Here is a 72,089-nt window from a genome sequence, read left to right on the forward strand (position 1 = left end):
AGAATTTGATGTGGAGTAGGCATTGGTGGGCCAAAGCTACCTTCTTTCTGTCCTTGGAAATCTTTATACATGGATATTCAACGTGAGAAATGCTTCACCGGTAAAAAAATATTTTATAAAAATAAATTTATAAATCAATATAATTTGATATATTATATCAAATTATAAAATTATTTTTACTATAAAATAGATTACACGAAGTCTATAAATTTACTATTTATAGTTATATCACTCATTTTCCAATATTTTCTAGGATAATATTTGCAGCTTGACTTTTTAGCTTTTTAACGTTTCGGATGGTTTCAAAACATGAGTTGGCAATACATTAATTTAAGAGAATCGATAGGGACACGTACATTTCTTTTTGTTAAATAATGATAATCCCACCATTCTATTTGACAAAAATATCCTCTATTTTATACTTAGTTATAAAATAGTACTTGTACAAAAGAGTACTTGTGTTTTTATTAATATTACTTTACATTCTGTAGTTATTAATTGATTGTGAAATGTTATTTAGTACTAGCATGTTGTTCACTCATTGTTGAGCTGAGGACACGTAGGTTCCGGTCCAAAGTTTATCAACGACGGCGAGCCCAATTGAACCCGATCAGTTAACTCAGGCATTAACATAGGCACACTATGATATGGGGAATATCACATTAATCCTATATCATTTAAGGCTGCTTGTATAGAATTTTTTAACATTACGAACCTCACATAAGTATTTAATATCGTGTCTATGATGTCTGATCTCAACATTAATTAGATAATTTAATTGAGAAATTAATGTTACTTATCATTTGGCCCACACCACACATTAACAGTACATATTTATACATCAATATATGTATATTCAAATAAAAAAAATAACAAATCACATATTGATACGTGGTGTAGACTGGAATGATAACTGGTGATCAAGTATTAATTGAACAAAACATGATATCATTTATGGGGCCGGGAAAAGATCGATGCCTTGACTTAAACATCGGAGCGATCATCTCTTGAACATATATAGCCATCAAGCTTTGTATTTATTCTTACCTTTTATATAATTAATTCAATCTAATGGTACTTCACAATCTACCACATGGTGATCTCTTAACCTTCAATAAGCTGGTTGACTTATGAAATAAATTTATTTAATGATCAAATTAGGGGAGTACCTATAGTACTAAATGATACCTTTTAAATTCAGCACCCAAAGATATATAATATATTATTACTCCCTCTCTTTGCAACAGCTTATTGATAATTTGGAGCAATTAATAATGGCAATCACCAAATTCATGAATATTGTAGCAATATTATTGTAAACATTATTTATTGTAACATTTTAATTAAGTCCATATTGACTTTGAAAATATGAAGCAAAGCAACATTATATATAATAATAATCCATAAGTATTGGCATTATTTGGAGGGGCAGGTGGGACCCTGACCAATGAACCTTCTTACTTTTGAAGTCCTCCAACTGGAAAGACAAAATCTTCAAACCAAGAGATCCACTGGAGATTACATCAAAAAGATCCTCCAAATTAAAACTAAAGATCAGATCCACATGGGAGCATATATGGTTTGAATTTTGAAGACAGAATTTTGTAGAATATCTATCAGTGAGAGATTGCGATCTGGATGGATTTTTCTCCTCTAAGGTGGAATATCATTTCTCACTCAACTCAATAATTATACTGATCATTTATTACCATCTTAATCGTTTCACAACTTTTACCTTTTTCTTGGCTTCTAATTTAGCCTTTTTTTTTTTCCTTTTTTTTTAAGATTATTTGGATTCTCAGTGTCAACTAAGATCCCTAGAGCACTTCGTGTTAAGTCCATCTTCTTTAATTTTATCATCTTCTCACATCAATATATGCATTATTAATAGAGTAATAATACGTACAGTCGTGGAGTGCACAAGAGTCGTGCAGTCACTTAAAAAAAAGAACGGAGTTTACAATTAAAAAATTAATTTCTTTTGATATGGATCTTATATTTATTCACTTTTTTTAAAATAATTACATGACATTTGTGTATTCATGACTGCAACTACCATTTCTCTTATTTAATATTATGTAACTAAGAATATTAAAACTCCAAAATAGTTTAAATTTTTAGAATTCAAATATAAATTGGGTATTTAAAATAAATAAAATGTTTTATAAATTTAAAAATGAGCGAATTTATACAAACACTCAAAAAATAAATTATATATATAGGGATAGAGAGGCGACTGGACACGGACCGGAATTAGTTTTAAATACCATCTTGCAGTAGTCTATGAAAAAACATTAGGATAATAGAGGTTCTAGGATTTTTTATTGTTTCAATTTTTAACTAAAATTACTTACAATATGAGAATCAAAAGATTATTATCAACACTCAAGGAGTTTCATTTTCAATTCAAACTATTAAAAGGAGTACCTATGGATGCTACTCTGTGAACTATCTTAAAATTGTCTTTGTAGTGTTGTGTGGGTTCCCTCTTATACGAAGGATGGCCCATGTTGATCCAGTAAGCCCAAATGGAAAGAGAGTTTAAGCCCAGTTTAATTAGATTTATTAAAACTTAAGTGTTGCTGCTGTTAGTAGAACAGAGTGTGTGAAAAAAACAAAAAAAAAAAAAAAAAAAAAAAAAAAAAAGGAAAAAAACTTGTGAGAGATTGGGGAGAGAAAGAGACAGCAAAAAGCAGAGGAGTTCATCTAGTTTTAATCAAACACTTGGATCAAAGTCGTCTGTGGTCCGATCGAGCTGAAATATTGCAAGCATGTTCACAACTCAAGACTCTATAATCTGAATGGTGAAGATCAGATTTTGAGCAGTATTTATGGTGTTCATGATCATGAACAGTGATGCATCTCTTTGTTAAAATCTCTTCTATCACACTGTTTTGTTGCCAAGAAAGTATTTTCTTGAGATTATTGTTGATTGTATGCCTCTAGTGTTATCTAGAGAGAATATTTGTATACACATTATTGTTGATAGTGAAAGATTTAACTAGACTAGGTCCCATGCTACTTCCCTTTGCATTGAAGGGTTTTCCAAGTAAAAAAATCTTGGCTCTTTGTGTGTGTATGATTTTGCTTTAGATTATTCTCTATTAAATCACTTCCTAACAGATTCACACAAAGTAAGAGAGAATTATTTCTGCTGTTTGGCAATTGATTTGGTTATTCTAAATCACAATTTAGATTTCTCCCAACAAAGTTGTACCAGAGACAGGTTATAGTCGTTCAATACTTTTGTGTTGAATAATGAAAGCTAATTTGAGTAGAATGGTTACTTTGAATGGTTCTAATTATCACACTTGGAAAGGAAAAATGGAAGACCTTTTATTTGTGAAGCTATTTCATTTACTGGTGTTTGCTTCTAAAAAGCCTTAAAATAAATATGGTGAAGAATGGACTTTGCAACATCGACAAGTTTGTGGGTACATCAAACAATGGGTAGATGATAATGTTTTGAATCACATTAGTAGGGAGACACATGCAAGTACACTCTGGCATAAACTTGAATAGTTATATGCTCAAAAGAATGGAAACAATAAAATATATCTGATCAAGCATTTGATGTCTTTGAGATACCAAGATGGAACTCCGTTGACAGATTACTTGAACATATTTCAAGGAATAATTAATTAGTTGGCTAGAATGGGTATCAAGTTCGACAATAAGGTACACAGTTTGTGTTTGCTTGGTACATTGCTGGACTATTGGGAGACATTCAGAATGCAATTATCTAACTCAACCCCAGGTAGTGTAATCAATATAGATATGGCTAAAAGTAATATTTTGAATGAAGAGATGAGAAGAAAATCACAAGGTTCTTTTTCGTGGTCAAAGGTCTTGGTTATAGAAAAGAGGGGGAGGAGTAAAAACAGAGGTCTGAAAAGCAAAGATAAAGGTAGAAGCAAATCAAACAAGTTTGCTAATGTTGAGTGCTATCATTTTTGACATGAAAGGGCATATCAAGAAATATTGTAGAAAGTTGAAAAGAGAATACAAGGAGAAAGGGAATGAGAAGAAGGATGATCAAGTTGCCGCTACTACTACTGGAGACTTCTTTATTATTTATGATGATAATGATGTTGTAAACATTTTTTCTCATGAAACTAGCTAAATGATTGATAGTGGTGCTTCAATTCATGCTACATCCAAAAAGGATTTCTTCACAAATGATGTACTCAGTGACTTTGGCACTGTAAAGATGGGCAATGGTGACTTGGCTAAAATTATTGGCATTGGAGAAGTGTGCTTGGAAACTAATAAAGACACGGTGCTCGTTCTTAGAGATATCAAGCACATTCCTGATATCTGTTTGAATTTGATTTCTACAAGTAAAATTGATAATGAGGGGTATTGCAACACCTTTTGTAATGTGCAATGGAAACTTACAAGGGGTGCTATGGTTATAGCTAGAGGCAAGAAGGTTTCAATTTTGTACATGCTACAAGCAAGGCTATCCAGTAACATTATTAATGTTATGGAGAATGAGCTCACATTACAATTGTGGCATAAAAGACTTGCCCACATGAATGAAAAAGGTTTGGCAATATTGGCTAAAAAGAACTTTCTGTCTGGAATGAATAGTGCATCTTCGAAAAAGTGTACTCACTATTTGATAGGGAAGCAGAATAGAGTTTCCTTCAAAAGTTCTCTTCCCTCAAAACAGTCAGGTATACTTGATCTAGTTCATTCAGATGTTTGTGGTCCTATGAAGACAAGAACACTTGGCAGCTCTTTGTATTTTGTGACTTTCATAGATGATCATTCAAGAAAGTTGTGGGTCTACACCTTGAAAAGAAAAGACCAAGTATTGGAAATGTTTAAATACTTTCAGGCCTTTATTGAGAGGCAGACTGGAAAGAAACTGAAGTGCATCCGAACTAATAACGGAGGAGAGTATTCAGGCTCATTTGATGATTATTGCAGACAGCAAGGTATTTAGCATCAAAAGACACCTTTAAGGACTCCTCAGTTGAATGGTTTAGTTGAGAGAGTGAACATAACACTGATTGAGAGAGTGAGATGTTTGATTTCACAGGCACAATTGCATGGATCTTTTTGGGGTGAGTCTTGAGTATAGTTGTACATGTTCTTAATATGACGCCATGTGTTCCTCTTCAGTTTGATGTACCAGACAGAGTTTGGACTTATAAGGATGTTACCTATGATCACTTACGTGTCTTTGGACATTTGTGCATATTCCAAAGGATGAGAGGTTTAAGCTCGATGTGAAGACCCGACAATGCATCTTTTTAGGTTATGGCTTGGATAAGTTTGGGTACAAATTATATGATTCATTTGATAAAAAACTAGTGAAAAGCTGAGACGTTGTGTTTATTAAAGATCAAACCATACAACATATTGAAAAGACAGATAAAGTAGTGATCCGGTGCAATGATGGTTCGATTGACTTGGAGCCAGTGCCATTGACAAATTTGCCAGCACAGGTTGCACATGCTACTCAAAATGACCAACAGAGTCCAAGTGATGCATATGCTCCCTTACAAAATGAGACCCTTGATCAGTTGCCAGAACCAAAGATGACTCCAAATGTTCCACTCAGGAGGTCTATCAGAGACCGATATCCTTCCACTCGGTATTCTACATACTAGTATGTCTTAATGAATAACGGGGGAGAGCACGAGTGTCATGCATAAGTCATCGAAGACGAATATAATAAAGAGTGGATTGATGCCATGCAAGATGAGATGTAGTCATTGTATGACAATCATACTTTTGAACTGGTAGAGTTGCCCAAAAGCAAAAGAGCTTTGAAGAATAAGTGGGTTTATAGAATGAAGCAAGATGAACACACTTCCTGGCCACGATACAAAGCTAAACTTGTTGTTAAGGGATTTAGTCAATGAAAAGGTATTGACTTTGATGAGATCTTCTCTCCAATTGTGAAGATGTCCTCCATCCGTGTGGTTCTTGGTTTAGCAGCTAGTCTAGACTTAGAAATTGAACAAATGGATGTGAAAACTGCATTCCTACATGGTGATTTAGAGGAAGAGATTTATATGGAAAACCAAAGGGTTTTAGGGTGAATGGCAAAGAAGATTGTGTGTGTCTGCTAAACAAAAGTCTATGTAGTCTAAAGCATGTGCCTAGACTTTGAGTCAGTTATGGAAGAGTAAGGCTACAAGAAGACCATCTCTGACCATTGTGTATTTGTTTGTGATGATGACTTCATAATATTACTACTTTATGTTGATGAAATGTTGATTGTTAGTAAGAGTTCTTCAAGAATTGAAAATCTGAAGAAGCAATTAAATAGGTCCTTTGCCATGAAGGACTTGGGGCCAGCAAAGCAAATTCTTGGTATTCAAATTTTTTGGGATAGAAAAGAGAAGAAGTTGCATATGTCACACGAGCAATATATTGACAAAGTACTTGACAGATTCAATATGAATAAAGCTAAGATAGTTAGCTCTCCTCTTGCTACTCATTTTAAGTTGAGCACAAAGTAAAGTCTTTCCACAAATAGAGAGAATGAAGATATGGAAAGAGTCCCATATGCCTCTACAGTGGGTAGCTTAATATACACAATGGTATGCACAAGGCCAGATATGTCTCATGCAGTTGGAGTATTCAACTGTTTTCTCTCAAATCCAGGAAAAGAGCATTGGAATGCAGTTAAGTGGATTTTGAGATACCTCAGAGATACTTCCAAGCTGTGTTTATGCTTTGGAAATAGTAAAGCTATACTTGAAGGGTGTGCATATGAAGATATGGCTAGTGACATTGATTCTAGAAAGTCCACTTCAAGGTATTTGATTACTTATTCAGGGGGAGCTGTGTCATGGCAATCCAAACTATAGAAATGTGTTGTTTTGTCTGCCATAGAAACTGAGTATATTGCCATAACTGAAGCAAGCGAAGAGTTGATATGGATGAAGAAGCTCTTAGAAGAACTAGGTCAGAAACAAGAGAAGTATACTCTCTATTGTGATAATCGGAGTGCCATCCACCTCAATAAAAACTCAACCTTTCATTTTAGATTCAAGCATCTTGATGTAAGATATCACTGGATTCGTAATGCATTGGATATGAAGTTGTTACAGATTGAAAAAATCTATACTAATGAGAATGGGTCAGATATGATCACAAAACCACTACCTACGCAAAAGCTTGAAGTATGCAGAGCAAAAGCAGGTGTGGTGAGTCCTCCCACATGGTCGGGAAGTGGGAGATTTGTTGTGTGGGCTCCCTCCTATATGGAGAATGACTCTAGTGGATCCAATAAGCTCACATGGAGAGAGAGTTTAGGTCCAGTTTAATTAGGTTTTTTAAAACCTAAGTGTTGCTGCTATTGCCAGAAGAGAGTGTGTGAAAAAAAAAATAAGAGAGGAGAAAACCGTGTGCGAGATTGGGGAGGGGAAAAGAAAGCCAAAAATAGAGGAGTTCGTCCGGTTTCAATCAAACGCTCAGATCAAAGTCATCTGTTGTCCGAGCGAGCTGAAATTTGGCAGACACATTCACAAATCAAGGCTCTATAATTTAAACGGTGGAGATCAGATTTGGAGTAGTATTTATGTTATTCGTGGTCATAAACAGTAACATATCGCTTTGGTAAAATCTTTTCTATCACATTATTTGGTTGTCAAGAAAGTGTTTTCTTGAAATTATTGTTGATTGTGTGACTCTAGTGTTGTCTAGAAAGAATATTTAAATACACATCATTGTTGATAGTGGAAGATTATTGGCTATTGAAGGGATTTTCACGTAAAAAATTATTGGCTATTTGTGTGTGTGTGATTTTTCTTTAGATGATTCTCTATTAAATTACTTTCTAACAGATTCACATAAAGTGGGAGAAAATTATTTCTACTATTTGGTAATTGATTTGGTTATTTCAAATGGATGTTTAGATTTCTCCCAACATGTAGTGCAATCCTCACTTCTTGCGTCAAGCCAAAACATATGGACCAACCCAACTTGTTAGAAAACAATTTTCAATCTTCTTACTGAAAAAGGATTCATACAGTTTTAAGGTGTGCAATTTCAGTGCGGCAAATCCTATAAAAAAAAAGTGAACCTATATGAATAAAAATCCATATTTTCATAATAGGTCCTACTATTTTTTAAATGATTTACATGAAACTTGAATACCTTGAATCTATATTTAACATTACTCATCTTCTTTCCTAAATATGTATTAATTGATTTGTGACGTTTATAAATATTATAAGAGAGATGATATTTGCAGTTATAGGATATGCAAGAACCAAACACTCATTTTGAAAAAAGTAAATATATATATATATATATATAAGACTTAAATAAAAGAATTTAATTTTATAGTAATAGACTTTTCTATATTTTAAAATGATGTTACGATATTTACATCATCTATAACTGTATATATATCCTTTTGAATGAACACTAATAGTAAATACTTGTTTTTTGGGCAGAAACGATGATCCGGTCGTCTGGACCAAGCCCAACCCATGGGGCCGAACTTGGACTTATATTTTGTACGGGCTATCTATCTATCTAAGGCTTGCTTGGTAAAGCTGTTGAAACCACTCCTGCTTCATCTGTATCTTAGGCCGGTTAGGGTGATGATGGCAGTTAATAGACGTCGTTTATAACTGGGTTTCATTTTCGTTTTGCTTTCCTCCCTTTTTTCAGGCTTTTCTTCGGTGTCTAAATTCTTGCATGCTGAGAAACATAGCTTTTTTTTACAGAATTGCGGGCACTGATGATCGGAATGTGTACCGATCGCCCTGACAGTTCGGTTTCTCAGCCTCTGCCGGAGAAGAGTGTATGAGCCACGAACCTGAATAGTTAAGAGTTGCTATATTTCAAGAATATTGTAGATGATAATTGAGTGGAGCCCCAAGGAGTACTTACAACCACCATTTCTAAAGCTAATTCAATGTATATCAAATCTGCCCAATTTGTCAAATTGATGTGAAAATCCAGTCATTTCATTTTCGCAGCATTAATAAGTCGCATCATAAAGACAAACCTTGAAAGCCTTTTCCTTTTTCCTGTTTAAAGCTTAAAGAGCCAATAACAACGTCAAAATACAACTGGTATGGAGGAGGAGGAGGAGGAGGAGAAAGAAGCTTTGGACTACATGTTATAGCTTTCGTGGGGAAGGAACTATGTTCTTTTTACCCAGAATTTGAAGAATTAAACGGTGAAACCGTCTTGAAGTAGCAGCCAGCCTTGCGGGAATCGGGCTGGGGAACTGCAGAGGCAGAGGGATGACCGAAACAGAAAACAGAGCCAATGTATTTGACAATGTAATCCCACATCATTCTCTTCACCAACCTCTTCCTCGCTGGAATTACGCCTCCACACTTAGTTCTGAAGCTTGTCTCTACCCTGGTTCTAATAAATTCCTCGTATGGCTTTGCCTTCAGCTCCTTCTCTGGCTCTGCCATGCCCGCAGCCACTCCCTCGCCTGGCCTCAGTTTCATCAACATCTATGTCTTTGGTTAAGGATTCTAAACTGCCCTGCTCTGCTTGTTCCCCAATAAAGACTTAAGCAGGCAGCAGCATCCTTTATAAGCTAGCGAATCAAGAGAATGATTAGAGACAGGTGCTGGGAATTTCCAAGAAGTTGTTGGAATCCAAGTCAAAAGCAGAAGTAACCTTGAGTAGACAACATCAGGACCGTCCAATTAAAGGTGCAAGTCATGGGAATCGATACTTGAAAAGAGTTCGAGAGACCCCATGAAAAGGCAATTAGATTTAAGGTGAAAGTGCTGGGAATGGATACTTGGGAAACGGTTTGATCAATTGGTGTACCCCATGAAAAGACCTTTGACAGATAATCACTTTTGACATTTTATGGATCATGATGGATCCCTATTCCCTTCCTTGAATATAACATGTTGGTAGGTAGGCATCCCTGAGTGCACAATTTTGGATAGCAACTGGGGATGTAGACTAAAAACGGAAAATCAAATAATTCAGTGTTATTTTAACATTTATGTGGGATGAATTTTGAGGCTTTGCTGTAGCATCCATGATATTTCCTTAAAAGGTACACAAGGTTAAGGTAAGACATGCATATTTCCAGATTGATGGTAATCCTAAGAAATTCTCTGCTAAATATTTCCAAGAAAAAATTGCAGATTATGTGCAGACACGCAAGCTCTAAGATCTTGAATATATATTTGTCTTATATATATATATATATATATATAAGTCAAGTCTCCAAACTGGTAGCTAGCGTGAGAACATAATTGGAGTTGTCTCGACTGAAAAAGGGTACGTATGTGGGTGCCAAAAAGGATGATATGTGGTCACATACATGGAAGCAGTTGGGTGCATGGGTCCATAGATATGTCTGAATCAATCAATACCAGCATGAATATATTGATTTCTCAACTGGTCTTTATACTTTAATGTTCAATGATATCTTAATCCAAGATTTCAAATTCTCTTGCTCGTTTCCAATATCCTTTGACTACTGCTGGCATTCCATGAGTGCATAGATTATCAGCATGCAGGTTCTAAGGGGTAATATGTGACTCGATCTGTTAATCCAATACAAACACAGTACGATAATAGCAGATTTGAGTTTAGTCTTAAAGAGCTCGGATCAGAACGAGTTGACTCGTAAAGACACCATTGTTTAACAAGTTGATAACCAACTTGTTTTGATACGTTATAACCTATTATGATCTGTTAAAAAAGTTAAAATTATAATTATACCTTTATATCTAAAAGTAACATTTTTAAAATTTTAATTTCGATACTTTATTGGTTGGATTGTAATTTTAGACTTGTAATTAGTTTTATAATTTTTATAGATATTGTGATTTTAACATTTATATAAAGTTATACTAAATTTAATCAGTTCAAATTAGTTAATTTTGGATTTATTCAATTCATTTACATAAACGAGTTGAAAGGGGTTGATATGACACAACTCATTATGTTAATGAGTCGTATTAAAATTTAATATTTTGACGCGATAATTTTAACAGGTCGGGTTTGGATTTACCCATGTTGTATTATATATATACATTGACAACAAGAACATGACTCGTTAATACGATTAGAACCTGTTAGACAACCCTAACATGTTCTAATCGAACTAAATTATAATAGTTACTATATATAAATTCCCCACCAAAAAAAACATAATGAGAAAAAAGTCCTGTATATTTTCCTACCACTAAATGAATTGAAAAATAATCTCTAAGAAAAAGTATATCTTCAAAGTAATGGGGGGATTGATGTAAATATTAGAATTTCGGGTTAGGAAGCTTAAGATCATATCATATTTATGAATATAAGTGATGATAACTGTCAAATTTTTTTAATCACGAACTAAAAAAATAAATATAAAATAAAAAAAATTCCCAACGATGGCTCCGGAGCTACTAGCTGTGGGACAAGTATTATCCTCGCTGCAAAAAAGATTGATTTTGGCAAAAATGATGATAATTAGTGGTCACATCCATGGAAGTAGTTGGCCGGGTAGGGGTAATAGATATATGGAAAATGATAGGCATCCCTATCATTTATCCTACTTCAATTTTATTTATTTATTTTAATTTTATAGTAATTAAGAAAATATTATTTAATAATATTGTAATTTTTTTTAAAAAAATTATTTAAAAATATTAAAAAGATGATTAATTTGGTCTTATGAGTACCCACATATAAGAGAAGCGTTACTATATAAAAATAAATAATAAAATTTATATTTTTAAGATAGGTAGTCACCATAAAAAAAATAAAAAAAATAAAAAAAAGGAGATTTTTATGATAAAAAGTTTACAATTAAAAATAACTATTTCTTACAAAAACGTATTAAAAAATAGTCCTTTTGGTTAAACGATGCAACGTGGCCACAGGCCTGCCACCCAATTAAGAGTATTTTGTTCAAAGCAAGGTCGGCCCCCCTCGCCCCCACTTACCATATAACATTTATGAAAAACATTTATGAAAAACATGTACAGACATTAATAAATATTATAGAATTTATTTTATATTTTCTATATATCTTTGACATTTAAAATCCTTAAATCCAACAAAACATTAATGAGATAATCTTGTCTCCTCGCAATTAATATAACCATAAACAAAAACTTTTAATGTTTTTGCTTATAAACATTTGTAATACTATTCATGGACAGTGGCTTTATGTAAAAAGGAAAATGTTAAAGGGAAAGATGGTTTGCATCAATAAAACGTACCGAATAATGGATTTTTAAATATTTTAAATATTAAAAAATAAAAATAATCAATGCATTTAATCGGTATGGACCATCGAGCCATGGGATATATGATTATTGAAAAATTATTTATACAAGTCTCAAAAGTAGACAAGTTTTTATAAAAGTAGATCTCACCTAAAAAAAATATAAAAAAAAATTATTAATGGAATCTATTTTTTATAAAAAAAATTTGTATGAATTTTATCTATTTGAGATTTATATTTAATATTATTTATAATTATTATATATATAAAAAAAAAAAAAAAAGAGAAAAAAAAAATTCGGATGGTACTGTCCCTTTCTTCATTATAGGAGCACGTCTCTTTGGTAAGGAGGCCCACCCAACTATTTTCTTATAATTTTTATTTGTTTGTATTCTTTTCTACTTTCTGAGTATATTATTCATTAAAAAAATCTAGACGATTATGATTTGAGGTCCATTAAACGATCATGTTTTCAAGTACTCCTAATTAAAAAGGTGTCGACTCAGAAACACTTTTAGAATATTATGAAAGGTCTATTTCTTTAGTTTAATTTAATGTTGATATATATATATTAAATTGATTTTTTTATTAATTTTTTAGGGCTTTGATACATATAGTCGCCAGATGCAGTCGGCGTGCAGTCGGCTGTACGGAACAAATAAAAAAAATTATAAAAAAAAATTTTTATATTCAAGGAGACCTACATGAATTATAAAAAGTTATAAAAATAATTTTTTTTTCATTTAAGTCTCGTATTAATTTTTTTTTGACAACCGACTGCACGCCGACTGCATCTGCCGACTGTAAAAAGTATTTCTATTGATGAAAAGAGTATGGGAAGTGCTACGCCCATAGAGGAATCCTCACCAAACAGCAACATTTTTTTTTTTTTTTTACTTTTTTGTCAAACATTTTTAAAAAATATTTAAAAAGTAAAATCACAAATTTATTTAAAAACAGTTTCTTAATCACGAAGTAAAAAAAATAAAATATAATTCGGTAAAAAATTTACGTGGGAATAGTATTTCCCAAAGAGGGAAATATAGAACGAGAATCTGAATAATCTGGCCGTGGCCATAGGTCCGTAGACCTTTTCGTTTCTGGGTATTCCCGGAATCGGGATCGGAATTTAGAACTCCCATGAAAATCCTGTGAGTCAGATCTGGTTTTTTTGTGACTTCAACAAAAATGCTTGCTTCCGGCGCTATGAATTTTACTGCATGCACTTGGAGAATCTAGCTAAGCGAAAACTCCAAAACATACTGTATGAAAAACAGAGTACTCAGAAGTACACTTACTGTAGCGTATTGGCAACATCGAGTTACATAGTCTATTATCACATGGTCTTTATCCTTTAAAAACAGGAAACCAAGTTCTGATAAAAAAACAAGAAGATACGGAAATCGAAGTACGGCGATGTTGCTGTTTTTTTGGGTATGGATTAGTCATGAGAGGATCGACGGCCAGCACAGAAAACATGGGTGATGGAATTTGCAATATAATCGAACATCATACGCTTCACCAACCTCCGCTTTGCCGGAATCAGGCCTCCGATTTTGGGTTTGAACCATGGCTTCTCCCTGCTGAACATGGGAGGTCGTTCTTCACTGGGGCTGAAATTCAGTACCAACTTCCACTCTGGCTCGTCCTTGTTGCTGACCTCTTGACCCACATCCGACCTCAGCTTCTTCATCACCATCAATAGTTCTGTGTAAAGCCTGGGGGTTTCTTCTTCACTTGGGCTCAGCTTCACCACCTTCAACTCTGGCACCTCTGCCCTTGTGCGAACCACCTTCCCCCCATCTGGGATCAAATTCTTCACCATCTTTGCCTCTGCCATTGATCTGCCCATCGCCATATATATCTTTCACTCTCTCAAAAAGCTCGAGTTTTCAATTCCTAGAGTGAGGGGCTTTGATGGTGATGTTCAACTATATATTTTATTTAATTTTGATTGAGCTCCTTTTGTTTTTGCCCCCACACAGCACGCTTGTTTCTTAAATTTTCTTACTAATTTTGATTCTTTGACCCAAACTATATAAATCCCTTACTTATTCACTTTTGTTCAAAATAATGCATGTACACTCTATAATTACAAATTTCATTTATCTTATAATTAATTATCTTCTAATATCCCACAGCCGGCAAGTATATATATTACTATATATGTTCTGTCCATTTCTTCCTAGCTAGCTAACTAGTTCCTCTGTATATATAATGCTCAAAGTGAAAATAATATATTTGAAGTTTAATTAATCAATTTAAAGTCAGTCTTTGAAAATCAATAGATATACCTCCAATTGAATAAACCAAAGTAAATATATTAAATATATTCTCCAAACAATATATATGAGAATAAATTTCATAATAATAATGGATAGATCGAAGATGAGGAATTAGACCTAGTCTTCGTATAGAAAATACTCATAAATTAGAGTTTCATAGAAGCTTCCTGGCCAGTTCCCACTGCACAGAAGGATCATGAGCTGTTGCTTCATGCACTGTGCTACCCCAATATATATGAGGATAAATTTCATAATAATAATGGATAGAAGATCAGGAATTAGACCTAGTCTTCGTATAGAAAATATTCCTAAATTAGAGTTTCATAGAAGCTTCCCAGTTCCCACTGCACAGAAGGATCATGAGCTCTTGCTTCATGCACTGTGCTAATTAAGTAGGACCCAATGCCTGTCCATCTATATGATTTCGACCGACATATTCACTTCCAAAATTAAGTTGGAAGCCTGTGTCTAGAAACACAATCAATAGGACAAAGAAACATTGTTCATATGATACTTTAGATATATTTAACAATCTAACTTATCATATTAAGTACTTACATCAATTTGTGAGTTTATTTTTATAAAAAAAAATGTATTAATTAATTTCAATTATCTTTGTTTACAATAAATCCAACTTTTGTAGACTCTCAAGCTAGCATAGGATGATAATGGCACGCTTTAAATACCTGTTTGGGGAAAAGAAAGGAAGAAAGAAGAAGATATATATAAAAAAAAGAAAGAAGAATAATGGTGATGATACATTGATAATGGTACTGATCGGGATGTATGTCGAATCAAATAAGGAGAAAACAAGAAAGCTTCATTTCCATGCGCCGCGGGGCCATCTCTTTCGCTTTCTCCAAGCAGTGGATATAATAATGATAATATTTTAGATAAATTAATGATATAATATCTAATTAATATATAGTTGAAAGATTAATTAAGACCCCAATTCCATTTTCGATGGCCATGCAGTGTCGACACATGCAGCTAGAAACTACATATGAATTATTCTTTTTTCTTGTTTTTCTTCTTGTCGACGTTATCGATCCCTACGACTGAGATCCGAATACATACATACATATATATATATATATATATCGATCATCCCCTACTTCATTAATTTAATAGGAATTAAAAGTACACTATTAAGCTTGTCTTTGCTAAATCAAACATGACAGGCCAAGCACGAGTACTCATGTTGTATATATGTGTACTTCATTTAGGTGGTGGGACATCGGTTTTAACTCCTAGCCAAGTTGTATGTTTTTTCCGACCTGCCTTAATTAATAAATACAAAATATGAAATATTCTCGACGTACACTTACGAGTTTCAATGAAAATTCTCAAAGAAAATACTTCACTTCATGACACAGTATAAGCTCAACTTGTTTATCCGATCCATAATTTACACATGATGAGCAATATTAAAACTCTCTAAACAATATATATGAGAATAACTATCGTAATAATAATGGATACATATATATATATATGTATATATAAAGGCTAGGAGAGATCAGGAAGACCTAGTCTTCTATAAAATATTCCTAGGTTAATTAGAGTAATTCCATAGAAGCGCCTTTCGGCCAGTTCTTGCAGCGATCAATTATCCTGTGACAAAGTGGGACGAACTTTTATCAATAAGCTGCTTGCATTCAGCTTATAAATAGTTCATTTGTCTCACCTACCTAACCAGGATTTTTGCGAAGTTTTCAAACGGTGGGGTCATTTGGCTGGGCAAACAATATTATATCCAGCAAATTATGTAAAGAATTGATGAGACATGATTCATCGATTTGATTTTTGATGTTCCATGCACAAAAGTAGCTAATCGGTGAAACTCGTTCATGATCTAGCTAGTCATGAGAACAGAACTGTTCAAGACATACGACGTAGGAGTACTATAATTTTTTTTTTCCTGTTTATAATATTTTACTATTAATAACCCAACATCTGTACTGCCCTAGCTAACTATATATGCATTTGTTCCTGATCTTATATAAACCCAAATTGAAAATGATATTTTTATTTTATTTTATTTTTGGACAGTTATGTTTGAATATCGAGATGAATTAAGTTGAATTATAAATAGTAAAATTTTATAGATTTTATTGAGATAGATTTAACTTTTCAATGTTTAGATAAGTTTACTTTTTCAGATTTAACATTTTAACATTTTTAACTTAAAAATGAATTTAACATTTTTAAGATAAGTTAAAAAGGTATAAACCTCATTAATAATTAATTTGAGATTAATTAAACTTGATTCAACAACCAAAGACAAATTTAACTAAATATTCATTTTATGTTAATTTCCTTTCAAAGAAGTGATAATCAGTTGATGGATTACATTATCTGACACTCTTTTCCTCTTCTTTTTTTTTGTTGGCAATGTCTAATTTGACTGCTTTTCTTCCGTTTTTGAGTGTGAGATCTAGTACAACTACTGGTGACCACCATTAATTCGTGTGTTCAAGAATTTTGAGACTGTGTCAGATCTAGACGTAAACGCGAGTTCCTTCATTTGATTGTTGACATGACAAGGCGCAAGAACATAAAGCTGATTAGAATTAACATTTCTCAAAGTGGGGTTGGAATTGATTTGAGTCCTTTAATAGTAATGCATTTTGGAACCAAAACATACACAAACAACTGTGGAAATCTACAAAAGTTCCCAACTTTGGGACTCATCGTGAACTTATTTTACCAAGGGAATCGCCGGCGAAACTCAAAAGGCGAAGAAGGTACTACACCATGTATTAATGATTACTGTAAAAGCCAAAAGCCCGAAACAAGATGAAAAAACCCTTATATCTATCGTCTCGGAATATGCAGAGGATCACAAAGCTGGGTGGATAGATTATGAAAATTAAAGAAAATAAAATAAAATTATGACTTATATATGCAACTGGGAATCTGTAAAAGCCCCCCCGTAAACAAAATTAACAGTCACTACAAAACCAAAAAAAAAAGGCTTTTTGCATCACTTAAATTGGATACAAAAAGTTAATTTTTTTTTACATACGAATCCCAGAGAAACTCAACGAGGTGGAAAGTACTAAACCTTGAACGAGTATTACTGAAAGAAAGAAAAAAGAAAAAAAAAAAAATTTTACCCACAGATTACCATTATTCGGAATATGCAGAGAATGACACAGCTTGGGATTACGGGCATGCTATGGTGAGGACGGGTGTATGATCTTCCTCTGCTTTGCATTTGCAGATTTGGACTGGAAGGCCGCAGAGGAAGATGGACGGCCGGGACGACGGAAATTACGGGCGAGGAATTGGATGAAGGTATCGAGCATCATGCACTTAACCGACCTTCTTTTTGCTGGGAAAACGCTTCCCGCTTTAGGCTTGAACTGCGGTGGCACCGGCGCTGTCTTCGGTCCGACGGGATCTTCATCTGGTTTCGGCATCACCACCTTGTGACCCTGCTCTTTCCCCTCGTAGCGCACCATTTTTCCAGTTTTGTTCATTATCAGCTTCAGTACTACTACGTCTCCCCTGTTTCTGATATGTTTTGTACGTACTTTGTGTGAAGTTCTGAGATTCGATCTGTTGGGGTTTAAATAAAGAAATGGGGAAGGGCCGGGAGCTGGTAGGCTTGGAGACAAGCTTGAACGTGAGGATCGCGAGACGTGTTATCCTGCCGTCTCGTACTGCCTTTTATGGGCTGGGATAGCAATAAGGAAAAAACATGTTTTGCTTACAAAAGCATGATGCGCGTGGATGTATTATTGATTCCAGATTCCAATCAGGGCAAAAAGTTTACGTTCCATGCAACAATATTGGCGGTAAACCAATTTTTCTGATCACCCCTAGCTAGCTAGTGCCTGTCACCTTTCTGATCTTCTGGGTGACTACAAGCAGCTAGCAGATGCCAAAGTGCACCTTTCTTTTCGATTTTCTTTTGGACCCTCCCACCAAACTCCAACTTTTGGTTATGAATTAAGCCATACGTCAAAATTTTTAAGAGCTTTAATTTTTCCTGGGAAAAAATAATGATCAATATATATATATATATATGATCCATGCATGACGCTAGGTAGCTAGCTAGCTAGCTAGATCATGTTTTCCCCTTATCTTTTTCATCTTTCGGGCCGGGATACAAATATTTATACCAAGAATGCCCCGTCCCCTTTAAAATTTCATAAAATGTAATGATCAAAAAAACATTTTCAAATAGTGAATGCGTGCGTCGACATCATATATATTAATTCCAGTACTACCGGCCTAAGTGCTTCTTCCTCCCACCTTCCACTGAATGTAACGGAACATGCACGTATAGTAGTACTGCTGCCATATACAAATTAGAAAAATAAGTGTTAGGTTATTTATTTTGACCATCGATCATAAACATTATATATAGCATTCTTGCATGATCCCCGACAAATTACGAAAAAAAAAAAAAAGATAGAAGAAAAAGAACATCTGGGAGCTTGATTTTAGTTTTTCTTTGCTAGCTAGCTAACCATATACATGGAATGGATGCTTCCTGGAGATTTCCAGGATCGAAGAAGCTTCATGGATATTTCCTGGGATCTACCCAAATAATGGTTTAATTGAACCAGAACCAGATGATCTTAGGCTAATAGGACCCACTGCCTTCTACTGCTTTTAATTGTAGACCAGGAAAGAATATAAAAGATTGCTGTTCAATGGATGGTCAGACTTATATACATGATTTATATATATGTTTCAAAACTTCATGTGTATGATATATGTAAGCACCAATACGCCCTTTTCAAGTGAAGAATAAATTACGTGCCTATGAAGACGAGAGAGAGAGTGTGCTTGTGTGTGTGAAGGATTAAGGTCATTGTCAGTACTTTTCTCCGTAATTACTCAAGTTAGTTGAAGGGATACGCTAGGTTATGAAGTTAATTAAGGGTCGGTCCCATAAGCATGCATGCCACTTTAAAAGTTCGTACTTGGTTCTATATATATCTCGATCATTATAAATAATAATAAATTTCTCACCTATGCTTGCTAAGCTCCAACTTCTCTATCGATCCCAACAAAATCTGATTGAAGAAAACGGTGCATGACCCATTATTTAATAATACAAGAGGCCTAAATATCATGGCATCATCAATTATTTGTAATGAGGTGGACATACAAAGACTTTTTGAAAGTCGACAATGATATTGTTCTCTCATACGTACGACGGAGAAGATCACACGATGAGCTGGATTTATTCCAAACATGGACCACATGAAAACTATCGCTAGCCTTTACACGCGTTCTATATACATGCATGCCAATATAAAATATTCAGTAAAATCTGCAGCTCTCTAAAATCCAATTAATGAATAAAAAAAAAAAAAAATCACTTTTCTCAAATTAATCTCTCGAATTTTTTAAATGGATCATGTGGTAGGTTATAAATTAGTTAGGATCGGGCCCCATTTTAAGCATGCATGCCACTTCATTTAAAACCTTTGAAAAATGCTCATCTAATTTATTACTTGGCTCATGTCTGGGTTAGATGTATCTAAGTTCTTGTTGATTATGACTTCTATAAATATATCTAAGTTAGTTGAATGGATATGCTAGGTTTTGGAGTTAATTAAGGGTCGGTCCCATAAGGATGCGTGCCACTTCAAAAGTTCTTACTTATTTCTATATATCTCGATCATTAATCTAAAACAAGATATGATCGATCTCTCTGATCTGCCACTCTGAAACTTTGCAGTCCATTAAATCTGTGATCAGTACGTATACTAAATCCAAAAACTTATGTTATATCTGTCCTCACACGAAAGGAAAAACTAGTCTTCAATCATGAGGGTTAATGCTTTTAAAGGTAGATAACAGCTAAAAGTATTGCCATTACATATAGGTAATAGAATACAACGTCCTAATGGGAAAGAAGACAAACAAAACCCCTTTTTTCTAATTGTCTTTTCTTTTGTGATCATATGATATATGGTGATCATGATTTGGGTAGTTCAGCAAAGTCATGATTTTCTTGATCACTGGTCTAACTTTTCTTTGGAGGAATTAAACTCCCTAGCTTTCTAATTGGGTTTGAACTATGACCGACCAGCTTTAGCTCCCACCATTATAAATTTCTCACCTATGCATGCTCTTGAGCTCCAACTTCTGATCTATCGATCCGAACAAGCTTTTGAAATCTGATTGAAGAAAACGACACATAATGACCCATTAATTAATAATACAAGAGCCCTAAATATCATGGGATCATCAATTATTTGTGATGAGCTGGGCATAGAAAGACTTTTTTGAAAGTCGACAATGGTGTTCTCTCGTACGTACGTACGATGGAGAAGACAGTAGTTGGATTTATTCAAAACATGAACCAAATAAAAACTATTGCTAGCCTTTACACGCTATATATATATACACACACACACACATACATACATATATTTACATACATATTATATATACATATATACACATATGCATGCCAATATATAATATTCAGTGAAATCTCCAGCTCTCTAAAATCCAATTAATTGGATGGACCAAAGTAATGGAAATCAAAGTCGGCGTTAATAATTTACGAATCATCTAAAACATGATCACGGGTGGAACCAAAGGATATAGGAATTAAATTAGTAGCTAGATAATATAATTATTTTTTCAACGTTTAAGTAAAATAAAAAATATATATTTTAGGCTAATTAATTGTATTTTTTTTAAGTACGTACCTAGTTATAAATCTTTTTATCATCTATTAAAAAATAATATTAATAATCTTTTTATTATAAGGTCTCAGCTTGGTAAATAGCAAAAGTTTATAATCTATAAATCGTACGTACGTACGTAGTCTATTTGTTTAATGGTTTTAACTGTTATCAACGCAGGAATATCGTCTCAACTTTCAATGATTTCATTAAGGAAAAATATAATTATAAGTATAGTTGTGCATTAATCTATGTACTAATATAATATGATTGGTCAAAAAGTAAATTTGATTAAAAATAATGTTAATTTAAATTTTAAGTATGAATAAAATAATATTAATATATAGATTAGTGTATAATTATACTTGTATATAACAAAATCCTTTCATTAATGACCATGTCGCTCCATACCTATACGTGTCAGCCGAAAGATTATATATGGGCCGACTTTCCTTTCCATAGATATATATATATATATATATCTATCACGTCAACCTGACTGATAACAACAAAAATGACTTTTGGTTTCTCCATGATTGACTACTTGATGAGAATAAACAAAAGAAGAAAGCGCTAGCTACCATGTATCATTGGGTAGTTGGTTTATTCGTCTGTACGTTGATGGTTCATTTCGTGGTCGTTTGAATTTCATGCATGATATCTCGATCGGCGGTCCACTTTGTCAGCCTTCAACTGCAAGCTGCTAGCCTTCATTAGTTTGTCTTTGGCATGCATGCAGCTTTCTGCTCTCTCATTACTCATTTCAACTACAAAACTCCAAGTCTTACCTTTGCGTAGGTATCAATACTTTGAAACGAAAAATCATGAACGCTTGTCATTTTCAACAACCAATTGAAGTAGAATTAAAAAAATATATATTAGTTATATATATCAAATTATATCATATTAATAGTACTACGATGTATGCATATATATATATATATATATATAGTACGTGATTTATGCATCTAATAGGAGAAGACGAAGATGGCAATTATGAGCTAAACAGTAGCAGACGATCGAGGAAGTGAGGTCGCCTTAGAGCACACATGCATGACACAAGTATCACTACAATACAATTAGTCTTTTGTGACAGAGGAAAACGTCATAAAAAATGACTAAAATGTCACTAAAGACATTTGGTGACGGTTCGAAACCGTCACGAGTACCGTCACCTAATGTGCATTACAGAAAATAATTAGTGACAGTTTACTATTCAACCGTCACAAAAAATATTTTTAGTGACGGTTCGAGATCTTCCATTTGATGTCACGTTCGAATGTGGGATTTTTTGTGACAGTTGAAATCTGTCACAAAATGTAACGTTCGAACGTCCAACAGAGCGTTCGAACGTTAACCCGACTGATTGACATTCAAATGAGAAAATTTGACGTTCGTTGGTTATAGTTCGAACGTATCATATTTACGTTGGAACGTCAAACAAAACGTTCAAACGTAAATCCTTTAAACATTCGAACGTTATGTTCGTTTTGAGAGTGAATATGTTCGAACGTTAACCCAACTGATTGACATTCAAATGAGAAAATTTGACGTTCATTGGTTATAGTTCGAACGTATCATATTTACGTTGGAACATCAAACAAAACGTTCAAACGTAAATCCTTTAAACATTCGAACGTTATGTTCGTTTTGAGAGTGAATATGTTCGAACGTTGGGTTATACATTCGAACGTTATTTCGTAATTTTGTATAATTATATTCGAACGTTAGTTCTAACGTGAAACAACATTCGAATGTTTGTTATATACATTCGAATATATAGATCAAAAATACTATGTTCATAAAATTAAAAAATATACAAATATTATCATCATATTACACCATCAAGTTATAAACTAACAATGTTTTATATAGTTGTAAAATTAGATATTAAAGGCTCTATACAATGAGAAAACTGAATTGATTTTATTTTTTCTTCTTTTCTCACCCACCGCGATTCTACTGTAGTGACATAACACGCTCTATCTGGACTCTCATCTCCCTCTGCACTTATTCTTAAACTTCACTACACATTCTTTCCTCCTGGTCTATATGTTACTCCTGCAAACGCATCTCTAAATCAAACTATTGCTCTAAAAGAGACTCCAACTCTTGTTGTCTTGATCTCATATACTCATTTGATAAAAAAAAATGCTGCAAAATAAGTGACATTTAAAAGAAATACAAATAAAAATTAAATTAATGACATGTTGCATAATTTAATAAATTATTCTCAACATATTCAATAAAAGTTCACAAATTAATTCAAAATGATATCATATATTTCCACAATATATAAACATATTCACAACTAAATTTACAATATTTTACATATTTTCAACAATTTTAATAAATAATATAATACACAAATTCACAATATATAAACATATTTTCCATAGACTAAACTAATTCACAAATCACATATACATATGCACAATAATAACTAATTCACAAATACTAAAACATAGTCACAAAAAAATAACCACAACATATGCTTCAAATTCACATACACAATTGTAAAACATATTCATTTTAATCTATAAATATACACAAATATTTATATTTTCATTTTAAGAATAAGCATACACACAACACAATTTTTCATTTTAATTCATCATATTACATAATCCATATCACAAAGATTTACTTTTAATTCATCAACATAAACAATTCAATTTCTTCTAATTCATCAATAATATCCAATTCAAAATATATTCACAATATATACAATTAAAATTCACTACTCAACTCACAATATTATACCCATATCTAATCCTTCAAAATCCACAATCAACTCACATTATACACATCAAAATATTCATCATTATCCATAACAAAAGCACAACAAAATATATAAACATCTTAATAAAGTTTAGAAATATACCTATTACTCACAATATCCTCTTACAAATCACAAGTTTTGAACAAATCACAACAACCAATCCTTCAAAAAATCACAACACTAGTTAGTTAAAGACATATATATAAAAAAAAACACAAAATAAATATCATAAAATTGCAAAACATTTAAAGGAAAAAAGAGTTTTTCCTTACCAAAATCAATGGAGAGAGCAAAAATATTAATCATCTCTCACTCTACTCTCTCTCTCTAACCATCTCTCACTCTAACACACACACTCTCTCTCTAACCCACAACCCTCTCTCACTCTCACTCTCTCTTTCACGCACGGGAGAAGCAGAAGAAATGATTCTGCTTCCTCTCGTGCATTTATTCATTAAAATTACTCTGATTTGATATGACGTTCGAACGTTTAGAAAGTAACGTTCGAACATTTAAAAATTAACATTCGAATGTTAAATTTTAACGTTCGAACGTTATTTAAAAATGAGTAGAAAATTTCCTGCATTTTTTTACGTTCGAAAGTTTAAAAAGTAACATTCGAATGTTAAATTTTAACGTTCGAACATTATTTAAAAATGAGTGAAAAATTTTTCACATTTTTTCACGTTTGAACGTATATGCATATACGTTCGAACATTTAAAAAGTAACGTTCGAATGTTAAATTTGAATGTTCGAACGTTATTTAAAAATGAGTAAAAAAAATTTCGCATTTTTTCACGTTCGAACGTATATGCATATACGTTCGAATGTTTAAAAAATAACGTTCGAACGTTAAAATTTAACGTTCGAACGTATGTAAAAGAAATATACTCTATCATTATAAATAATATATAATAATATATATAATATATTAACTATATATAATATTAACTATATACTATAATATATACTATATATATTAACTATATAATATTAATATATTATATATTATATGTAATGACTATATATATAATATATAATGAGTATATATATACTATATATAATATATAATGAGCATATATATATACTATATATATTATATAATATATACTAGACTATATATAGTATAGTATATAGCACTAGACTATATATATAATATATATTATATACTTAACTAGTATATAATATAGTGTATTATATATTATATATAGTATATAATATACTGTAGTTAGCTTATTGAATTTTAATATTAAATCATTGCGCTTCAAATTTCAATCTCTTTAAATTTGTAATAATTGTTCACAAAAAATGCATTATTTTATTTAAAAACTACATAAAATTTAAATTATAGTCACATTTACCAAATACTCTATCTAAAGTTTGAATTTCACCCACTAACGTTCGAATGTATATGAAAGAAATGTACTCTATTATTATAAATAATATATGATAATATTTATAGTATATTAACTATATATAATATTAACTATATACTATAATATATACTATATATATTAACCATATAATATTAATATATTAACTATATAATATATTACATGTAATGACTATAGATATAATATATAATGAGTATATATACTATATGTATTATATAATATATACTAGACTATATATAGTATAGTATATAGCACTAGACTATATATATAATATATATTATATACTTAACTAGTATATAATATGGTGTATTATATACTACAGTTAGCTTATTGAATTTTAATATTAAATCATTGCGCTTCAAATTTCAATCTCTTTAAATTTGTAATAATTGTTCACAAAGGATGCATTATTTTATTTAAAAACTACATAAAATTTAAATTATAATCATATTTACGAAATACTATATCTAACGTTCGAACTTCACCCACTAACGTTCGAATGTCACTGATTAACGTTCGAACATTACTGATTAACGTTCGAACGTAACTCAACGTTCAAACGTCACTGATTAACGTTCGAACGTTGGCGCCAAAAAATATTACGTTTGCACGTAAAAATCTTTAATGTTCGAACGTTCATGTAACGTTCGAACGTAAATTTTCCTACATTCGAACGTTAGACGAATTCTCATCTAGATTTAGTGACGGTTTGTATAAACCGTCACAAAAACTAATTTTTTGTGACAATTTGGGGACTGTCACTAATTCTAAAGCGTCACTAAATCTCATTTTTGTTGTAGTGGACATTGTAAAATAAAAGAATATAGAGAGAACAAAAACTTGTATTGATATGAGTTTATACATCCTTTTAAATACATACAGAGGTGTAAGGTCTTACTGTAAGATTACAAAATTAAAGGCTAAGATTACAGAATATTACAATACGAATTTCTTCTACAAATTTGGATCATATGATATACAGATCAATTTCATCCTCCTTCTATTTCTAATCTCTTGATTACAGTAGAGTTCCTTAATTTCCTTATGTTTGTGATTATCAACTTTCCATTTTAGACTCGCAGTGTCATTTTCCTTCTTCATAACTACAGCACCAATCACATAATTATGGTTAACATACATGATGATGTACATCTATGATCATACATGTATGACCGTCTGTTGATTATTGGTATAACCCATGTACGGAATACAAGTTCTCTTCTTGTCAATATCTTAATTTGAATGTTATTCTTTATCTAGCTAGCTAATTTTCATATTATTATTCAAAGATGAAATGAGATAAAAATTAAAAATAAAATAAAATATTATTATAATATAATTTTTATTTTTTAATTGCTATGAAAATTAGGGAATTAGAACTAATTAAAAGAATGCATGCAATATTCCTGTATCCGTTACACTTCCAATATTAAAGAAATTCCATTTTTTTTTTGTTAGTTTAAGATAGAATTAGTGGACAATTCTTTTGCCCAAATTCCTAAATTAAAAATATGAAAGAGAAAATTAGATAATGTTAGCGATCCATTTTGAAATTATTTATAGTAAGAAATTATAGCCCACAATTGTTGGAACTTTGTCTGATTGATTCTGTACAAACAGCAAGCATTCTGATGATCTGTTTGCACAGAATCAATCAAACAGATCATCATCATCAGAACGTTTGCACCTAATCATGAATCAAACAAAATTTATTCCAACAAGACAGCTTACGTTGAGAACAAAATTATTCATAATTATTCATCAACGTAATCATAATCGTCTAGATTTTTTTAATGAATAATATTGTCAGAAACTAGAAAAAGAATATTACAAACAAATAAAAATTATAGAAAATAGTTGGGGGGCCTCCTTATCAAGAGACGTGGTCCTATAATATTGAAGAAAGGGACAGTCAAATTTATTATTGCCATAGCGCCCCCAGTACCATCCGAATTTTCTTTTTGTTAGTAGAAAAGTATAAGGGGAGCCCCTCTTCTTACCTTTTATATATTTTAATTTTTTTAATTTATTTTTTTACTTAATAATTAAAAAAATGATTATTAGTGAAATTATATATTCTTTTTATTGTTTTAATAATTCAAAAAATTAAAAAAAATAATTGAATTTTTAAATTTGAACTAATGGTACTTACGCCAGTAATAAGTGCTGGAGGGATTGTTAGCACCATCCTTCTTTTAATTATAAGGATATATAATAAGCATATATATACTTTTAAACGGAACAATGGGTCGTACGTACCGATTAAATGTATTGTTTATTTTTTTTTTTAATATTAAAAAATAAAAAAATACATTATTTGGTGCATTTCATGGATGCAAACCATCTAATTCCCTTTAACATTTTCCTTTCCACATAAAGTCACTGTCCATGAATATTATAACAAATGTTTATTAGCATTACAAGTTTTTGTTTATGCTTATAAAAAAAAATTGTTTATGGTTATATTGCGAGGAGACAGATTATCTCATTAATGTTTTGTTGGGTTTAAGGATTTTAAATCTCAAAGATAGAGAATATAAAATAAATTCTATAATATTTATTAATGTCTGTACATGTTTTTCATAAATGTTCAAATAAATTTTATATGGAAGGGGGGTGGGGAGGGGGGCCGACCTTGCTATGAACAAAATACTCATAATTGGGTGGCAGGCCAGTGGCCACGTTGCTTCATTCAAACAATATTGTCCACAATTTTTTTCCGTGGGACCATTTTTTTTTTATCATTAATGTCTTTAAATTTTTTATATATTTTTTAAACCATAATTCTAATTTGTATAATTCCTTAAATTAATAGATACACTTTTTTAATTAAAACATTATATGAACCTTTTGTTGTTGTGATTTTTGTAAAATGCCTCTTTCCTTTAGTTTTTGAACTTTTTTTTATCTTTTTTTAAATCACTTTTTATTTATTGAAATATTTATTTCAACCTAAAAATACATGACAAGCCCCTCCAAAATAATGATGCCAGTTTCAGTATCTCTATTCATGCGTCTATCTCACTTTTACTCAGTTCCTCAAATTCAATTCGAAGAGATACTTTTTTCTTAAATATCTTAAAAGTTAAGATAATAAAAATAAATAAATTTTATTATTTATTTTATATTTTAATATTTCTCATCACTTATGAGCCGAATTCATATGGCCAAAAAGTAATTTTGATGGGTCCAACTTTCATCGCGTAGACTTGGTAAGAAAAGGGATGGTGGTGCATGGGCTAATTCTCCCAATCGTGCAAGCATCGATCTTATATAATTATATGCAAAGACCGGTACCAAATTATATAGTATTGAATATTGATGCAGACATATATATATCTATTGAGTCTTTATTTTTTTCTCATTTTCTTTTCATATATTTTTAATATATTTAAATATTTTTAAAAAATAAAAAAATATATATCAATACATTAAAAATTATTTTTTTAATTATTAAATAAATTATTTTTTAAAAAAAAAAATTAAATGCATAAATAGTCAAGAGTGAAGGGACAAGATGAGAAGGCAAATTAACATTTTCAATTAACATTCTCATATTTACAGCAATCCCCCATTAATTTGAAGATATAATTTTTTTCTTAGAGATTATTTTTCAATTCATTTAGTGGTAGGAAAATATACATGACTTTTTTCCAATTATGTTTTGTTTGGTGGGGAATTTATATACAGTAACTATTATAATCTAGCTCGATCGGAACCTGCGCCTGATCTATATATGCACTCAAGGAATGCGAGCAGTAGTCAAGGGTATTGGAAACGTGCAAGACAATTTGGAATCTTAGATATTTAAGAAATTGATCATTCAATTGACCGAAAAAAGTTTTAATTAGTGGGTCCAACTCCAACTTTGATCGTTACCCCAACCTTGCAAACATCATGACATGCAAAGACTAGTTGAGAAATCAAAATTTTCATGCTGGTGTTGATTGGTTCAGACATATATATGACCCCATGCACCCAACTACTTCCATGGTTGTGACCACATATCATCCTTTTAGGCACCCACGTACGTACCCTTTTTCACTCAAGACAACTCAAATTAAGTTCTCACGTGTCTGTACATAATCTGCAAGTTTTTCTTGGAAATATTTAACAGAGAATTTCTCTTAGGATTACCATCAATCTGGAAATATGCATGTCTTACCTTAACCTTATGTACCTTTTAAGGAAATATCATGGATGCTACAGCAATGCCTCAAAGTTCGTCCCACATAAACGTTAAAATAACACTGAATTATTTGATTCTCGGTTTGTCTACGTCCCCAGCTGCTATTCAAAATTGTGCACTCGGGGATGCCTAGCTTTCAACATGTTATATTCAAGGAAGGAATAGGGATCCATCATGATCCATAAAATGTCGAAGTGATTATCTGTCAAAGGTCATTTTCATGGGGTACACCAATCGATCAAACCGTTTCCAAGTATCCATTCCCAGCACTTTCACCTTAAATCTAATTGCCTTTCATGGGTCCCTCGAACTCTTTTTCAAGTATCGATTCCCATGACTTGCACCTTGAATTGGACGGTCCTGATGTTGTCTACTCAAGGTTACTTCTGCTTTTGACATGGATTCCAACAACTTCTTGGAAATTCCCAGCATCTATGTCTAATCATTCTCTTGATTCGCTAGCTTATAAAGGATGGCTGCTGCCTGCATAAGTCTTTATTAGGGAACAAGAAGGGCAGGGCAGTTTAGAATCAGGTAACCAAAGACAGAGATGTTGATGACACTGAAGCCAGGCGGGGAAGTGGCTGCGGCCATGGCAGAGCCAGAGAAGAAGCTGAAGGCAAAGCCATACGAGGAATTGGCTAGAGCCAGGACAGAGACATTCTTCAGAACTAAGCGTAGAGGCATAATTCCAGCGAAGAAGAGGTTGGTGAAGAGAATGATGTGGGATTTCATTGTCAAATACATTGGCTCTGTTTTCTGTTTCAGTCATACCTCCGCCACTGCAGTTCCCCAGGCCCATTCCGACAAGGCTAGCAGCTACTTCAAGGCGGATTGACCGCTTAATTCTTCAAATTCTGGGTAAACAGAAAATATTTCCTTACCCACGAAAGCTATAACATGTAGTCCAAAGTTTCTTCCTCCTCCTCCTCCTTCATACCAGTTGTATTTTGACGTTGTTATTGGCTCTTTAAGCTTTAAACAGGAAAAAAGGAAAAGGCTTTCAAGGTTTGTCTTTATGATGCAATTTATTTATGCTGCGAAAATGAAATGACTGGATTTTCACATCAATTTGACAAATTGGGCGGATCTGATCTACAGTGAATTAGCTTCAGAGATGGTGGTTGTAAGTACTCATTGGGGATCCACTCAATTATCATCTACAATATTCTTGAAATATAGCAACTCTTAACTATCAGGTTCGTGGCTCATACACTCTTCTTCGGCAGAGGCTGAGAAACCTAACTGTCAGGCAGATCGGTACATATTCCGATCATCAGCGCCCGCAGTTCTGTAAATTAAGCTATGTTTCTCACCATAAAGAATTGGAAAATGCTACTCTTCCTTGTTGTGCCTTCCACTGGGATTTTTTATTTATTTTTATTTTTATTTATTTAATAATTAAGAAAGTATTTTTTTTAACGATATTGTTAGTTTTTTATTTATTTTTTAATATTTAAAAATGATAAAAAAAAATACATGTAAAAAATAAATAAAAAAAAACATACAAAATACAGTAACAGACCCCACGGTGGCTATGAGCCAACCACAAGAATCTAGCACCGAAGAAAAGCCTGAAAAAAGGGAGGAAAGCAAAACGAAAATGAAACCCAGTTAGAAACGACGTCTATTAACTGTCATCATCACCCTAACCGGCCTAAGATACAGGTGAAGCAGGAGTGGTTTCAACAGCCTTACCAAGCAAGCCTTAGATAGATAGATAGCCCGCACAAAATATAAGTCCAAGTTCGGCCGCATGGGTTTGGGCTTGGTTCAGACGACCGGATCATCGTTTCCGCCCCAAAAAGGAGTATTTAATGTCCCTTCAAAAGGATATATACAGTTATTGATATTGCAAATATCTTTCATTCATTTGAAAAAAAAAAAAATTATTACAAAATTAATTTTTTATATAAATTTTATATATATTCACTTTTTTTAAAAAATAGTATTTAATTCTAGCATACTTTATAACTATAAATATCATTTCTCTTAAAATATTTATAAACGTCATAGATCAATTAGTATATGATTAGATAAGAAAATGAGTAATATTAGATATAGATTAAAGGTATTCAAGTTTCATATTGTTGAAATTATCAGAGGAGGACTTTCCACTACCTTCAGATACGGACCCTCCATTACCTGCAAATGCACATTGCACAAATGACTCCAAAATGTATTGAGGAGAATATTTTTCTATTACACTTGTAGTAAGCTATCATTGTATCTTTTTCATTCATTTTTGTTGTCCATAAATACTGGATGTATTTGTATAGAAAATACATCGAATATTTTTTGTCATATCATTTCTTCGTCTCTACTTCATCTCCTCTGCATCTTTTTTATCATGTATCAAAGAGCCATGAGTGAAGCAAACCCAGATTCAATTTCATCCACCAAACCTCAACCCGAACCCAACACTCAAAATCAAAACACCCAAAATCATGACAGTAATCATCACCATCCCGCAAGTCTATATTTTCTTCAACCCGGTGAAGGAGCTTCCTCACTGCTAGTGCCAGAGCTTCTGACGACTGAAAACTATGTCACCTGGGCAAGGACTATGTGAAGTGCTCTCAACATCAGAAACAAACTTGGTTTCATTGATGGTAAACTCCTTAAATCCACTGATGTTTCAGATTCTCTTTTTACTCCATGGGAACGTTGTAATGATATGATTATAGCCTCGATTCAACACTCTGTTAGTCTTGAACATAGATCTACCATTGCACATGCTGACACCGCTACTAATGTGTGGCATGACCTTTGTGCTTTTTCCATTCAAAATGCACCTAAAATATTTCAACTCAAAAAAGTTGTTTCAAGTTTAAATCAAGATGACGATTCCGTGAGTGCTTATTACAGCAAACTAAAAGGGTACTGGGATGAGCTCGACGTATATGAACCAATGCCTCTATGTACATTTGGCTCAGTCAAGACCTTGACAGACTATCATCATCACAACAAAGTCATGCAATTTCTCATGAGACTTCAAGATTCATATGACCACATCCGAGGTCAAATACTCATATATGACCCCCTTCCAACACTGAACCATGTCCTATCTCTAGTCCAACAAGAAGAAAGACATCACCAGCTGCACTTGCTTCCACTTCTAGTGCCAGCAGCCATGCTCTCTAAGGGTCCACACCAACGAAGCACCTCAACTTCACGCAGGGACAAACTCTATTGCTCTCATTGCAACATCTCTGGACACTCCTTGGAAAGATGTTTCAAGGCCAATCCAAGCTTATCAGTTTGCTCACATTGCCACATTCTTGGCCATAAGAAAGAAAAATGTTACAAGCTCAATGGTTTTCCTCCTGGACACAAACATTCCTTCAAATATAGAATATCTACTAATCAAGTTATTCTTGCATAGGGATAGGTCAATACTGGTTCGATCATTACTCAAGAACAATATAGCCATCTCATTGTTTTACTTCAAAATCAACCACCTGAGGCCATTCTTCCTATTGGCAACCAAGTCCAAATCTCTTTTCCTATAGTCGACTCTCCTATGTCTGGTATAGATTTTTGTCTAGCTACACAGCATGTTGATCCAGCATGTATCATCAATACCAATGCAACAAATCACATGATTTGTAGCCCATGTTGATCCACAATGGTAATTCTGTAGGTGCCACTCACGTTGGAGATGTGTGTTTAACACCTGAACTAACTTTAAAAAAAGTGCTCTATGTTCCCACATTTTTGTTGTCTAATTTTTTTTTTTTAAAATTTTTTATTCATGTTACATTCAGAACTTTCCTCTTGGAGGACAACTAGACAGGGTAAAGTCAATGATGGCTTATATCATTTCCAACATCAGAAAATTTTACCTACTGCCTTTACTTCCCATCTTCAAACTTTATCTAGTTTTAATTCAGTTAACATTGCTGTTATTTCCAAATTCGATGAATATACTTTATGGCACTATCGGCTAGGACATATTTCCAAATCCATAGTGTTTGTGATCGGCCTAAGCCCAAAGAAAAATCTCCATGTGTCATTTTTCCACTTGCAAAACAACATAAGTTGCCATTTCCAAACAATGTTAGCCGAGCAACAAGATTTTTTGATCTTATTTCGGTAGACATTTGGGGACCAAACCATACACAAGCTCAGGATAGATCAAAATATTTCCTTACTATTGTAAACCAATTTACAAAATGTATATGGATTTATATGCTAAAAACTAAATTTGAGGCAAGAATCGCCCTTTAAAATTTTTGTTTACTTGTTGAAAATCAATTTGAAACCAAAGTGAAAACTGTCCGCACCAATAATGGGGCTGAATTTCAAATACCAAATTTCTATCATTCCAAAGGTATTCTTCACCAACTCACATGTGTTGGCACTCCACAGCAAAATGCTTTGGCCGAATGCATATATCAACATATCTTGAATGTCGCAAGGGCTCTAAAGTTTCAATCTGGTTTATCCATGAAGTATTGGAATGAGTTTGTTATAACAACAGTGTACCTAACCAATCGGACACCCATCAATTAGCTGATCTATTTACTAAGCCCCTTTATTCCCCTGTTTTCACGCGGCACTTATCCAAGATGGGAGTCATTAACATATACTCTTCATCTTGCGGGGGGATGCTGAAATTATCAGAGAAGGACTTTCCACTACCTTCAGACATAGACCCTCCACTACATGCAAATGCACACTGCACAGATGACTCCAAAATGTATTGAGGAGGATATTTTTCTGTTACATTTATAGTGAGCTGTCATTGTATCTTTTTCATTCATTTTTGTCTTTTTGCCTAGTCTATAAATACTAGATGTATTTGTACAGAAAATATAGTGGATATTCTTTTCATATCATTTCTTCTTCTTTGCTTCATCTCCTTTGCATCCTTTTTTATCACATGTAAATCATTTAAAAAATAGTGAGACCCATTATGTAAATCATCTTTTTTTTTTTATTACATTTGAGTCTTGAATAATGTTTTGATTCTCATATTGTAAGTAATTTTACTTGAAAATTACTGGAACAATAAAAAATCCTAGAACCTCTAGACTACTGCAAGATGATATTTAAAAACAACTTCCGGTCCGTGTCGCCTCTCCATCCCTATATATTTAATTTATTTTTTTCGGGTTTTGTATAAATTTGCTCATTTTTTAATTTATAAAATATTTGATTTAGTTTAAATACCCAATTTGTATTTGAATTCTAAAATGATAAACCATTTTGGAGTTATAATATTCTCAGTTACATAATATTAAATAAGAGAAATGATATTTACAATCATGATTATACAAATACTGTATAATTATTTTGAAAAAAGTTAATATATATAAGACCCACATAAAAAAAATAATAATTTTGTGATAGTAAATCTTATTTTTTTTTTAAAATGACTGCATAATATTTATATATTTCACGACTATACGTAATATTACTATAAAATTAAGGCAAAGTAATAGATCTAATGACCCAAACTGAAAATAAGAATCCAAATAATCTTTTTTTAAAAGAAAAGGCCAAATTAAACTAAAAGGTTCATTCGTCAGGCCAGGACCCTGACAGTTGGAGGACTTCAAAAGTAAGAAGGTTCATTGCTCAGGGTCCGACATGCCCCCTCCAAATATTGGCAATATTTATGGATTATTATTATATATAATGTTGCCTTGCTTCATATTTCCAAAGTCAATATGGACTTAATTAAAATGTTACAATAAATAATGTTTACAATAATATTGCTACAATATTCATTAAATTGGTGATTGCCATTATAACTTGCTCCAAATTAATAATATATAGCAAGATCATCAATAAGCTGTTGAAAAGAGAGGAGTATTAATATATATATATATATATATTATATTTCTTTTGAGTGCTGAATTTAAAATGTATCATGTAGGACTAGAGTTACTCCCCTTGATCATTAAATAAATTTCATAAATCAACCAGCTTATTGAAGTTTAAGATATCAGTTCAAGAACCATGTGGTAGATTGTAAAGTACCATTAGATTGAATTAATTGAAGAAAAGGTAAGCATAAATAAAAAGCTTGATGGCTGTATACGTTCGATAGATGATAGCTCCGATGTTTAATTAAGTCAAGCAAGGCATCGATCTTTTCCCGGCCCCATAAATGATATCATGTTATGTTTAATTACTTGATCATTAAATTAATTGAAAATTTCTAGTTATCATTCCAGTCTACACCACATAACAACATGTGATTTATTATTATTTTTTTATTTAAACACATATATATTGATGTATAAATGTGTTACTATATTAAACACACATATATAATGCTCAAACTGGAAATAATAATTTTCAAAAAGATGAAATCTAAATGAATACTTTTTAAAATCAGTACTGGTGATAAGTGGATCGTCATGGATTAATACATTGTGATGCACAAGATCATGTTTAATTGACCCATAAATCATTTTCCTTTTAAGTCAATTATTGCCCGCAGTGGGTCCTATATATTGATTATGTACTATGCGACTATAATAGTTGTACTACATTCTTCTTCTGCCCGAAAACGGGCAGTATAAGCTCAATTTCGGCGATTTGAACTTTAATCAATGGATGGAAGGTCAGGAAATAGACCTAGTCTTCGATCGTATAGAAAATATTCATGAATTAGGGTTAATTCATAGAAGCTTCCCAGATCCAACTGCAATATATATCGAATTGATTAAGGAGAAAACAAGAACTTCAGGTTCTTTTCCATGCGACGTACGTGGTGCCATCCGATCGATCTTTCGCTTTCTCTAAGTCGATAGAATAATGATATATACACGGCATACTAACCACAAAGTAAATTAATGTATGATAAATACGTTTTAGACAAACTAATGATATAATATGTAATTAATATATAGTAGAAAGATTAATTAAGACCCCAATCATTTTCGATGGCCGTGCAGTAGTGTCGACACATGCAGCTAGAAACTACATATGAATTATAATATCCCTACGACTGAGATCCGACTATATATATATATATATTGATCATCAGCTTATACTTCATTAATTTAATAGGAATTAAAAATACACGATTAAGCCTGTCTTTGCTAAACGAAACATGGCAGGACAAGCACGTACGAGTCATGTTTATAAATAGTTCATTTGTCTCATGACCTACCTAATCTGGATTTCTGCGAAGTTTCCAAATTAACGGTGGGGTAATCATATATATATATATATATATAGGGTTTAACTGTATTCTCATGGCTGGGGCCTAGAATATTATATCCAACAAATTTATATGTAAAGAATTGATGAGACATGACTCATCGATTTGATTTTTGGTGTGCCATGCACAAAAGTAGCTAATTGTTGAAACTCGTTCATGATCTAGTCATGAGAACATAACTAATCAAGACGTACGACGTAGGAGTACTATAATTTTTTTTTCCCTATATATAATTTTTTACTATTAATAACCCAACATCTGTACTGCCCTAAACCCAAATTGAAAATGGTGATTTAAGGTGCATGTTAATATTGGAATGACTTGAATTAAATTATAAATAGTAATATTTTATAAATTTTATTGAGATAGATTTAATTTTTTTAAGTTGAGATAGATTTAATTTTTTAGGTTAAAACACGGCCGGGATGCCTATCGATAAAAGTCATCTGCATATAGATGCATACTATATATGTGTTTTATGTTCACGTTATTTGATCATGAAGTTATATATTCCTATTACTTTGTCTCCATTGGTAGCTAGAGACGTAATTCATCAATCGTCGTCATCGTCGTCGTCGTCTTAGTTTCTGTGCTATGATCTTATATATTATTTATGGTATTTTTCATTCCAAGTACCACCAAATACTGGCCGGCTAATTTAAAAATAAGATGCTCGTAATTAATTAATAGGGCGGATAGCTTATGAAAACTAAAGAAAGGAAAATAAAAATATTAATTATATATGAAAAGTACCAAACCTTGAAAGAGTACTACTGATTAAAAAAAAAAAAAAAAGAGAGAGAGAGAGAGAAAAAAATATCCACAGATTACATAATATATATTCAGAAGGTAAAAAAGAGTACTAGACCATGCATGGGTAACGGTTTAATGACATAAAATTCAGTACTAGACCATGGATGATGGATATGGAAATTGCTCCATTCATTCAAGTTTTTTATCCAACATTCTTTTCTTGTAAGAGCCCTAACCTTGGTAGGCCCAGATTATTGATGAGCCCAAATCTTCCTCAACCCATTCCGTTTTCTTGTAAAGTACAAACCAACCAAAATGATCATGAGGCCCACCTGACACCTATTTTTGAGGCCCATTTTGGTCAGCTTAATTCAATCCCTTCTCTAAAAAGTTCACCGTTGTTTTAATTAGCTAGTTGGTATGTGTGTGCATATGTGTATATATATATATATATATTTATACTATCATCAATTTTACATATTTTTTATGCACTCTACTAATATAATTGACCAAAATATTTATTTAATATTTCTTCTTTAAAAAAATAAAAGTATTATATAAAAATGGTAAAAGAACCATATTTTACACATATAATGAGATGAGAATAACGTGGTTTGTACCGTTAATCATATTCATATATCCATCCCCATCCAATCATTATTAATCCTCGTGACAGCTAAACTACTTTCATGCAACTAACCTTTTTTTTTTTAAACACAATAATTATTCATTTAAAAGAATATCATTACGTTTGTATTATTTTATTTTGACAATTTAATGAATATTATTAATGATCAAGAAGGAGATCCAAAGGAAATTGTCATCATGCAATTACAACAGATAGAACAAACAAAACCAACCATATCATGACAAGCCACAAATTAATGAATCAGCGAAAGATGCAACCATAATACAAAAATACGAACCAAAATTTCCTTTGCAACGAGATTTTACTTTGTAGACACAGCAATTACATTGACAGAACGAACGAAACCAACCACTAGTCACAAATGGGTCAACGGCGAGCATGTAATGTTCCAATTGATTATATTTTAAAAAGACTAATCAATTGTCGATATAATTAGAACTGAATTGGAACAATATAATTAAAAAATAAAAACTTTTTCTTCCTAATCAATGTAGGATCCAAACTACTATATATCTACCCTTATCACTTATCAGAATGGGATACGTATATATCACATGATACAACAAAGACACAACGTCTTATGGGTATAAGCATGCAAGACCATCCCAAATGCGTACTCTTGTCGTTTTTCAATGAAATTAAGGTCCATGATATATATAATTGTGGTCCACAATCTTACAATACAAATAGCAAAAATATATATAACAAGACGGCACCAGCAAGACAAAATGCAATTACAATTAAAACAAACAAAACGTACCAGCAGCAACAAATCATGAACCATGTCAAATATTTTGCATATCCACATTACGTATGTAGTTGAGAAATGATATTTATAGTTATAAAATGCATAAATGTCGTACACTCTTTTTGAAAAAAGTGAATAAATAATATATAGGAAGCAGATGAAAAAAATTAATTTTCTAATAATACTGAACTCTACATTTTTTTTTAAAATAGTGCACGATGCTTGACCAATCCATAACTATATCTAGCTTTACTCATATGTAATTATATATATTTATATATATATATATATATTATATACATGGTCATGATGAGGGAACAAATGCATGAAATATCCAAACGAGATGTGTATATATATATACCCGAATGCGCAAGTGTGATATTCCGTTTTTACATGTATTTTTTATTGAATGGGTATTTTAATTTAATTAAAATATTAATTATTTTATTTCAGATTATCAAATTTTAATTAAATTTATTTAGTTGAGAAATTTATTTTATAGAACTTTCTTAATAATTATTATTGTTTTGAGTTTAAATTACTGTTTAATTTATTTTAGTTTGTTTTTTGATTTAAAATTTTGTTGTTAGTTTTTACTAGTTATTTATTATATTTTAGCTAGATGTTGTGTTTAAATTATTTTCTTTGTTTTATAGCTTTTAAATTTGTTTTCGTTGAATCAGTTTCTTGACCCAAGATCTGAGAACTGGATCTCACTTTCTTTTCCTTACTTTTTCTTTTTTCTCCTCTTTTTCTTTTCCCTTTTTTCTTCTTTTTTTTTTTTTTTTTTTTTTTTTTTTTTTCTTTCTATCCTTTTTCCTCCCGGTTATCTCTCTCCCCGCATACACTCCCTCTCTCTCTTCCCTCCCGCCCATTTTGCTTTAGCTGCCCAGGACGACGCCGCTCGCCGGCGTGACCATCACCACCCCTACCATTTGGTCCCCCACCGGCCGGCGCACAACCCCACAAATTTCCAGCCCCTCTCGTGCCATCGTTAGCCGCCATGGGCTCTTCTAAGTCGCACGGTTTTTTTTCCATTTTGCTGTTATCTTTCCACCTCTGGCTACTACCTCTTCACCAATGTATCACCGACCTCTTGCCGTCCTAAACCACCAATTTTCGGATCCGATCTGTCACCGAAGCAGCCCCTACTACCTCACTTTCCGTTTTGAGATTTTTAGCCTTCTACTGCCGTTTTCCACTAGCTTCATAAACACCTCTAAGCTATTCTCTATCAATCTCAAGCCTTGATTCGTCCCATTCAAAAGTGGGTATTTTACAACCTACGGCCACAATGCTTTTGCACTGTTACGTTACTTTGCTTTGGCCTTTTGCAGCTTGATCCTTTAAAAATTATTATATAACGTTGTAAGTATTTTTTAAACTTTATTTTAGATTTAAATATATTATTACTTTTACAATAAATTGTGACTGGTTGGTTATTCCGGACTGAGTCTGAAGAGTCGGGGGTCGGATGGATTTGTGGACGAAGTTGTTTGTTTATTGTTGATGTAGAGTTTTGTTGGTTAATTTGTATCTTGATGTGTCTTGCCATTTGTATTGCATGGTGCATATATGTACATGTGTTAAATTGAGAAAACTGAATTTTCAAGTGTAAATGAATTTTCGGGTGCGTGTGTATCCTGACCTCAAGCCGGGATGAGATATTATCTCAGTAGAGCTCCTTTGGATCTCAGTGGAGCTCCTCTGGTCACTCAGGAGTGGATAATACTGAGTGACATCCTCTGCGTTGTCGCTGGGTGACGACCGGATCGCACGATATGGTAATGCTGTCGTGTCGACTCTGTAGTCCAGGTACGCACTGAGCGCGAGACTGAATATCGATCGTTTAGATGTTACATGCGTGGTCGTTATCTGCGGTGTGGCATAGGAGCCAGAGTGTGTAGATAATCCCTATGAGATATTATGGTACATGCATTAAATTGGAACTGGTTTTGGATATTGGATATGAGCCACTTTCTGGAAAAATGGCGAGCTTTTGTAAGAGGATATTGTGATCCATTTTCTGGGGAAATATTAGCTTTCTTGGTTTGGGCCGTTATCTGGGATAATGGTAAGGACTTGTTTTAAAAAGATATATTTTGGGCCAAAATGAGATTTTGGCGTGCGTGAAAAAATGTGGATTTCTAGGACATGTGCATTTGGCATCTCTTCATGCATATTGTTGAGTGTAATTTATTTTTATCTTGTGATATTTGGATTATTAATTACCTACAGTATCATGTTTGGACTGTAGATTTTGATGCAGAGAATGAGGAGGCTAATCCCGAGGAGGCGATTTCGCCAGAAGAGTGACCGAGGATCACTCGTAGCTTGTGGTTTAATTTCCTATCTTTGATTGGTATTATATTTTTGCTGGTTATTTGTAATATTATTAGTATGCTTATTTTTAAGCGAGTTTATATTTGAACAAAATTCTTGTACTTAGTTGGAAGACTTTTTATTACCGCTGTGTTATTTTTATGTATACGTGTTGCATGTACACACATTTAGCATTTGGCGATGGGATGCATGACCATTGTTGTCATCATCCCGATACCTCAATTTCCACGTATCTGTACGTGGGAATTGAGGGCGTCACAGCAAGTCTAAGTTTATGACATCGTAGTGAAAGATGATTTAATTGTTTATTATATATATATAAGTAATTTTATAATCAGACAAATCGTATCAAATCACATCAGTTTGTGTGATTACTTTTATATAATCATTTTGTGGTTAGAGTATTTATCTTATATATAATGACTAAAAACAAAGTATTCTCAACATGAGTACTATATACCTCCATCTAATTAAGTTGCGGATACGCAGATGAGAGAAAAAGAAGTTAAATAAAAAAAATGTTGAAGAAAAATCACGCAAAAAGATATAATAAAAGAGATGATCAAGAAGACGATTAAAACTAAATATAAAGTCCAATTTCTTAATATATATTCTTTTTCCTTCATATATAATAAAATGATATTACATACACTCTTATATATATATATACACGAGTTTTACCACACACAAATGGGTCATGTGTTAACACATAACTTTGATTGGGATCTATTATAAAAAAAAATCAAAACACCCGTAATTTTTTAGCATAATTGATGTTAAAAGGTTCTACATGAACAATGTATTCGGTGTGTAAAAAATAAAACTCACAAACAAAAATGTAAAAAAATTCTTTTTGAGTGGGACTCATATTTTTACAAAACATCTGCATAAAATTTGTCTATTTATGGCTTATCTATTTGGCTTGCAACTAGCACAAGACTTGTATAAATATGTACGGACGGTTGCATGCATGTAAGTATAAAAATGTCCGCCTTACGAAAAGTTCTATAATAAAATGACCGACCTGTGATCTATAAAATGAAGGCATACACCCTAGGTGGTGTGAACTTGCAAGCACAAGCACAAGCACAATCACCGAGTACTGTCATATGATTTAGCTCTCTCTTGGTAACTAAAGTTGCGAACAAGCTCAGGTTTAGCGAGGCAAGTTAGTCATTGCCAATTATGACTTCAGTAGAAAAAGTACGAGAGGCACAACGAGCGAAAGGTCCAACCACTATATTGGCAATTGGCACTGCGAATCCGCCAAACTGTATCTACCAAAGTGACTATCCAGACTTATACTTCTGCGCCACCAGCCGCGAGCACATGACACAATATGAAATATTCTCGACGTACACTAACGAGTTTGAATGAAAGTTCTCAAAGAAAATACTTCAATTCATGACACAGTATAAGCTGATCAACTTGTTTATCCGATCCCTTTACACATGATTAACAATATTAGTATTCTCTAAACAATATATATGAGAATAAACTTCGTAATAATAATGGATATATATATATATATATATGAGAAATATTTTTTGCAGTCGACAAATGCAATCGGCGTGCAGTCGTGAAGAAAAAAATGAATTAATACGGGACTTATATGAAAATAAAAAATTATTTTTTTAACTTTTTTTTATTCATATAAATTTCTCTAAATATAAAATTTTTTTTTTATAATTTTTATTTATTTATTCTGTACAGTCGATTACACGCCAACTACATTTATCGACTATCTAGGAAAGCCGATAGAAGCGCCTTTCGGCCAGTTCTTACGGGCTCACAGCTACGCATGAGATCGATCAATTATCCTGTGACAAAGTGGGATGAACTTTTATCAATAAGCTGCTTGCATTCAGCTTATAAATAGTACTTCATTTGTCTCACCTACCTAATCTGGATTTTTGAGAAGTTTTCAAACGGTGGGGTCATTTTGCAAAGAATATTATATCCAGAAAATTATGTAAAGAATTGATGAGACACGATTCATCGATTTGATTTTTGATGTGCCATGCACAAAAGTAGCTAGTTCATGGTCTGGTCATGATCAGAACAGAACTGTTCAAGACGTACGACGTAGGAGTACTTTAATTTTTTTTTATTATTTTTTTTTTCCGTATATAATATTTTACTATTAATAACCCAACATCTGTACTGCCCTAGCTAACTATATATGCATTTTTCCTGTTATATAATCCCAAATTGAAAATGATGATAATTTTTTTGTTCCGACGTTTGGATATCGAGACGAGTTAGATTAACTTATAAATAGTAATTTTTTATAAATTTTATTAAGATGGATTTAATTTTTTAAAATTTAAATAAATTTAATTTTTTAAATTAAAATATATTGAATAAATTGAAATAAATTTAATGTTTTTAAAAAAAGTTAAAGAAGTATAAATTTCATTAATAATTAATTTAAGATGGATATAACTTTTCAAAATTTAACAAAATTTAGATAAGTTTAATTTTTTAAGTTAAAATACATTAAATAAGTTAAGATAAATCTAATGTTTTTAAGAAAATTTAAAAAATAATAAATTTCATTAATAATTAATTTGCTATGAATTCAACTTGATTCAACAGCATAAGACAACGTTAACTAAAGATTCATTTTATGTTAATTTCCTTTAAAAGAAGTGATAATCAGTCGATGGATTACATTATCTGATACTCTTTTCTTCTTTTTGTTTTTTTCATTTTTTTATTTTATTATCTGTACTTGTTTTTGTTGGCAATGTCTAATTTGACTGTTTTTCTTCCCTTTTTGAGTGTGAGAACAATGCAAACGCGAGTTCCTTCATTTGATTGTTGACACAAGGCGCAAGAACATAAAGCTGATCAGAATTAACATTTCCCAAAGTGGGGTTGGAATTGATCTGAGTCCTTTAATAGTAATGCATTTTGGAACCAAAACATACACAAAACATCTACCAAAGTTCCCAACTTTGGGTGTCACCGCGAACTTATTTTACCAAGGGAATCGCCGGCGAAACTCAAAAGGCGAAGAAGAAGGTACGTACTACACCATGCATTAATGATTACTGTAAAAGCCAAAAGCCGAAACAAGATGAAAAAACCCTCATATCTATCTTCTCGGAATATGGAGAGGATCACAAAGCTAGGCGGATAGATTATGAAAATTAAAGAAAATAAAATAAAAATATTACTTATATATGCAACTGGGAATCTGTAAAAGCCCCCGTAAACAAAATTAACAGTCACTACAAAAAAAAAAAAAAAAAAGGCAGGCTTTTTGCATCACTTAATTGGATACAAAAAGTTAATTGTTTTTTACATACGAATCCCAGAGAAACTCAACAGGGTGGAAAGTACTAAACCTTGAACGAGTATTACTGAAAAAAAAAAGAAAAAAAAAAAGTTTACTCACAGATTATCATTATTCGGAATATGCAGAGAATCACACAGCTTGGGATTACGGGCATGCTATGGTGAGGACGGGTGTATGATCTTCCTCTGCTTTGCATTTGCAGATTTGGACTGGGAGGCCGCAGAGGAAGATGGACGGCCGGGACGACGGAAATTACGGGCGAGGAATTGGATGAAGGAATCGAGCATCATGCGCTTAACCGACCTTCTTTTTGCTGGGAAAACGCTTCCCGCTTTAGGCTTGAACCGCGGTGGCACCGGCGCTGTCTTCGGTCCGACGGGATCTTCATCTGGTTTCGGCAACACCACCTTGTGACCCAGCTCTTTCCCCTCGTAGCACACCATTTTTCCAGTTTTGTTCATTATCAGCTTCAGTACTACTACCTCTCCCCTCTGTTTGTGATATGTTTTGTACGTACTTTTGTGTTAAGTTCTGAGATTCGATCTGTCGGGGTTTAAATAAAGAAATGGCAAAAGAACCAATGGGGAAGGGACGGGAGCTGGTAGCCTTGGAGACAAGCTTGTACGTGAGGATCGCGACACGTGTTATCCTGCCGTCTCCTACCGCCTTTTATGGGTTAGGATTGCAATAAGAAAGAAACATGTTTTGCTTACAAATGCATGATGCATGTGGATATATTATGGATTCCAGATTCCAATCAAGGCAAAAAGTTTACGTTCCATGCAACAATATTGGCGGGAAACTAATTTTTCTGATCTTCTGTGTGACTACAAGCAGCTAGCAGATGCCAAAGGCGGTGCATACAGCTTTCTTTTCGATTTTCTTTTGGACCCACCCCACCAAACTCCAACTTTTGTTTATGAATTAAGCCATACGTCAAAATTTTTAAGAGTTTTAATTTTTCCTGGGAAAAAATAATGATCAATATATATATATATGATCCATGCATGACGCTAGCTAGCTAGCTTCTAGTTCCTGGCAATCTCCGAGAAGCGCGCATCCTCAGAAACCATAGCTAGATCATGTTTTCTTTTTCCTCTTTCGGGGCCGGGACACAAATTATATAGAACTATATACCAAGAATGCCCCGCCCCCTTTAAAATTTCATAAAATGTTATGATCATAAAAACATTTTCAAATAGTGAATGCGTGCGTCGACATCATGCATATTATATATTAATTCCAGTACTGGCTTTTATTCTCTGATCCTTAGAATAAATCAGTATCAATGGAAGTGCTTCTTCCTCCCACCTTCCACTGAATGTAGCGGATTGCATGTACTACTACTACTGCTGCCATATACAAATTAGAAAAATAAGTGTTAGGTTATTTATTTTGACTTGTCAACGATTAAACCCTACAAATTAACGACCATCGATTATAAGCACTCATTATATGTAGCATTCTTGCATGATCCCGGACAAATTATGAAAAAGAAAAAGAACATCTAGGAGCTTGATTTTAGTTTTTCTTTGCTAGCTAGCTAGCTATATATACATGGAATGGACGCTTCCTTGAGATTTCCAGGATCGAAGAAACTTCGTGGATATTTCCTGAGATTTACCCAATTAATGGTTTAATTGAACCAGAATCGAACCAGATGATCATAGAGTATATAATAGGACCCACTGCCTTCTACTTTTCAACTTCAAGCTGGATTGAATTGTAGACCAGGAAAGAATATAAAATTAGATTGTTGTTCCATGGACGGTCAGACTTATATACATTATTTATATATATGTTTCAACACTTCATGTGTATGCTATATGTATGCACCAATATGCCCTTTTCAAGTGAAGAATAAAGGTGCCTACGAAGACGAGAGAGAGAGAGTATGCTTGTGTGTGTCAAGGATTAAGGTCATTGTCAGTACTTCTTTTCTCCGTAATTACTCAAGTTAGTTGAATGTATACGCTAGATTTTGGAGTTAATTAAGGTCGATCCCATAAGTAATATGCATGCCACTTTTAAAGTTCTTAATTACTTATTTCCATATATCTCGATCATTAGTCTGAAACAAGATATGATCTCTCTGATCTGCACTCCTAAAACCAGTGCTCTTTTTCTTGTTCTTGCCCCCAAAAACTAGCTAGCTACTACTAGTCTTCAATCACGAGACAGGTAATGCTGTCAACGGTAGCTAACAGCTAAAAGTATAGCCATTATATATAGGTAACAGAATACAACGTCCTAATGATGGGAAAGAAGGCGAAAAAAACCCTTTTTTGTAATTATTTTTTCTTTTGTGATCTTATGTTCATATAATATAGTCACCATTTGGGTAGTTCAGCAAAGTCATCTTCTTGATCACTCATCTAATTTTCTTAGGAGGAATTAAAAATTTACACTCCCTAGCTTCCTAATTGGATTTGAACTATGATCGACCATGACGTACGTAGCGGAAGCTAAAAAAAAAAAAGGAAAACAGAGGAATCTTTGACTTCACAACAGATCAGAATTATCAAATATATCATATTTTCTAGGGGTGGCAATATGTTACACAACCCTTTAACCCAACACGAACATGACACGATAATAGCGGGTTAGTGTTTAGTCTTAACGGGTTCGAGTTAAAACGGGTTGACCCGTTAAGACATGATTGCTTAATGGGTTGATAATGGGTCAACCCGTTATGACATGTTAAGAAAGTTAAAGTTACAATTATACCATTCTACCCAAAAGTAAAATTATTAAAATTTTAATTTTGATATTTTCATTATTTAGATTGTAATTTTGGACTTGTAGTTAGTTTTATAATTTTTATAGATATTGTGATTTTAATATTTATAGAAAATTATGTTAAATTTAATAAAGTTAAATTGGTTAATTTCAGGCATATTCAACCCATTTACATAAACAATTTGAAACGGGTCATATTGTTTCGTGTCAACTTATTTAGTAATATTAACTAATAGGTCAAAACGGGTTGACACGACATGACACGTTATATTAAAGAATTGGGTTAGGGTTTGAGATTTTGACACGATAAATTTAACGGGTCGGGTTAAGGTTTACCTATATAGTATAATATACATGCTTTGACACGACACGAACACGACCCGTTAACACGATTTGACACCCATAATATTTTCCATTACAATGCTTGTCTCGTTATAAAGCTGGAGACTTCTAGTCTTCTAAGAAAATAACTTCTGAAATGGGAAGTAAAAAAAAAAAAAAAGGTTTTACTAATTTGCTGGAAAGAAAAGTAAGCATATAAATAGAAAAAGATTTATTCAAAACATGAACCACATAAAAACTATTGCTAGCCTTTACACGTTATATGTGTGTGTGTGTGTGTATATATATATATATGTATATAAACACATGCATGCCAAAGTAATTGGATGGACCAAAGTAATGGAAATCAAAGTCGGCGTTAATAATTTACGAATCATCTAAAATATGATCACGGGTGGAACCAAAGGATATAGGAATTAGATAATATAATTATTTTTTCAACGTTTAATAAAATAAAAAATAAATATATTTTAGGCTAATTAATTGTATTTTTTTAAGTACTTACGTAGTTATAAATCTTTTTATCATCTATTAAAAAATAATATTAATAATCTTTTTATTATAAGGCCCTTGGTATGTAGCAAAAGTTTATGATCTATAAATCGTACGTACGTAGTCTATTTGTTTAATGGTTTTAACTGTTATCGACGCAGGAATGTCGTCTCAACTTTCAATGGTCTCATAATGACCATGTCGCTCCATACCTATACGTCCCAGCCGAAAGATTATAGGCCGACTTTCCTTTCCATAGATATATATATGGAAATACTATTTCCACGTAAATTTCTTACCGAATTGTATTTTATTTTTTTTAATAAATTTTTTTTACTTCGTAATTAAGAAACTGTTTCTAAATGAATTTATAATTTTATTTTATTTTTTAAAAACATTTAAATAGGTTCAAAAAATATTTTAAATAAAAAATAAAAAAATAAAATAAAACAAATGTTGCTGAGAATTTTCGGTGAGGATCTTCTGTGCCGTAGCACACACATATATATATCACGTCAACCTGACTGATGACAACATAAATGACTTTTGGTTTCTTCATGATTGACTACTTGATGTGAATAAACAAAAGAAGAAATAATGGCTACCTACTATATATCATTGGGCAGTTGGCTCATTCGTGTGTATGTTGCTGGTTATTTCGTGCTCGTTTCAATTTCATGCATGATATGATCTCGATCGGCGGTCCACTTTGTCAGCCTGCAACTGCAAGCTGGTAGCCTTGATCATTAGTTTGTCTTTGGCATGCATGCAGCTTTCTGCTCTTTCGTGACTCATTTCAACTACAAAACTCCAAGTCTTACCATTGCGTGGGTATTAATACTTTGAAACGAAAAATCATGTGCGCTTGTCATTTTCAACAACCAACTGAAGGGAATTAAAAAAAATATTAATAATATATATCAAATTATATCATGTTAATAATACTACGATGTATATATATAGTACGTGATTTCTGCATCTAATAGCAGAAGACGAATATGGCAATTAAGAGCTAAACAGTAGCAGACGATCGAGGAAGTGAGGTCGCCTTAGAGCACATGACACGTACAATATGATGATGTACATCTATGATCGTCTGTTGATTATTGGTATGACCCATGTACGTAATATTAGTTCTCTTCTTATCAATATTCAACCAAAATTACAAACCTCGTACCACGGATATATATTAACATCTTAATTTGAATGTTACTCTTTATCTAGCTAGCTAATTTTCATTTTATCATTATACAGATGAAATGAGATAAAATTACTATTGATTATTATTAATTTTCATATGTTGATTATTAGCTAATTTTCATAACTAATTAAGAGAATGCATTTCTGTGTCCGTTGTACATCCAATATTAAAGAAATTGTTACTTTTTTTTTGTTAGTTTATATGACAAATTAGCTACTCTTTTTTTTTTTTTTTTTTACCTCATTCAGTTTCACAAAAAATGAAAGGTAATAATTCTATGAGTTTATAGCCCCCAGTTGTTGGAACTTTGTCTTATTGATTCTGTACAAACAGCAAACATTCTGATGATCTGTTTGCACAGAATCAATCAAACAAAACTTATTCCAACAAGACAGCGTTGAGAACAAAATTATTCATAATTATTCATCACCTAGGACACAGACTGGAGAAATAGTTGACTGAGACCAAAGCGTGTACACGTCGACACATGATCATGTCCACTGGCCGGCAGAAGTGAACAATGAAAATGGATTATGTTACAAATTAGGACCCTTAATTATTTTAAAAAGTTATTAATTAATACTCATCAACCAATCATGTCATATTATATACTTATAATTATTTAACATATATCATCATCATCATTTAATGGCATTGTTGCGTCCTAACGACATGATCTAGGTGCTGAATTTTAGTTTTATCTATATAATATTTTATGGGATGATCAGGAAGCTTACTGGAAGTTTCCTGGGAAAATCTAAATGGAAATTTCCTGGAAACTATCCATAAATGTGAATCAAAATAAGGGTATGAATTAAAAGACCCATTTTCAGCTTCTAAATTTCAACTCTAAAGTTTGAATCTTCAAGTTCTTGGTCTTTTGCTTGGATGAGTTTACTCTATTTGAAAATTTTCCTTATGTGAGGCATCCAACTATCTAACCATCTCATGCATGTATAAAAATTAGAGAAAAAAAAAGTACATGATCTTTCCTTAGCCTATAAATGAATAAAAAATCACTTTTCTCTAATTAATCTCTCGAATTAGTTGATTAATGGATCATATGGTAGGTTATAAAGTTAGGTAGGATCGAGCCCCATTTGAAGCATGCAAGCCACTTTACTTAAAACCCTTGAAAAATGCTCATGTACTTATAATTTATTACTTGGCTCATGTCTAGGTTAGATGTATCTGAAGTTTGATGATGACTTCTATAAGTATTTTTCTTGCACTTCTTTCGCTTTGGGCTGGAATTTCGCAGCTCATGAATTAGATTTGTCAGTACAATCCAAACCGGCCAGTTGCTGTTTACTTTCCTAAAGAAAATGGAAAGACAGAAAATAAATTATTGTGGCATAAGGAAAAACAAAAATGGGGAAATTAAGGAAACTAAATGACCAAATGTGTTGTAGCCCAGAAAAGAAATATGACCACCACCAAAGTTGACCCTTCGGCCCCAATTTGATAAAAAAAATTAATGAAGTGAGCCGGTGATCCGAGGAGTACTAGGTTTCTAAAACTCTCATTGTTTAATTTCTATATATAATTATCGTCGCTTGTCTAAAATTTCGTTGTCTTTGAATGAAAAGAGGTACAAAAATAATTGAAAACTTAAACAATAAGGTTTCATCACTAACCCTTATTGAGGCAAATAATTCCTCTACACTTAAAATCTCAACACTGCTAGACAGCAACACTACAAAGGAGGAAGATTCTGGAACGTCACACACCACTACACCTGCAGCAGAGAATATTTCTGTTGTGACTGAATGTTGATGTGGCTCATTACCATTGGTTCATGTAAAGAAATTCTTTGTATTCTTTCTTTCTCTTACATAAACCAGAAGTGTATAAATATACACTATTGTAAAGCCTTGAAATATATATAGTGAAGTATTATAATTTCATTTCCAAGTTTCCTTCACTCTTTGTTTTTCATAGTTCTTTCATCAAGCACATACTGTGCCAAAAATTCTTATATGGTATCATAGCGCCACTAGGACCAACGTCCCCTCTACTACAATGGATGATACCGAAAACCCACAGAAAACACCTCCTCCCGTAAATCCCACTCCTCCTCCTCCCGTCAATACAACCCCTCCCCCAATTAATCCAATCTCTTCTCCAGCTAACCCAACCATAATTAGTTCCTCATCTTAGTTCATTACAATTAAACTTACCTTGGAAAACTACCTCCTATGGAAGGCCCAGATTGTGCCATTCCTTCGAGGTCATCAACTTCTTGGCTATGTGGACGACACGATCATTATGCCGCCTCCCATGGTTAACAATGTTGTAAATCCTGAATACACAAAATTGGTATTACAGGACCAACTCATAGTCTCAACAATTAATGCCTCTTTATCTGATACTGTTCTGGAACAAGTGCTCTCCTGCATAACCTCCTCTGTGATTTGGAACACTTTGAAAAATTTATTTGCAGCTCAATCCTCTGCTCATGTAATGCAAACCAAGCTCCAGCTCGCCACCTTGAAAAAGGGTTCAGCTACCATAACTGAGTATTTTCACAAAGTTACCACTCTCGCTGCTACACTTAGTGCCGCTGGCCATCCATTACCCACATCTGAGTTCACTATCTACTTATTGGCTGGTTTAGGCTCTAACTATGAGTCCCTTGTAACCTCACTTACCACTCTTCCTCTCCTCGTCCATCGAATTCTCGCCCTGTGTGCCAATTGTGCAACAAGCCCAGTCACACTATCCTAACCTATTATTTTCATTTTGATCATTCGTACCAAGCCCCACCACTCTCTTCTTTCTCTGCCAATCTCACTACCATGAACCCAATACCTCCTTCCAGCTCTTGGTTCCCTGATACGGCTACCACGAATCACTTTACATCTGACCTGTCTAACCTTCATTTCAATGTTGCAGGTTATCAGGGCACTGATCAAGTCAGGGTTGGAGACGGTTCCTCCCTCCCCATCCATCATACTGGTTCTGCTCACCTTTCCTCTACCTCTCACAATTTTCTTCTCAATAAAATATTTCTTGTTCCTTCTATAACTCGTAATCTCCTTTCTGTACGTCAATTTTGTATTGATAATCCAGTTTATTTTGAATGTCATGCTAATACTTTCTTTGTGAAGGATTTGAAAACTCGGGTGGTACTCTTCCAAGGCCACATTGAAGATGGTCTCTATACGTTGCCTCCTGATGTCACAGCTTATTCTCCATCCAGTTCCACCTCTCCTCAACTTTGTCTTATTGAACGAACAACACCTGCAATCCAGCACACTCGCCTTGGTCACCCGTCAGCCCGCAGTATATCTTTCACAATAAATCGATTTTGGCTCCCTGTTACAGCGTCCACCAATGTCTCTCCACCATGCTTCGCTTGCCCTCAAGCTAAAACCCATGCACTTCCGCATCCAAGCTCTCCCTCTCGATCTACTGCACCTTTTAATCTTTTATTTTTGGACGTATGGGGGTCGGCGCCTGTGCCATCCTTCTCTAGATGTAAATTTTATCTTAGCATTGTAGATGATTATTATAAGTATCTTTGGTGTTTTCCTCTGCAATATAAGTCCAATGTGCTCATCTTCTTCACTACTTTTCTCGCAGATGTTACAAATTATTTTCCTTCCAAAATTCGGGAAATACAAACCGATGGGGGTGGGGATTTTCAACCTTTAAAAAAATTATGTCAAACACATGGAATAATTCATTGCGTCTCCTGCCCCTACTCTCATGCCCAAAATGGCACAATTGAACAGCGTCATCGCCAAATCGTTGAGACTGGGCTCTCCCTACTAGCCCACGCCTCAGTCCCTCAACAATTTTGGGCCGAGTCTTTCCTCACTGCAGTCTACTTAATCAATAGACTCCCTACACCCATTCTTCATAACAGATCACCCTTTCAAGTTCTCTTTAAAAAATTACCTGATTACAAATTTTTAAAGACCTTTAGGTGCCTCTGTTGGCCCAATCTTCGACCCTTTAATCGTCATAAAATGGATCTACGATCCAGACCTTGTGTCTTTATGGGTTACAGCCCAGACCATAAAGGCTATCTCTGCCTTCATGTGCCCACAGGCCGAATTTACATTTCTCAGGACATACAATTTCATGAGACCAGTTTTCCTTTTGCCTCTACTTCTTCCGAGCCTCAATCTAATTCTCAAACTCGTAGCCCACCCATGACTCTGCCATTATCGCCCTATTCATTTGTTCCACTTTTCTCTGGGCCAATTCTTCACCAGCCTTTACAGACGACTCAAGATCAACCCACTTCTCCTACTCAAGCTCAGCCCACTTCACCTACTCAAGATCCACCCACTTCACCAACCCAGCCTTCCATTCCTTTAACAGCTTCCAAAACACTCAGCCGTCCTCTCTCCTCTAGGGATTCTTCTTCCCAAACCACTCTCCCCAAGCCTCCTTCTCCAGCATCCTCAACGTCTTCTTCATCTCTCCCACAACCTCACCATCCTATGACCACATGTTCCCGAAATAATATTCACTGCCCTCTCCAACGGACCGACGGAAGGATCCCATGGCCACCCCCAAAATCTTCCCTTCATCACACCGGCACCATCCCCTCAAATGTTCCAGAGGAACCCTCCTCTTTCATCGAGGCCTCCAAGCATCCTGAGTGGCGTGCGGCTATGGCCCTTGAATTCCAAGCTCTCCTTTCTAATCACACCTGGGATTTAGTCCCATTTTCTCCAGCTTTGAATGTTCTTGGTTCAAAGTGGGTCTTGAAGACTAAAAGACACGCCGACGGCACCCTTGAACGCAGCAAGGCTCGGCTTGTGGCCAAGGGTTTTCACCAACATGCCGGTGTCAATTTTTCTAAAACATACGGCCCAGTTGTGAAACCTGTAATGATCCGTCTCATTCTCTCCATTGTTGTTTCCTCTCAGTGGTCGTTACATCAGCTGGACGTTCAGAACGCCTTCCTTCATGGGGACTTGGAAGAGGCTATTTATATGCAGCAACCGCTAGGCTTTACAAATCCGGACTACCTTCAACATCTCTGTAAGTTGCGTGAATCCTTATATGGTCTTAAACAATCCCCTAGGGCTTGGTTTTCTAAGCTCAGTAGCAAACTTCTGTCCTTAGGATTTATTGCATCTAGATCTGATACATCCTTGTTTATTTTTTCAAACAACGTTGACTCGGTCTTTGTTTTAATATATGTAGACGACATTATTGTAATAGGCTCGAGTCCCGTTCTTATTTCTCAATTCATTTCTGCTCTAAAAAATTCCTTTACAATAAAAGATCTGGGCGACTTACACTATTTCTTAGGAATAGAAATTTCTCGATCCTCTAATGGTTTGTGCATGACCCAATCTAAATACTTTCATGATCTCTTGAAAAAAACGAATATGCATGAATCTAAGCCTGTTTCCACCCCCATGTCATCCTCTGTTAAGCTTGCGGCAACTGATGGACCATCCTTTGAGGATCCTCAGCTGTATCGCAGCATCGTTGGGAGTCTTCAATATCTCTCATTTACACGTCCTGATATTTCATTCATAGTCAATAGAGTATGTCAATATATACACTGTCCTCGCCTTCCCCATTGGTAGGCACTGTCCTCACCTTCCCCATTGGTAGGCAGTCAAACACATTTTGCGTTATCTTCGTTTCACATCCGACTTTGGTCTGCATTTTTCTCACAAGTCTTCATTTACTTTATCTGCTTTCTCGGATGCTGACTGGGCTGGATGCCATGATAACTGCAAATCCACTAGAGGTTACTATGTGTATTTTGGTTCTAACTTGGTCTCCTGGGGTTCCAAAAAGCAACCCACTATTGCTCGTTCCTCACCTGAAACTGAATACAAAGCTGTAGCCAATACAAACCTGTGAAATACTTTGGATTCAGTCCCTGCTTAGTGAGCTAAAAATCTTTCTTGCCGACCCACCCACGTTGTGGTGTGACAACCATGGTGCAACATATTTAGCTGTTAACCCTGTCCTATACTCTCGCACTAAGCATGTGGCTTTAGACTACCACTTTGTCCAAGAACGTGTCGCTGCTAAGACCCCTTCGTGTATCCTTTATTTCTAGCAAAGATCAACTTGCTGATATTTTTATGAAGCCACTTTCCACTGCTCGGTATTCTTTTATGCGCTCAAGCCTCAATGTTTCCCCAATGATGCTTGCCTCGAGGGGGGCTATTGAGGCAAATAATTCCTCTACACTTAAAATCTCAACACTGCCAGACAGCAGCACTACAAAGGAGGAAGATTCTAGAACGTCACACAGCACTACACCTGCAGTAGAGAATATTTCTGTTGTAACTGAATGTTGATCTGGCTCATTACCATTGGTTCATGTAAAGAAATTCTTTGTATTCTTTATTTCTCTTACATAAACCAGAAGTGTATAAATATACACTATGGTAAAGCCTTGAAATATATACAGTGAAGTATTACAATTTCATTTCCGAGTTTCCTTCACTCTCTGTTTTTCATAGTTCTTTCATCAAGCACATACTGTGCCAAAAACTCTTATAACCCTAACGCAAATATGTTACAATATATTTCATTTTCTTTTTTGTTACGAACTTTACTCAGCTCCCAATTAGTCGTAAAGTCTTGATTCAATATCACTTATAATCAAGAGACAAATTAAAACATCAAGGTTGGAAGAACTTGCGGGCCCAATATTTGCTACACAGAACCTGATCATGAGTAATATTTTAAGTATTTGCCTTTGACCAAATGTGTTGGAGCCCAGAAAAGAATCTAAAGTATGCAACCCAGCTTTGTACTTGTCACTACCCAAAACAGAAAGCTACGTGACAGAAAGATTAAGACAAACTTTCATTATCAAAGCACACTTTATATATAGTAAACAAATGCACGATACACATGGAAAACATTGAATGTTCTGGCACATAACAGTAGTGCTTATACCCACCACAATTAAGAACCCCACAATAATGCACTATAAGAAATTTAATTTTTAGAGATGAAATTTGTTAGGGATGAACCTTATAAATCCGTTCGAACTAATAAATATTAGTTTGAACCAGAAATTCTGGGACAAATTAGATCATCTCCAAAAATCTAAACCGTTCGAACTAATAAAATTTAATTCGAACAAATAATTAATCTATTTGAATGCAATATAATTTATTCAAATGAGTATTAACTTGTTCGAACGGTATTATTTAATTGAAAAGATATATTGTTAAAATTGTAATAATACATATTTTTTCTATTAATTTTTTATCATTTTCAAAGTAAATAAAAATGTCTATATATTATATATTATGATTTACAATGAATTAAAATATTTACGAATTCATAAATTAATTTTATGTAATTAATTTTAAAATATTTTAGTTAAATAAATATTACTTTAAAGATAGTGTCATTTTTTCAATTATCGTGAACATTAAGTATAATGAGAAGAAAATATAATTAACAATAAACAGGCTAGCAAACACTAAAAATAAAAACCATACATTAATTACAACCCAAAAAGAGTTAGACGTTCTATAAACCATAAAAAAAGTAAAATAATAACTAATAATATCTATTTATTAAGTAAATCAAAATCCTCCTGTAAGGTAAGGTAAGCATCCTTCCAAGTCCTTAAACTTCTCCATGATGGGCTGAATGAAGTCCTTGAATATAATTTGGTGGTGCTCCGCCAATATAGCTCATATCTCATTCGGAGTAACCCCAGCAGGCTGTCTCTCAACAGGGGCAGTAGCAATAGAAGCTGGATCAGTAGGCGGAGGCTGATCCTGTACTGCATGAGTCTTCAACAAGTGACCCTTGCTCTTGCTGAATGTGATTTTGTTAACGGCCCCATCTGTGGCAACCTCCACTCAGTCGAAGTCACTTCAACCTCCGATTGGAATAGGAGGTTAGATATCAGCAGTGCAAATGGTAGACTACCTCCACCCAAATAGCATGATTCTATTCAAATGCGGATGAAAAATTATAATGCTAGATCAATTGGCTCCCCCTATGCTAACCATAACAAAAATCTGACCCGCTTGATCCCGAAATCAGTCTTGTATTTTTTTGGATCAATATTATACCCGACAATTAGATTAAGTATTTTGAAAAATGCTATACAGTTGGCCTGTCGGATCACTTTACTATCATCATATAGAGGAGTCGAAGGGTCTCGCACCAGGTCATGATCCTGATCGTCTGTGAAACCATCATAAGGTACCTCATCGCGGCTCTCACTATCATCCAAGCCAGCATCCAGCTCTACGGTCTGTACATCTGGCACTGGCGATGAGGATGCGACTGGTGTGTCCTCTCCAGATGGTGCAGTCGCTGCTCTCTCTGTTGCTGCTGCAGGATATGCACCGGGCTCCCATCGCAGATCAAGAAACTCAGCAATAACGCGGGGAGAGAAAATAATACTCACTCCTCGAACTACTAAGTTGTACCACAAAGCATCACCAGACTGCTCTCCCATGGCACAGTAAAACTCACCGACCATCTCAGGACATGCTGCATGTGCCCCTCTGCCGACAGATCGGGGTTCATCCATGATTGGTGATGATGTCATGTATGCTCCGTCCCTCTCAAGTGAGATCATGGAAGTCATCCAGAATGATCTCCCGCTCAACTAGTATAGGCCTCACGGTCGTCTGAGAAGGACCAACTTCGCTACTTTGGCCTATCTAGAGTTGGGAACGTTTTCTTCCGCTGCTGTTTGCCATTAGTATATTGTTAATCTATAAAATAATTATGTAATCTAATTAAAGTGAATTAGAGGACATAAATGTTGTGCTGTAGTGTTTGGCAAATCCTTATTCGAATGTATTCCAATCAGTTCGAATAAGAGCTGCCAAATCACATCTTTAGTTCGAATGATTAAAATTCAATTTGAATGGCCTAACTTTCATTCGAATGAAGTGAAAGTACATTCGAATAGGATTTAACGTCATTCGAATGACCTCATAAAACATCAATTCAAATGAGCCTAAATTCCATTCGAATGAACTATTGTTCTATTCAAATGAAAATAAATTCCATTTGAATGGACTTGAATTTCATTCGAATGGAATTTATGCTCATTCGAATGGGATTGAGCCAAATAGACATGGCTGAGTTGACTCAGTCCCGAATCTACAAACGGTATTTTTAACAATAATCCAAGATTTTAATCGGTAGAAATGATTGAGGAGCAAAACCACATCATTTCTACTGATTACTTTTGTGTCATTTGGCTCCAAAACAACAAAATAGGATCTGATTGATTCAAAATCCGAACCCCCCAAAACCAACGATTTAATCGGTAAAAATAAAACCCAGTTAACCCATACCTCTTGTTGTAGGAGATTTGAGGACTTGGTCGGAGCTGGTGGCGGTTGGCTGCAAACGGCGGAGGATTCGATCGGACGGTTCAAATGAGAGGATGCATGAAATGAATGGAGAAGAAACTGTATCGCGGCTTATATAACGTGATTTCGTTCGAACGGAAAGGGTATTAGTTCGAACTGAAAGAGTATAAGTTCGAATGAATTATATAATAATTCATAAAAATATATATAAGTACAAGAGGTAAAACAATACGTTTTATATTACTAATACTAGTATTAGTATTAATAAAAAATTTTTGGACTAGTATATATAATATATATTACTTATCTATATTATATAGCATAGAGTATTTAATTAGTTACTTATTTATATTGTAAGTAACTAGTATATATATTATGCATTAGATGAATATAAAATAGTCTCAGGTAAAGCATTGCATTATAAAGTAATATACTAAGTATATAGTAAAACATTGCATTAAATATAAGTATAAAATACGTATATCTAATATATTTAGTTTGTGTATAAGTAATAAACCAAGTACTTAGAATATATTATAAAGTATTATAGAACTATTAGTTTTCATATATTTATGCTATCTATACTATAATAGATAGTATTATACTATTAGTGATACTTAGTATTATACTTATAGTGATACTAATTATAAGTATAACACTATTAGTGATACTAAATAAAATATTATACTATTAGTAATACTTAATATTATAGATTGATAAGAAACTTAGTATTATGCTATTAGTAACACTTAGTATTATATAGTGTATTGTATTTTATTATATACTAATAATAATATTGGGTTTATTATGTGTATATTTATATATTTCTATAATTGTCTGTTTGAACTAATATAAAATAGTTTGAATAGAGAAAAAGTCTGTTCGAATGATTTTTTTTTTTTTGTTTGAAGGGAAAATTCGTGTCAACTTATCGATACATGCTAGAGAATATTCTTTTCTTTTCTTTTTTTCGTTTGAACTCTAATATTATTAGTTCGAAAGGAAAAATATTGTGAGAAAAATTTGAGGTTTTTTTATTTTCGCATTCAAACTTACAAAAAATCCGTTCGAACGTAAATTCATATATTATTAACCCGATCCTTTCACTTCATTTTTACTCAAATTGAGGTTTGAGAGAGGGAGAGAGAGCGTGACAGAGGCTTTGAGAGAGTGTTGTGGAGAGAGAGCTTGAAAGAAGTGAGAGAAAGAGATTCTTGAGAGAGAAAAGACAAGGACAAGAGGTAATATATATTTTTTTGTTATTTTTCATTCCGATTTTCGTTTGCAGGTATCTTGATATTTGTTGCATTTATTTGTTAGGATTGAACAACGGTTTAATGTGTTTTATGCATATATAGGTATTGCGGATTGATATTTTTATTGGATTGCAAAAATTAGAGGTAAGTTTTTATAGTTTTCTAAGTTCTTTAATAATCATATTTAGGAATAATCATATAGTTTTCAATGTATTGTATTAAAATATGTCATCATGTATTTGAAAATTGTGTTTTGTGGTGCAATTTTTTGCTCTTTTTAGTGACTGGTTTATGATTTTGACACTTAGTATTCGAACACTCTGAATACCATTTGAATTGAATTTACTCAGTTCGAACGGAATCAAATGAGGCTAGAATTCCGTTCGAGCATTTTGAGTGTTTGTTCGAACAGTATCAATTAGATGGTAGTTATAATGTAATTATAAAATGTAATTATAATGTATAATTGTAAATATTTAAGTACTGTATTGTAATAAATTAATACTTAAGATATAATTATAAAATATTTAATTAAAGAATTAAAATGTATTAGTGAAAATATTTAAGTAATCTAATTAAATAGATTAATACTTTAAATATTCTTATAAAATATTTAATTAAATAATTATAATGAATTATTGATAATATTTAAGTACTCTAATTAAGATGATTAATACTTAAAATATTCTTATACATTATTTAATTAGATAATTATAATTTTAATTAATTCGATTTAAGTACTCTAATTAAATAGATTAATACTTAAATTATAATTATAAAATATTATAATTAAATATTTGAAAATATTTAAGTACTCTAATTAAGATGATTAACATGATGGAATATACTTATACAATATTTAATTAAAGAATTATATTGTATAATTAAAAATATTTAAGTACTCTAATTAAATAGATTAATACTTCATTGCATACATTACAAATATTTAAGTAAATAATTATTTAAGTACTTCAAAATATTTAAGGGCCCACCATGTATACTTGTAATGTAATCTTGCAATGTATTTGTGATGTATACTTGTTATGTTTATTACTAAGCGCTTGGATTTTCTAGTTATTTTACATGCAGTTAAACTTTAGGCCCTTTCGAGAGTTGTGGCTAAATATTCTCTTAAATAATATTTGGGTACAACTCTTGAATTGTCTAAAGTGGGCAGTTTGAGATTCTATCATCTATATGACATATATATTCAGTTAAAACTTCTGTGTTAGTCAATTAAAATTTTGGTTTAGCATTTTCTTACATTCTTCGAGTATGTAGTTCGTAAGTTTCTTGGCCCATGAATAGAGTCGACAATTTACCGTGACTAGCATATTTGGAGAATTGTAGGGAAATGATGTCGAAATTTTTATTAACATACTAGTTTTGGACTGAGTATATATGCGATATAGATGATAGTCTCTCAAATAAGATAGGACCAACTGCCTTAAAAATAGATGGTAAAGTGACATGTGTATTGTAATAGTTTATTGATAGTGCTTATCCCATGAATTAGATTTTTTATATATGGATAAGAGTTTGATATTGTTGAGAGATAGACTTGGTCGAGACTATAAGCAATATGCATAAGGGGTGAAATCTTTCTTTGAATTTGCTTATGGGAGTGTTGACAGTCGAGAATTTATAAGATGCCTATGCAAGAAGTGCAAAAACCTTAGTTCATATAATATGATGGCTGTGGAGGATAATTTATTTGTAAATGGAATTGATCATAAATATTCACATTGAGTTTTACATAGCGAACCATTTCCTAAATGAGTTAGATTTGGCAGTCATCTCAATCAGATGGATGAATGTAACGAGAACGACACAGACGACATAAATGTTGATGTTTCTGATGATAGTTATGATAATAGAGAAGATATGACTGAAATGTTAGGGAATCTTAGCGCAGGCATATTTGGTGCCAGGGATGGAGAAGGAACATCTATACAATCCTTTGAGGGAAATGAAGACTTTGGATAACTGTGGAAGGATGCACAACGAGAATTGTATGAAGGGTGCACCCGTCATAGCAAGTTATCATTCACTGTCAAGTTGCTACATATTAAGTCTATTTGTCCTATTTCTGCAAAAGCCATCGATATGCTGCTTGAATTATTTAAAGAGGCTCTCCCACAGGATAACGTAGTACCTCGAAATTTTTTTGAAGTGAAGAAATTGAAATGAGGTTTAAGATTTGATTATAATATCATCCACACATGTAATAATGATTGTGTTCTCTTCTGGAAGCAATATGCAACATTTGATTCATGTCCGGTGTGTCATGAGTCAAGATGGACATCAGATAAGCGTAATGTACCTCATAAAGTGCTAAGACATTTTCTGCTTATTCCTCTACTTCAGAGATTGTTTACTTCCCGGATGACTACAACAGATATGACTTGGCATCACACACAAAGAATTCAAAATGATTAATTCCTCACGCATCTTGCAGATTCCTTACAATGGAAGAAATTTTATGACAAGAATCCATGGTTTGCCAAAGAACCTCGTAATGTACGTCTTGGTTTAACAACTGATGGCTTTAATTCATTTGGCAACATGAGTACTTCTCATAGCACCTGGCCTGTCATAGTAGTGCCTTATAATTTGCCACCATGAAAGTGTATGAAGGATCCTTATTTTATAATGACTCTATTAATCCTAGAGCCAAGGTCACCAGGAAATGAAATAAATGTATATTTACAGCCAATGATAGCAAAGTTGAAAGAGTTGTGGGAGCAGGGTGTCAATACATATGATACGCCCATGTCGCGTGAATTCAAGATGCATGCTGCAGTACTTTGAACAATAAATGATTTTCCAGCATATGGGAACTTGTCTAGGTGGAGCACAAAAGGAAAAATGGTTTGTCCTGTTTGTAACAAAGATACACAGTCTCAGTGGTTAACGAATGGTCGGAAATTATATTTCATGGGACACCATTGATATCTACCTCATGATCATAGATGGCGTTCAAATAGAACAATGTTTGATGGAAGGGTTGAGCGTAGGTCATCACCGCCGGAGTATTCTGGTGGTGATATTCTCAGTCAATTGAAAGATGTTCCAGACAACATATTTGGAAAGAATGCAAGATGTCGAAAGAGGAAATGACAAGCAGTGGAATTGAATTGGACAAAAAAAAGTATTTTTTTGAGTTGCCATACTTGTCTATCAAACACTGCATCACAATCTAGATGTTATGCACATTAAAAAAAATATATGTGAGAATATTTTGGGTACCCTGATATTAATACAAGGAAAGATAAAAGATACAGTCAACTCTCGTAAAGATTTGAAAGAGTTGGAAATAAGATCGGAGTTACATTTGCAAGATACTGAGTCGTTAGCTTATATGCCCCTTGGATGGTATACACTTTCAAGTGATGAGAGAAAGAAATTCTGTGATTGGTTCATGACAATCAAATTACCCGATGGTTATGCTTCAAACATGTCAAGATGTGTTCGAGCTCATGATTGGAAGATAACTGGTCTCAAAAGTCATGACTGTCATATATTTCTGTAGCGATTGTTGCCAGTTGGTGTGCGTGGAAAACTTACTCGAGATGTTCATACAGCTCTCACAGAATTAGGATGATTTTTCAGGAGTATTTGCAGTAGAACGTTGAAGGTTGATGCCTTATTAAAAATGGAAGTTGACATTGCATTGATATTGTGCAAATTGGAGAGTTTGTACCCGCCTTCATTCTTTGATGTAATGGTTCATTTAGCTGTGCATCTACCTTGTGAGGCTTTAGTTGTTGGCCCCGTTCAGTATAAATGGATGTATCCTATTGAACGATTTTTGGAAAAACTTAAGCGATTTGTGGGGAATATGGCTTGTCCGAAAAGATCGATCGCAGAGTCATACATTCATAGTGAGTGGCATACATTTTGTTCAATGTATTTTCATGGGGTTAATATTAGATTCACGAGACTAGATCGAAATTATGAAAGTGGACAAATGGGAGTTTCATCAACATTTATCGTGTTTTCCCAGAAAGTACGTCTCATAGGTGCGCAAGGGGGCTATGACCTATGTGGGCGAGAGTTTGAAAGAGCTCAATGCTATATTTTGAATAACTGTGAAGAGATTGAACATTATTTCAGGTTAGTGATGATCATCTAATTTAATAATATTTTTAAATGCATTTATAATAATGTAGTACATATTGATAGAAATTAATAGCTCACATTAACATACACAACAAACATATACATTTACTTCGCACGAATGGTGTGATTGACTTAGAAAAAACACACGAAAAAGAATTTGCCTTGTGGTTTGAACTTACGGTATTACTAAAATTAAATATGCACAATTATTTTGAACTCTATACATTCTGTAAATGTCACCATATTTATATATGATATTGATATAAGTATAATAAAATTTATTTATATAGGTTGCATCGAAATATAGTATACATTCAGGTGAAATCTCACCAGAAGTATATGCTTTGGCATGTGGTCCGTCTAAGCAGGCTATCCAATATTCAGGATGTTTGGTGCGTGGATATAGATTTCACATAGCAGACAGAGAATGATATAGGAAAACTCAAAATTATGGGGTCGTAGTCGAAGGAAGTCATGGGGATAATAATATCGATTTTTATGAAATTATGGAAGATATCATAGCGTTAAAGTATGTGGAGGGATATATGGTCTAGTTATTTAAATGTAATTGGTGGGATGTCTTAAATCCTAGGTTGGAAGTGCGTAAGGATGAATATTTTGTAAGTGTCAATACCTCTCGCAAATAGTATGAGAACAATCCTTTCGTCCTCACATGCCAAGCAAATCAAGTTTTTTATTTAGATGATTAGGAGTTTGGAAATCCATGGCGGGTAGTTGAGAAGTTTGCACCTAGAAATATATATAATTATATTCCAGAGGCAGACAAACCACATGAAAAAGTTGATAGTCAAGACCATGAAGAAGCATATCAAGAAAATGAATCAGACATCAATTTATTTGTTGATCTAAGCCAATATGACATGGTCCCATTGCGCAGAGAAGATGTTCAACCCGAAGTAATTGAAGGTGACATGTCAGAAGAACATGAATCCACTAAAGTGTCTACTGAGGATGAGAGCGACTAGTCCAACAAAACTAATACCAAATGATTTTCAAATAGATATTTGTGTATGTATAATTCTTATAAAAATATGAAATATATCTTGTTTGAATAATAATTTATTATATTTTCAAACAGATATGCCTCCTAAACGCAAAAGAACACGTGAGCCATCCCCACCACTTACTAACTCCCCGTATGATTCACTTACCAACAATGGTGGGTCAACATCAATAGAATCAGAATAAGGTATTTTCTCATTGAATATCTTTTAAATAAAATAACTTAATTAAAATACATGCTTTAATTTTGTATATATAGTTGTTGTAAACCAACACCGAGTTAGAGGCATTATGAGGGGTCTCTGCATAAAGAAAGTAAGGAAAGTGGATAAAATTAAAATTGATATACCTGATGATCACACCGGTAGCTTTGGGATTCGGCAGCTTGGCTTGCTTCTTATGTTGGTACATTTACTCGCACGTATGCACCAATGGCTACATCCTCTTGGGCAAAAGTTCCCTAAGATGTGAAAGATCATATCAAAAATCGTTGTCTGGTAATAAGTTACTTAGTTCAAACATTTTTATTTAAATAACTTTTGAAATTATACTAATTGCTTCTAATTTTTTGAAGGACGAATTTGAACTAAATTTTGGTCGTCGAGATGATCGACTAACGATTGAGGAACTGATGTCAAATGCATTCCGAAGGTACAAAGGTTGATGCCATGCACACACTATCAGAAATTCAGTACTACGACAGAAGCGCGTCAAAATCCATTCCAAGCAATGCCACCAAACGAATGAGAGAAAGTTTGTGATCTGTTTGAAGATTTTACTTATCAGGTAATTTCGCTGCTATCTTTTTTTAATAATATATAATAGATGTATTAAACATAAAATTATAATATTTTTTTTAGCAACGAAGTACGGTGAATAAAGTAAATAGATCAAATTTAACGATACACCATCATGCGGGTTTTCGATCTTTTCATCGCTTGTCAAGAAAAATAGTTAGTTATTTTAGTCTCCATTAAATATTAATATATACACTTTTCTTGTTTTAATTATGATATTAATTTTCATTTTGCAGCAAGAAGAAAGTCTTGCTGATTATGATCTGACCCAATTGTATGCTAAAGTACATAAAAATCGTGATGGTGTTTGAGGCACTCTAACCCCTCCCCGATGAAGTGCAACCGATGCTCAACCATTCAAAGCAGGAGATTTACCTTCTTCATGAGCGTTAATAGGCAGGAACGGGTTTAATTATAGACTACTTGAATAACCTACCTTCTTGACGGGGGAGAGCAGGTTTGGCACCTGGCCACCACAATACCTCCCCAACCTCCGCTACAATGAGGAGTGAGCACAACACCAAACTAACCCTCACTTACCCTTCTCTTTGACGTTAACGGACCAGAGTGGGTATAGTCACAAACTGCCCTAACAGACTTCCTCCACGTGCGAGTCAACAAGTGGGATTAGCCCCAAGCTATGCCAAAAATTACCCCATCCCCGTCACTACGAAGGTACAAATCGGTCACGACACCATCCAAATTACCACCTAGCAGGACAAAAGGGATGATTCAGCTTGAGGCACTCTGACCCCTCCTCAATGGAGTGAGAGCGGTTCTCAGCCTTTTGAAGTAGGAGATTTACCTTCCTCGTGAGCGTTAATAGGCGAGAGTGGGTCTAGTTACAAACTACCCGAATAACCTACCTTCCACATGGGGGAGAGCAGGATCAGCACCCGGCGACCGAATACCTACTCGGACTTCTGCCACAACCAAGAGTGGACACAGCACCAGCCTGGCCCTCTCTTACCCTTCCCTGTGACATCAACGGGCGGGAGTGGGTACAGTTACACATTGTCCGAACAGACTACTTTCACTTGCAGGTCAACAGGGGGGATTAGTCTTGGGCTATCCCGACCTCCCTGATGGGGGAGAATGAGTCTAGCCCTAAAGCTGCTCAAACATTACCCCAATTCCATTGTGGCATAGGAACGGATTGGTCGTAGCACTATTTGAATTACCTCTTAGGGGGATAAAAGAGATGGTTTGGCTTAACGCACTCCGACTCCTCCCCGATGGAGAGTGAGCGGTCCTCAGCCTTTCCAAGCTACTTAGAGGACCACATCTCTCACGATAGATAGCACATCAACCAGATAGCTCATTCAAACAAGCATCTTCACTACACCATGGCTAGACAGCTCCAATTTGTGAATTTTGAAGATTATTTACACTAATGTGATTGATCCCTGCAGCAACTCACCTCCCTGCAAGACCAAAACAAAAGGTAGGCTTGAAAGGTTGTCTTATCCCTCTCGTAGAGAACCATGGGTCGGCCCTCGGCCACTCAAAGATAGAATATTCATCAGCAGAATCTTCATTAGCTGAAATCTTCATTAACAGGATCTCCACCAAAAGGAATCTCCATCAACAAAGTCGGCATCAACAAAATCTATGTCAACAGAATCTTTATCAACAAAATCTCCATTGATAGAATCTTCAACAAAATCTACGTCAACAGAATCTTCAACAAAATCTCCATTTGACAATGCAGGAAAAGAGGCGGGGCAAAGCGAAAGGAAAGGACAAGAAGAGGTAAATAAAGAGGAAAGCAAAAGGGAAGACAAAAGGCCCGGCTGGTAAAGAGGTAGGAGTGGAAAGAAAGGCAGCTAAGAAAATGAGAACTAAAAGAAAGGTAGCTAAGGAAATAGGAGCAAAAAGAAAGGCAACCAAAGAAACAGAAACGGAGGGAACATGGCCAATAAAATAGAAAGGAATATTAAAGGAAGTTGGGAGAACAAAGCAACAACAGGAAGGCTCGGCAGGATAAAACTCTACGGAAAGACCGACAAGCGGAAAATTGATGCCCTAGCAAAATTGGACAAAGCGAATGAAAATCGACCTGATAAAATTCTCATTGATTGGGTTTAATAAGAATTGGTGAGATAATTGTGAGGGGATTTTCCCCCTGCCCATGGGAGTTCTTAGGCCTAGCCCCTTGGGAGCACTAGACTTTAGTTTGACCATTCCACATGATAAACGTACAAATGCACGCGACTTCCATCTTTGAGATTTTTGTCTCCCAAGATGGATACGTTCTGGGTAAATTTAGACTTGTTTTCTAATAAAGGGAGCATTGGTATAAATCTAAAAGAAAATGTCAAAAATTAAAAGTAAAAATTAGGCTTAAAAAATATCTTCTCTTTGCTTTTTGGAGGTAACAAGTATATATGCATAGAGATTTGTTTTCTAGGAAGACAACATTTACTTGTCATCTTGGTTTTTAGCTCTTTCTTTGCTTTTATAATTTACACATTATAAGAGACCAAGAGAAGGTAATTAGTTATTAAAACTAAATATATGTGTATAAGCTTTGCTATACATATATTGGTGTGTGAGCACATGCCAATTATAGTGAAACCAATTATAATTTAAAAATAATTAAAAACTAATCATTTTTTTAGCATAATTGATCATGGTGAAAGCTTCCATATAGCAGTGTTTTATATAGTACAAAATACGATGTTAATATTATTATTATTTTTTACTTTTTTTTATTACTATTCACAACAATTCTCATTATCCAAAATCAATCTTAATCTCTAAACAAGCCGTATAAAATTTATTTAAACATTTAATATTTTACGAAAAACATGTACAGATATTAATAAATATTATAAAATTTATTTTATATTTTCTATCTTTGACATTTAAAATCCTTAAATCCGACAAAACATTAATGAGATAATCTTGTCTCCTCGCAATATAACCCTAACCAAAAACTTTTAATGCTAATAAACATTTGTAATGATATTCATGGACAGTGACTTTATGTAAAAAGGAAAATGTTAAAGGGAATTAGATGGTTTGCATCCATGAAATGCAACGAATAATGTATTTATTTTTATTTTTTTAATATTAAAAAATGGAAATAATTGGTGCATTTAATCGGTACGTACGAACCATCGATCCGTTTAAAAGTATATATATGCTTATTATATATTCTTATAATTAAAAGAAGGATGGTGCTAGCAGTCGGCCCAATACGTACAATTGGCGTATTGTTAGCTTAAATCTGACCGTCCCTTTCTTCAATATTATAGGACCACGTCTCTTTTTTTTTTTTTTTTTTTTTTTGATAATAAACTTCAATACATTCATGAAGGAAGTTACAACTGTGACTAATAAGTACGGGTAACAAGCCCCGACTACAAGCCAACTACACATCGGTTATAAGTTTCCCCGTACACAACTTTCATTGCGCCGGACAGTGTCTAAACTTCAAAGCTCTCTAAAGACAAGACCATACTGAGATGTGAGACTCTGTAAAACAGAAGTGTCCATCTCGACTTGTCTGCGAGAAAAACTCATTCCAACCCTCATCCTCCAAGAGAGGATAGGGACTCACAACCCTTCTCTTCCAATAGAAGAAAGGGACTCACAACCCTCATCCTCCAAAAAAGGAGAGGAACCTACAACCCTCATCCTCCTAAGAGGAGAGGGACTACTACTACAATTTATTTGATTTAAACCTAACTGACATAGTAAAAATAACAACACTCGTAAAACCCTAATGAAAACAAAAGTAAACACTATGGCGGCATGGCCCACCAACCAACAGGTTATGAGTGCCTGACACAACGGGTTGTGAGTGCCTAACCCACGCCGTCTGCCCACTCCCGTGTTGACAGTGATTGCCTGACACAACACCCACGTTCTTCTGCGTTCAGCACCTGCCCACTCACTTCTGCTCCCTCTCCGTTCGGCACTCTCCCAAAGCCCAACGCTCAGCCGCAGGGGTTGCTCTCCCCCTCAACTCACGCTGATACCGATCACCACGTCCCAAGCCCGTCGGAAAGGTCTGCCCTGTGGGCTCCAAAACCGTAAAAACGCTGTCTTAAGGTGCTGCTTCCAGGGCTCACGACGGTTCATGAATCATGCATCACCTCAACCCCGATCGCCGGCTGTCTTCATGTTATCCAGCCCATCCCAGAAACAGAAACCACGTCTCTTTGGTAAGGAGGCCCCCAGCTATTTTCTATAATTTTTATTTGTTTGTAATATTCTTTTCTAGTTTCTGTCAATTTTATTCATTAAAAAAATCTAGACGATTATGATTTGAGGTACATTAAACGACCATATTTTCAAGTATTTCTAAGATAGGGAGGATTATATTATAAAAAAAAAATCTATTTATCGTTTATTTTTTAATAATTATATTATAGCTATTTTTTTATAGAAATGTCATAATTAATTCGAGAATTTTTATTTTAGAGTTGGGTGGGGTTGATGAATCTCAGAATTCAACCGAAAAGGTGTCGACCCAGAAACACTTTTAGAATGATTATAGGTTTATTTTTTAGTTAAATTTAATGTTGATATATATATATAAATATATATATTAAATTAAAGGTTTATAATTTCTCAATTAATTTTTTTTTCACGTGAATCTTGTATTAATTTATTTTTTTAAAAAAATAGTATACTGTTTATACAATCTCCTATTGTAAATATCATTTTTCTAAAAATAATATAGAACGAGATCAATCTGAATAATCTGATCAACGTGGCCGTACGTCCGTATTCCTCAATTTAGGCGATTTGAACTTTAATTAATCAATTTAAGTCAGGCTTTGGAAATCAATAGATATATATATATACGTCCGATTGAAATATCACCCAAATTAATATGTAGATCAACACAGCAATATTAAATATATTCTCTAAACAGTATACATGAGAATTAATAAATTTCATAATAATAATGGATAGAAGATCTAGACCTAGTCTTCGTATAGAAAATATTCATAAATTAGAGTTTCATATAAGCTTCCGAGTTCCCACTGCACAGAAGGATCATGAGCTGTTGCTACATGCACTGTGCTAAATGGGACACAATGCGCGTCCAAACTTGAGTTGGAAGCTGCCAGTATCTAGCTAGTTTCTAGCTATGTAAAGATACTGCAGGTTTTTTGGACAAAAAGATGAAACAAAAAAAAGGGATTACATAAAGTATGGCTTAAAGAAAAAGAATTAAATTTTATAAAAATAAATTTATAAAATAACGTAATTTTATATAATACATTATATATATTTAATAATTTAACATTATACATACCACATGATTAAATTTTATTAATTTGTAATAAATGATATAAAATATATCTAATTAATATATAGTAGAAAGATTAATTAAGAACGCAATCATTTTCGATGGCCGTGCAGTACTGTCGACACATGCAGCTAGAAGCTACATGTAAATTATTCTTTTTTCTTGTTTTTCTTCTTGGTAACGGTATCCCTACGTACGACTGAGATCCGACTACATATATTGATCATCAGCTTATACCTCATTAATTGAATAGGAATTAAAAATACACGATTAAGCCTGTCTTTCCTAAATGAAACATGGTAGGCCAAGCACGTACGAGTCATGTTTATAGATAGTTCATTTGTCTCACCTACCTAATCTGGATTTCTGCGAGGTTTCCAAATTAACGGTGGGGTAATCATATATATATATATATATTTATAGGGTACGTACTACTCAATATATATGTATTCTCATGGCTGGGGCCAACATTATTATATCCAACAAATTTATATGTAAAGAATTGATGAGACATGACTCATCGATTTGATTTTTGATGTACCACAAAAGTAGCTGATTGTTGAAACTCGTTCATGATCTAGTATGAGAACATAACTAATCAAGACGTACGACGTAGGAGTACTATAATTTTTTTTTTTCTATATATAATATTTTACTATTAATAACCCAACATCTGCAGTGCTGCCCTCGCTATACATGCATTTGTTCATGATGAACTCAAATTTCTGTCATTTTTTCTTATTAACCAATTATCAGAGTACTATAAGCAATAATTATAGACGTCACTCTACTACCGTCTTAATTTATTACTATCCCTACCACGTGCACTATAGACGACAATTACAGACAGGACTCTACCACCATCCTTACTTACCACCATCCCTACAGTACCTCTGATTCAAACTGTTCAATTCATTTATTTCAAACATACCCAAAAAATCATTTCTCACTTAAAAACCTAGTTTACATTTTACAAACATGAACATGTATTCACTATACAATGCATACGACAAGATACAAAAGTATCCAATAACAATAAATTCTAACATCAATTAATCATATACACAACTCCGTCCTCCAA

The 72,089-nt window shown here is 33.6% G+C and overlaps 1 long non-coding RNA gene across 1 annotated transcript; it reads left to right on the forward strand.

Annotated features, from left to right (window-relative positions):
- Positions 1 to 31,538: 31,538 nt before the first annotated feature.
- LOC122297445 lies at positions 31,539 to 33,208 on the forward strand. Its single transcript, XR_006238780.1, has 2 exons — positions 31,539 to 32,106; positions 32,363 to 33,208. It is a non-coding gene; the product is annotated as an uncharacterized LOC122297445 (long non-coding RNA).
- Positions 33,209 to 72,089: the final 38,881 nt, after the last annotated feature.

Source organism: Carya illinoinensis, chromosome 15 (genome assembly GCF_018687715.1).
Source record: "Carya illinoinensis cultivar Pawnee chromosome 15, C.illinoinensisPawnee_v1, whole genome shotgun sequence".
NCBI classification, from domain to species: Eukaryota; Viridiplantae; Streptophyta; class Magnoliopsida; order Fagales; family Juglandaceae; genus Carya; species Carya illinoinensis.